General features: G+C 36.8%; 5 protein-coding genes and 1 long non-coding RNA gene across 8 annotated transcripts; 2 read left to right on the top strand and 4 right to left on the bottom strand.

The window, feature by feature from the left end:
- Positions 1-883: 883 nt before the first annotated feature.
- On the bottom strand, positions 884-5,069 carry LOC107776120 (F-box/FBD/LRR-repeat protein At1g13570). Of its 2 annotated transcripts, none has more exons than XM_075240717.1 (4): positions 4,935-5,069; positions 1,778-2,624; positions 1,516-1,680; positions 884-1,414 (listed from the first exon to the last, which is right to left on the bottom strand). In XM_075240717.1, exons 2-4 carry the CDS (start codon positions 2,600-2,602, stop codon positions 1,379-1,381), a joined length of 1,026 nt encoding a protein of 341 aa, XP_075096818.1. In that variant the 5' UTR covers positions 2,603-2,624; positions 4,935-5,069; the 3' UTR covers positions 884-1,378. The 2 variants fall into 2 exon arrangements, with proteins under 2 accessions (XP_075096818.1, XP_016451439.2); XM_016595953.2 differs by having other exon boundaries at positions 4,909-5,060.
- Positions 5,070-7,840: 2,771 nt separating this feature from the next.
- Positions 7,841-9,647, bottom strand: LOC107776123 (F-box/FBD/LRR-repeat protein At1g13570-like). Its single transcript, XM_016595957.1, has 3 exons — positions 9,258-9,647; positions 9,071-9,148; positions 7,841-8,152 (listed from the first exon to the last, which is right to left on the bottom strand). The coding sequence occupies exons 1-3, from the start codon at positions 9,645-9,647 to the stop codon at positions 7,841-7,843; spliced, it is 780 nt and encodes a 259-aa protein (XP_016451443.1).
- A 15,961-nt stretch (positions 9,648-25,608) lies between these two features.
- On the bottom strand, positions 25,609-39,959 carry LOC107776118 (protein SUPPRESSOR OF GENE SILENCING 3-like). Of its 2 annotated transcripts, XM_016595950.2 has the most exons (5): positions 37,601-39,959; positions 37,361-37,507; positions 30,587-30,670; positions 29,467-29,596; positions 25,609-27,779 (listed from the first exon to the last, which is right to left on the bottom strand). In XM_016595950.2, exon 5 carries the CDS (start codon positions 27,746-27,748, stop codon positions 25,853-25,855), a length of 1,896 nt encoding a protein of 631 aa, XP_016451436.2. In that variant the 5' UTR covers positions 27,749-27,779; positions 29,467-29,596; positions 30,587-30,670; positions 37,361-37,507; positions 37,601-39,959; the 3' UTR covers positions 25,609-25,852. The 2 variants fall into 2 exon arrangements, with proteins under 2 accessions (XP_016451436.2, XP_016451438.2); XM_016595952.2 differs by lacking the exon at positions 29,467-29,596.
- Positions 33,218-34,747, top strand: LOC107776122 (uncharacterized). Its single transcript, XM_075240048.1, has 4 exons — positions 33,218-33,546; positions 33,652-34,033; positions 34,161-34,256; positions 34,538-34,747. The coding sequence occupies exons 1-4, from the start codon at positions 33,218-33,220 to the stop codon at positions 34,745-34,747; spliced, it is 1,017 nt and encodes a 338-aa protein (XP_075096149.1).
- LOC142174255 (uncharacterized) lies at positions 34,906-35,220 on the top strand. The gene has a single exon (XM_075240047.1). It carries the CDS (start codon positions 34,906-34,908, stop codon positions 35,218-35,220), a length of 315 nt encoding a protein of 104 aa, XP_075096148.1.
- Positions 39,960-42,323: 2,364 nt separating the features above from the next.
- LOC107832197 (uncharacterized) lies at positions 42,324-43,876 on the bottom strand. Its single transcript, XR_001658518.2, has 2 exons — positions 43,512-43,876; positions 42,324-42,733 (listed from the first exon to the last, which is right to left on the bottom strand). It is a non-coding gene; the product is annotated as an uncharacterized LOC107832197 (long non-coding RNA).
- Between the last annotated feature and the right edge of the window lie 28,213 nt (positions 43,877-72,089).

Below are 72,089 nucleotides of genomic sequence, written 5' to 3'. Positions count from 1 at the left end.
ATTATTATTATTATTATTATTAACTCTCTTAATTATTAACTCTCTTAATTTCCCAAGTAAGAAATCCTTTAAAATTATTATCGTTATTAATCACACCTAGTTCGAATTCTCCTCGATTATTGTCTTCAAAGTATAAAGATGTTCCTAGCAATTAAAAAGAACATATTAATTTTAATTACAATTATGATCAACAATTATGAAATATATATTTAACGAGTGAAAATATCGATCAATATTTTAATTTAGAATTTCATACTTTTACTAATTGTTAAGTGCAATGCCAACATTTCTATGGACTATCCTCAATTTGTAGCCCCCCCCCCCCCACCACCACACACACACACAAAAAAAAAACACCAAAAGTTTAATTATTTAAATTTAAAAGTGCAAAATTAACTATATTTATTGAGTACCAGATATCGAGTCAGCATGTATTTCTATGACTGTTGTACTAGTTCTTTTAGTAAAATACAAATGTTATAGATTTAACTTTACAGCTTACACATTTGTTTATTTCACATTTAATTTAAAAAATGTATTAATTGACTGTTGTACTAGTACTTTTAGTAATATGCAAATGTATTTGACAGTCAAAACATAGAATAACAAGTTAGTACTTGATTAAGAATGAGAAGACCAAGTTTTAGATGCGAAGATCAACATTGCTTTATGAATCTTAAGATATTACTTGATTCACAGTAGAAATCAAATAAAAAAAGGGCAATCTAGTGCATTAAGCTCCCGCTATGCGCGGGGTCGGGGAAGAACCAGACTACGAAGGTCTATTATACGCAATCTTATCCTACAATTCTGCAAGAGGCTTTTTCCATGACTCGAACCCATGACCTCCTGGTCACATGGTAACTAATATTTATAACCCAAGTAAAGTAAAAAGCTAAGAACTGTAATGACAAAGTCAAAAGAAACCATATATCCACAATCATTTACATCCCCAAACTGATGTTCATACTTCTTTCACTCTTATGGCAATTGGCAAAACACAGATTTATACAAGTACATCAACATTCATTTCTATCTGTTCCCTTCAACTCCCAAAACACTTTTGCAAAAGATCATGATCTGATTAAGTGCCGTGGCGATCAAACAGGATGGTCATAATATCGATGCTTATCCAACTTATAGACAACTTCTGCTTCAGGTGATGCCCGCTGAAATTTTGTTAGCTCGGCGAGTATTCTGACATTTGCAGAATCTTCAACTAGACATGGCTCGATTAGCATTCTCTCCAGCCCGGGAGACACGGCCAACAAAAGCTTCATAAGCTGCATCTCAGGGATTGTGCCATTAGTTTGTATTAGCTTAACTTCCCTGAGGTGATTAAATGACACATCTGAGAAACATTCCACATCAAGACATTCTAGAGAGCTGGTATATCATTGTCATCGCGCTCCACCTAAGAAAGATTAACAAAAACTCAACTCCCTAAGCTTATAGATGATTTAAGGAGTACCAAAATTAGAAAGCCACTATACAAAAAGAGAAAGCCAAGAGAACCTTAATTTCCATATATTGTAAAAATGGAAAGCTTCTTATCAGACAAAGAGCGCATGCAACCTCATCCCAGCAACCCAGAAAAATACTAGATATGCGAAGATGTTTGACACAGTTAAGATTAAACAAAAGCCTTGTTGGTATTTCACCTGCTCCTGCAACAAAGGACTTAGAAAAAAAGAGGCAAAAATCAGGATAACTCATAGCCCAAAAGATGTTCAATCATTGAAACTGCAATATAATGAAGCCATGAAGCAACATTTACCATGTCATTTAAGTGGAGGTACTCTATAGCAGAAAAGGACTCAAAAAACTCGGCAATATTACTTTTTCGTGCCGCCACATAATATTCCCTATGCGTAAGTGAAAGTTTTGCCAGAAGAGGGGTACTTTTTAAACAGATAGAACTCATACTGCCTGTGAAGTCAAAAGATCTCAGCATGGGACCGTTAATTCCAATGACTTCGCTTAAAGCACTTGAGATCTGCAGCACCAATTGCTCAAGCAACAAGCAATGAGAGATTAAACTTTCAAGCAACTTGGAAGAAATTGTAACATCACGTAATTCCAGGATAATTAGCCTATCAAATCCTCTGAAGGCTGGTGGAGGAAGTATTAAAAGATTTTGGAGAGTCAAATGCCTCAACTCGAAACATGTGAAAAATGAAGGCGGCAATTCGTACAGGTTACCCCTGATTGGAAGTCTAAGAACAAGATGCCGAATGCCATTTCTACAGAGGAAACGTATCAATTTGTCAATATTAGGAGATCTTTCCAAATAAGGAATGAAGAGGGTGAACTTCGTGATTGGTCCATCATGAAATCTCATAAAGTGGGTGACAATCTTTGTGAATTTATGTGCAAAGTACATTAAATCCTTTTTGGTTATCCAGAGTGTTTGATCAAGAGCCAATTCTGGAAGTCTGCACCAGTTATACCTCCATTTCTTTGATAAGATGCTAGTCCTCACAACATCTCGTAAAGGCAAGCGCAGAAGAATATCATCAATTACATTCTCAGGGAGGCTGCTAAGCATATCGAGAGGTAAAATTTGACAGTGATATTGCTTTTTGCCCTTAGGAGGCATCATATAAATATTTGCCAATAAGAATCTGCACAAAATAAACAAGAGTACAAAGATGAAGAAGATCACTAAACTATTTGGATAGAACTAATGTTCACATTGTAAAATAAACATGCCCACAACTGTAAGAAGAACAGATAGCGTGTTTCGAAAAAGAGGATAGAGCCTTTTTTTTCGAAAACTAACATCGTACGAAGAGAATGAATTAATGATTACAAAAATGAAGAGAAAAAACAATGACAAGAATCAGATATTAAGCTTACCAAGATCTAAGATCGAAGAAGATAGAAATAGCCTTTCTTTTGAGCACTACTTGCACTTTGGGCTCATCACTCTACGTCCCAACTCGAGTTTCCATAATTATAAAAGAACGTTTTAATCCTCCCCACCTCCCCCCACCCCCCCCCCCCCCAAAAAAAAAAAAGGAATGACAGCATTTTACCTTAATAGCTGCGTCATACTATATTGTTAAGTCGAGATGGAAGTAATACCATTTTAGCACTTAAATAAGCTTAGATTCTTGAACATGTACCGGGTTATATTTAAACAATCAAGTCTTATTAGTTAATTACTTAATAAATGTCAATTGGTAATCAACCATCAGATGTAAAAATTAATCGATAATGTAAAATTTTACACTATTAGTATATATTACTTAAATCCTATAATTAATGGTGAAAGAACCTTTAAAATAGCATTTAGCCGATTCTTATTATCATTATTAAATGAAGATGAAAGTGAAAATAAAAAGAGAACTTTGTTGATGGATAAGCACTTCAGCCTTCAATCCTTGGAGTACCGGACATAGGATTTTGTACAAGAGGTATCAAATATTGTCAGAATTTAACTTGTACATGGATTTAGGCCACACAATTTTAAAATGCCTACATCGCATGTATTTTCTAGCTGAGTAAACCAATTGTGTACGCACATTATCTTCAAGAATTTTTTAGAACTTACTGATCTTACTCTTGTCTAACTACAATGCCGTAATGATCTTTCTCCAAAATTGAATGCTTCAGCCTACTCCAAAGCCATTAAATCAAAATGAGATAGTTCCAATTAACTCGCGATTACCTTTTAAGTGACATGATTGCATTAATATTTTTTACACCATCAATGCTAAGAATTTGAACTCATAGTTTTACTACTAAAATCTGAATAGCTAAGTAAGCTTAGTACAGCTTTATTCGCACAATTAGCACAATCCAGAGCTTACTTGGCAAGTATAACCACAAAAGAAAATAAAGATTTCTGTCATATTAAACAATACTAAGCTCATCTCAACAAAATATAGAACCTAGTAGCTGCAGCTAACACTTTGAAATTAGAACGCATTCACATACCCAAGAAAAAAGAGTACTAACAGAAGATAAAAGCATTCTAACAGACTAGAATTCATCTTGACACAAAAGAAATGATTAAAAAGAAAAGCATAGAAGCACTTCAAGCTTAGACCTAAGATTATTAGATTTTCTTCAGCGCCATGCCATGCGCTACTGGGCACTGTTTGTACTTTTGAAGTCTTCAAAAAGTACTTTGGCCTTAACTCTTTGGGTTCACCACTTTTAAATCACGTCTCGATCTTCACACCTATCCTTAATTGAGGTTACACTGCCTCAGAGCAATTTTCCTACTTTCACCTTTCACCCAACACTCATCAATAAATTTCTCATTATTTTGATTTATTATGAAGGTACACATTTTACCTAGAAAATATTTAAAATCTTCATAAACTTGACTTCATTTTGACTTGTAGACTAAGGGCAGCCCGATGCACAAAGCATCTCACGTTCATGCAGGGTCCAAGGAAGTGTTGCACCCCAAGGGGATATGATGTAGGCAGTCTACCCTGATGCAAGCATCAATGGCTGATTCCATAGCTTGAACGACCTATAGTTGACACGAAGACAACTTTACCATTGGCTCCCTCTCATTTCGACTCGTAGACTACGCTGTAATTTAAATATTACAATAGAACTCCAATTTTATCTCAGTAATTATGTTTAAACCTACACATGACCTGTTGGATCTTACCATTAGAGTAAAACCCTAGGGCTCGGCTTGTACAAAAAATTATGCTACTGCCTACGCTTGCCAACTTGACATCAATGACATCGTTAACCCCCATCAAGTTATAAGCAAAACCCAATTGAATTTCAGCTGATTTAATTACACCCAGATAATAAAAATACAATCTTGATTTCAAAATTCTACTGAACCAAAACACATAATAAAAGCACATGAATTGTGTTAACAATGAAGAAAACAGTAAGTGAGAAAATGAAAAAGAGAAATAGAAAGATGAGAACCTGAGGATGAATTGTGAAGTACTCACTCCTATAGTTACTTCTCTGATTGATGGCTAATTCAGTTTTCTCAATGGGAGCTGTTCAGTGTTGAAGAAAATGAAGAGAGAGAAGTGTCCACAAAAGTATTATACACATTTGAAGTTTAAGATGGATAAATTGCAACTGCCTCCTATTTAGTTTGGTAAAACTACAGTTAGGCCCTTATATAGCTGTTATAGATTCTTTTAGAATGCCAATACCAAATGTGCCAAATTCAAGATTTTGACTAAGATGCCAATTTTTACCTTTTTATATATCAACCATTAGACAAGAGGGGTTTGCTCTGATGGTAAGCAACCTCCACTTCCAACCAAGAGGTTGTGAGTTCGAGTCTCCCCAAGAGCAAGGTGGGAAGTTCTTGGAGGGAAGGATGCCGGGGGTCTATTTGGAAACAGCCTCTCTACCTCAGGGTAGAGATAAGGTCTGCGTACACACTATCCTCCCCAGACCCCACTAAGTGGGATTATACTGGGTTGTTGTTGTTGTTGTTGTTGTTGTTGTTGTTATATATCAACCATTAATCAGTAGCTAGAGTTGGGAGATAAAATTAGAAGCAATACAGGGGAACCACAAGTAAAAAAGAGAGACATATAAAGATCAATATTGTCATTTTGATTTAGTTTTAAACTGGTATAATACATAAACATGCCCTCAAACTTGGTCTCAGCTAACAAAGATGCCCTCCGATTTTGGGTGTACACAAGCAGGCACCCCAACTTGTCTCCACTCCAATAATTCTACTCTCATATATGTGTGTATAGACATAGAACTCTAATTTTACCTTACATAATTATGTTCATACCATACCAAGACAGAATACTTGGAGTGTATATTCAGTGGCGAGACTCAGGGAGGGGAAGGAGGTGAGGCTGGACTCGCAGGTCATCCCTAGGAGGGAAGTTTTAAGTACCTTCAGTATATTATTCAGGGGGATGGGGAGATTGATGAAGATGTCACACATTGTATTGGGGCGGGATGGATAAAACGGAGACTTGCTTCCGGTGTTTTGTGCAACAAGAAGGTGCCACTAAAACTTAAGGGTAAGTTCTACAAAGTGGTGGTCAGACCAACGATGTTGTATGGGGCTGATTGTTGGCCAGTCAAGATCGCTCATGTCCAGAAGATGAAGGTAGCAGAGATGAGGATGTTGAGATGGATGTGCTGGCACACCAGGTTAGATAGGATCAGAAATGAGGTTATTCGCGACAAGGTGGGTGTGGTCTCTATTGAGGACAAGATGCGAGAAGCGTGGCTTAGGTGGTTTGGTCATGTGAGGAGGAGGAGCACAGACGCCCCGGTGAAGAGGTGTGAGAGGTTGACATTGGAGGGACTACGAAGAGGTAGAGGTAGGTCAAGAAGGGGTGGAGAAAGGTGATTAGGCAAGACATGACACAACTTCAGTTGACCGAGGACATAACCCTTGATAGGAAGGTATAGAGGTCAGGGATTAGGGTAGTAGAGTAGGTAGTCTAGAGTGTTCACAACAGTAGTATTGACACACAGTCTCGCTTTCTGTTGGTAGTACGTTTTTATGACTAACCATTATTTTCTTTCATTGTTGATCACCTTACTATCTTGTCGTTTTATTCTGCTTTTATATGGCTTTTTGGTATTATCTCCTTAGCTATATTTTCATTTATGTGGTGCTTATATCACAAGGTAGGGGTAAAGTATGCGTACACACTATCCTCCCCAGACCCCACAGTGTGGGATAATACTGGGTATGTTGTGTTGTTGTTGTTGTTGTTGTTGTTGTTGTTGTATAATTATGTTCATACCCAATTGAATGTATTTGTTTAGCTTAGCGTCAAGAACTTGTTACGAAGAAAAAACTCTTTTTTTCCCCAGAAATATCTAAGTTTCTTTTTTCCTTAAATTAACTAAAAACTCTCAAATATTGCCCCAATTGTAATATCATTTGACAAAATGTACCAGACATAACAAGCATTATGATTATAAAGTTCACTAAAATCTTCATGAGATATATTACAGGGAATTAAATAGAGGCTAAAAAATCAAGAGATCAGTTTTCCATTACTTTTCTTCTTTTGCAAAATAGGTTATATTAGTACTTCAGTATCTCTTTCTTTATTTGAAAAATATTCAAATGATTTTCAATGTCTTAACACTATTCACCTAGGTGAAACAAAATTTTGGTGCAATATGAAAAACAGGAAACTCTCCATATGAAGATCAAATAAAATAAGATACTGATATAACACATTGAATAACTAAAAGTGAAGTTGCATAGCAGCTCAGTGCTAGCTAATGTAAAATCAACAATTTGGCACTAGTACTAAATCTCCAAGCTTTAACTCTTTCAATGATATGGAGCTTGAAAAACATGGCTCTACTTTTCTGGCATAAAATACTTATGACAAATATTCATGTCTAGGTGTAACGGGTAAAGTTACTGGCATGTGACCAGGAGGCCACACGTTCGAGCGGTGAAAACATCCTCTAGCAAAAATGCAGGGTAAGACTGCGTGTAATAGACCCTTATGATTTGACCCTTCCTCGAACCCCGTGCATACGAGAGCTTACTGCTGCATCGGGCTGCCCTTTTTTGAGAATCAAATTACACATAACTCTGCTTGCCACAGCAGTTTGATCAAAGTGGAGAATCAAACTAAAACATAACTTTGAAATAAAACAACCCACAGTATAAATTCAGATACCAAAATCTCATTTCGAACATCATTCAAGTTCAGGATGAAATGTAAATAACCTTAGCTTTTTAACAACGTAAACAGCATTCCCAAAACATCAACACGAAGATTGGTGTATGTCCGCAAAACACAGCCATATACTACTGCATACACCATAACTAACATCTGTTCATCTTAACTTACAAAATTTACGCCAATATCATTGTCTGATAAAAGACTAGCGATCAAACAAGATTGTTATCTACGTTATAGTGAACTTCTGCTTTAGGTGATGCTCTTGGAAATTTTGTTATCTCTGCAAGTACCTTTAGTCTCGTTTCGGCAAATACTTTTCCTTTGTTGGGCTGGATTAGCATTTTCACCAGCATAGGAGACTTGGCTAATAGAAGCTGGATAAGCTCAATTTCAGGCTTTGTGCCTGTAATACCTTCAAGCTTAACAACCCTGAGGTGATTCAGTGTCACATCTGAGAAGCTTGCAGGAATATCATTGACAACATCACCGCGCACAGGATCAATCAATGCCGCATAATACACCTAAGAAAGATAAAGAAAATCAATAACTCATAAATTAAATAATAGAAAGAAATACTATGAACAGAAGCAAATCACCACATAAAGAAGAACACATTCAAAACAAAGGACCCAAAAAAAAAAGAGAAGTAAACTTCATTAGCACCTTCATTTGAATATCTTGTAAATACGGGGAGCTTCTTATCAAGCAAAGAGCATACGACAGCTCAGCTAATTCATCCAGACTGTTGAAGTTGTCAAATATCCCACATCGGTGGTTGACACTTTTGTTTGTGATTTTTTCCCTATTAAAGGAGGCCTAATGTATAAGATTTATATATACCTCTCATTTACCTTCTTATCTTCTTAGGACATTTGTATCTTTTCTCTTTAGTATTATTTCACTTGTATTTTTGGAGTGAAATAAAATATTGGTTGTGTCCGAGGAAGTAGGCAAAATTGGCAGAAACCTTGTAAATTTTGGTGTTCCTTTTATTGTTGCTTTATTGTCGTATTTATTATTTAGTAGCTGCCATAATTTTTGGTATAGTAGTTGTGATTCATTTACACTATATACATTTGGCTTCCGCAACACAGACAAATGGTGGTTAAGCATGTTGAAGATGTCAAATTGTCCCACATCGGTTGGGAAGTAGAGTTGGGGGGATTTTCTCCTATAAAAGAAGGCCTAATGTTTAGGATTTAAATACCTCTCATTTGCCTTCTTATCTTCTTAAGGCATTTGTATCTTCTCTCTTTAGTATTATTTCACTTGTATTTTTGGAGTGGAATAAAATATTGGTTGTGTCCGAGGAGTAGGCAATATTAGCCGAACCTCGTAAATTCTGGTGTTCCTTTTATTGTTGTTTTATTGTCTTATTTATTATTTGGTGGTTGTCATAATTTTTGGTATAGTAGTTGTGACTTATTCACACTATATACATTTGGCTTCCGCAACAAAGCAAAGATGTTTAAGACAATGAAGAGGAGAGGAAGGCTTTGCTGGTACGTTGCCTGATGCTGCAGCCAAGAACTAAGAAGAGAACATCGTAAATCAGGAACACTCAAAGCCCAAAAGATGGTACATCTATGAAAATGCATTAGACTGAAGCCACGGTGCAACATTTACCTGGACACTAAGGTAATCTATGTTGAGATGCTCGAGAGCAGGAAAAGACTCAAAATACTTGGCAAGATCAAGTTGTCCAGCCTTCCCAGAAGGTACTGCTGTATTAAAAAGTGAAAGTTTCTCAAGAAGAGGTGCTTTCATCAACGAAATATCATTTATACCGCCACTGAAGTCGAAGGATCTCAACTTGGGAGCATCAATTTGGATGTGGTTTAAAATACTTGAGATTTGCAGCACCAACTTCTCGAGCAACGGGCAACGAGAGATTAAAATATTAAGCAATTCGGATGAAAATGTTATGTCATACAGTTCAAGGCTAACTAACTCATCAAATCCTCTGAAGGCAGATGGAGGCTGAATTGAACAATTTTGGAGTCTCAAATGTCTCATTTGCGAACATGTGAAAAATGAAGAAGGCAATTTGTATGGGTTATCCTTGGGAAATTGGAGAGAAAGATGTTGAATGCTTCTTGAGAGGAAAGATACCAGGTTGTCAATTTTAGGGTAATTTCCCAGATTAGCAATACTGGAGAGGGTAAACTTAGTAATTGGTCCGACATGGAGGGTCAAAAGGTCGTAGATAATGTCTTTAAACCGAATTGCAAGGGGTATTTAGTTATTTGTTGTTTCCCAAAGTGCTTGATCAAGCGTTAACACTGGAAGTCTGCACCAGTTACGCCTCCAATGCTTCGATAAGATGTTTGTCCTCACAGCATCTCGTAAAGGCAAACACGTAAGAATATCATCAATTACATTCTCGGAAAAAAAAGGTTGCTAAGCTGCAACCATAGAGCATACTCAGACAGAACCTTGACTCAGTTACCAAGATAAATCTTTTCTGACGTGGAAGATCAGACTATGTTGCAACCACAGAGCATACTTAGACAGTACCTTGGCTCTGATACCAATTGTTGCGGAAGCTAAATGTATATAGTGTGAATAAGTCACAACTACTATACTAAAAATTATGACAGCCACCAAATAATAAATAAGACAATAAAGCAACAATAAAGGGAACACCAGAATTTACGAGGTTCGGCTAATTTTGCCTACTCCTCAGACACAATCAATATTTTATTTCACTCCAAAAATACAAGTGAAATAATACTAAAGAGAGAAATACAAATGCCTTAAACAGATGAGAAGGCAAATGAGAGGTGTGTTTCAATCCTAAACATTAGGCCTTCTTTTATAGGGGAAAAATCTCCCCCAAACTTAACTCCCAACCAATGTGGGACTTTGGCATTTTGCCAAACTTCAACAAATCTCCACCTTGGCAAAATTCCACATTTTCAATTCTCTCTCAATAACAAATTTTGGTTGTGTCTTCATCTTCAATCTTCAGTGTTCAACAATGTTGATCAAATCCAAACAATGTTGAAACTTGACCGCAGTCACCACCTTTGTCAGCATATCAGCAGGATTCTCTGTAGTATGAATTTTCTTCACCGTGACTCCACCTTCTTCTATGATTTCTCGTACGAAATGATACCGAACATCAATGTGCTTCGTCTTTGCATGATAAACTTGGTTCTTCGCTAATTGAATAGCACTTTGACTATCACAAAAAATTGTGATACCTTTTTGTTCAACACCAAGCTCCTTTAGCAATCCTTGAAGCCAAATTGCCTCTTTCACAGCATCTGTAATAGCCATGTACTCTGCCTCTATTGTAGACAAAGCAACTGTTGACTGCAAAGTAGACTTCCAACTAACTGGTGCCTTTGCAAAAGTAAACACATAACCAGTAGTTGATCTTCGTTTGTCCATATCACCCGCAAAATCTGAGTCACAATATCCAACTACAGACTGATTGTCTTCCTGCTCAAAAACTAACCCGACATCTACAGTATTATGAATATACCGTAGAATCCACTTCACAGCTTGCCAATGCTCCTTCCCTGGATTGTGCATATATCTGCTAATAACTCCAACAACTTGTGAAATGTCAGGTCTTGTGCAAACCATTGCATACATCAAGCTACCAACAACATTTGCGTATGGTACCTTTGACATATACTCTCGTTCAGCTTCATCCATTGGCGACATAGTAGTACTTAGCTTAAAATGGAAAGCAAGTGGAGTACTAACTGGCTTAGTCTTGTCATCTATGCCAAAACGTTGAAGTACTCTCTTCAAATATTCCTTTTGAGATAAACAGAGTTTCTTTGAACGTCTATCTCTAATTATCTCCATGCCAAGAATTTTCTTTGCCTCACCCAAATCCTTCATCTCGAACTCCTTCTTTAGTTGAATCTTCAACTTATCAATTTCTTCCAAATTCTTGGAAGCTATCAACATATCATCAACATATAGGAGAAGATATACAAAGGAACCATCTTTAAGCTTGTGCAAATACACACAATGATCGTATTTGCTTCTCTTGTACCCTTGCCGCAACATAAACTCGTCAAATCGCTTGTACCATTGTCTAGAAGATTGTTTCAATCCGTACAACGATTTTTCAAGTTTGCACACCATATTTTCTTTTCCAGCAACTTTGAATCCTTCTGGCTGAGTCATGTAGATTTCCTCCTCCAAGTTTCCATGTAAAAACGCAGTTTTTACATCCATCTGAACTAGTTCCAAATCCAATTGTGCTACCAAAGCCAACATAATTCTAATGGAGGAATGTTTTACAACCGGAGAAAACACTTCATTGTAATCAATTCCCTCCTTTTGAGCATATCCTTTGGCCACCAATCTTGCTTTGTAGCGAACATCTACTTGGTTAGGAAATCCTTCCTTCTTTGCAAATACCCATTTGCACCCAATTGCTTTCTTTCCCTTCGGGAGATTGGCCAATCTCCATGTATGATTCTGATGAAGGGACTGTATTTCATCATTCATGGCAATCCTCCACTTATCTTCTTCTGAACTTTGGACAACGTCTTTATAAGTAGTAGGAACATCATCAGCTACAATTGAGGTTGCACAAGCAACCGTCTCTATGAGACGAACAGGTTTCGTTATTGTTCTTTTTGGCCTGCTGGTTGCTATTGATTCAAGTTGTTGTTGAGGTTCCTGAGTTGGAATCTCCTCTACTGGCTCTCCTTCCAGAGGGTAATCTTCATTTGTTTCCTCCTCTGCTTCTTGTGTAGGAAAAATAAATTTTCCCTCAAACTCCACCTGCTTAGAAGCACCTTCATTTTGTTTGGTATCTTCTGTTACCTTATTTACCATAGCAGATTCATCAAAGGTAACATCCCTGCTGAATATTACTTTCTTTGTCATAGGACACCATAAGCGATATCCTTTGACTCCAGAAGTAATTCCCATAAAAATAGCCTTCTTTGCCCTTGGATCCAATTTTAACTCCGTCACATGATAATATGCAGTTGAGCCAAACACGTGCAAAAAGTTATAATCTATAGCAGGTTTTCCATACCATTTTTCAAATGGTGTCTTGCCATCAATAGCGGCAGATGGTAGGCGATTAATGAGGTGGCATGCATATGTAACTGCCTCAGCCCAAAATTCTTTGCCCAAGCCAGCATTGGATAACATACACCGTACCTTCTCCAGCAAGGTCCGGTTCATACGTTCTACCACTCCATTCTGTTGTGGTGTATGTCTAACAGTGAAGTGTCGGACGATGCCATCATTTTCACAGACCTTATTGAAATGATCATTTTTGTATTCACCTCCATTGTCTGTGCGAATACACTTGATTCTCCTGCCTGTCTGATTCTCCACCATCGTCTTCCATTTGAGAAAAATTCCCAACACTTCATCTTTGCTCTTCATTGTATACACCCATACTCTTCGGGAAAAAACATCAACAAAGGTTACAAAATAGTGCTTCCCACCCAATGAAGGTGTTTTGGAAGGACCCCAAACATCAGAGTGTACATAATCTAAAATGCCTTTAGTATTATGGATCGCTGTACCAAATTTAACCCTTGTCTGTTTCCCTTTGACACAATGCTCACAAAACTCCAAGTTGCAAGCCTTTACTCCTTTTAACAATCCTTGATCTGATAGAGTTTTCAAGGATTTTCCTCCAGCATGTCCCAAGCGCATGTGCCATAGCTTGGTTGCTTCTGCCTCTTTGTCGTCACTGGATGTCACTGTCGTTGTCCCAATAACTGTACTGCCACGATAGCGATACATATTATTATTCTTCCGATTAGCCTTCATTACCACTAGTGCACCGGAGCATACTCTCATCACTCCATTTTCTGCAATGATTTTGAACCCTTTTGATTCTAGGGCTCCCACAGAGATGAGATTCTTCTTCAAATCCGGTACATATCGAACATCTATCAATGTTCTGATCATTCCATCATGGTTCCTTAATCGTATTGAACCAATGCCATATGAGGTAAGAGGGCTGTTATCCGCTGTGTGGATGACTCCATATTCTCCTTCTTGAAATTCCACGAACCAGTCCCTGTTGGGACACATATGATAGCTACAAGCCGAGTCCATCAACCATATGTCTAATGATGTTGATGACTCTGTTGTAACTAATGAGAAGTCTGAATCATCACAATCAGCTACATTTGAATCCATAATAGCCTTTCCATTGTTATGTTTGGCCTTATTCTTCAACTTCGGACAGTCTTTCTTCCAGTGCCCTTTTTCTCGACAAAAGGCACATTCATCTTTGCTGGGTCTGGATCTTGACTTGGATCTTCCCTTCTTTGTCCTCGTTTGATTTTGAGGACGACCCCTCACAAACAGTGCTTCTCCTTCTCCGCCCTTCTGTTTTTCTCGCTTTCTTTGTTCATAGCTGTACAAAGCTGAACAAACTTCTCTGAGAGAAATTTCGTCATTTCCATGGAGTAGAGTAGTTTCAAGGTGCTCGTACTCATCAGGAAGTGACGTCAACAACATTAAGGCCAAGTCACCATCATCATAAGTTGTATCCATATTTTGCAAATCTGTGACCAACTTATTGAAACTGGTGATATGTTCATTCATCGTGGTACCAGGAACATAGGTGAAGTGAAACAGTCTCTTCTTCATGTACAATTTATTTTGACTGTTTTTCTTCAAAAATTTATCCTCCAGTGCTTTCCATAATTTACTTGCAGAAGTTTCCTTTGTGTATGGATATTTCTGCTCTCTAGCAAGGTAGGATCGAATGGTACCGTAAGCAACACGGTTGAGAATCTTCCAATCTTCTTCTCCAATAACATCTGGTTTCTTTTCTTCAATGGCCAGATCTAGCCCTTGTTGAAAAAGGACATCTAGAACCTCGCCTTGCCACATCCCAAAATGTCCGGACCCGTCAAATATTTCTACCGCAAATTTCGCATTTGACACAATTCTTGTCATAAGCGAAGATGCCAATGATGACGTATTGTTGACACTTGATGTAGATTCTTCTTGTTTATTGTCTCCCATATTTGACACAAATATTATTTAATAGCTGACGACACAAATCAAGATTATTTCCTTTCTGATGTAGAAGATCAGACTAAGCTGCAACTACAGAGCATACTCAGACAGAATCTTGACTCAGTTACCAAGATAAATCTTTTCTGATGTGGAAGATCAGACTATGCTGCAACCACAGAGCATACTTAGACAGTACCTTGGCTCTGATACCAATTGTTGCGGAAGCCAAATGTATATAGTGTGAATAGGTCACAACTACTATACTAAAAATTATGACAGCCACCAAATAATAAATAAGACAATAAAGCAACAATAAAGGGAACACCAGAATTTACGAGGTTCGGCTAATTTTGCCTACTCCTCAGACACAACCAATATTTTATTTCACTCCAAAAATACAAGTGAAATAATACTAAAGAGAGAAATACAAATGCCTTAAACAGATGAGAAGGCAAATGAGAGGTGTGTTTCAATCCTAAACATTAGGCCTTCTTTTATAGGGGAAAAATCCCCCCAAACTTAACTCCCAACCAATGTGGGACTTTGGCATTTTGCCAAACTTCAACAAATCTCCACCTTGGCAAAATTCCACATTTTCAATTCTCTCTCAATAATAATGAGAACTGAAAATTAATGTCATATTTAGCACCATTAAGTGTATTTCAACACAATTACAGAACCTATAGCTGCACCAAACGCCAAGCACAATCATTGAACGCCTGCACATACCCGACAAAACCAACATCTATAAAGAGTACAAAAGAGAAGATAAAGCTTTTGTTTTATAACATGTTCCATCAAAGAAAAAAGATTTCTACAGCATGAACATAGAGGATTATACAGATTTCTTATTCTAAAAAAAAGGGACAGACCCGCGCGCACACAAAATATCCCGCATTCACGCAGGGTCCAGGGAAGGGCCGCACACAGGCTATCCTAATACAAGTATCAGTAACTGATTTCACGGCTCGAACTCGTGACCTATAGGTCACACGGAAACAACTTTCACGGCTCGAACGCGTGACCTATAGGTCACATCGACACAACTTTATTGTTGTTCCAAGGCTCCCCTACAAATTAAATATGAAATAAAAAATAGAAACGAGAAGCCCATCACCTTTTGATTCTATTAAGCTTATAAACCTGACTGTTTCACCGCGCTTAAGCTATATATCTGTATATGACATCAAACTAGTAGTCTAAATAAGCTTAATAGTTTTATTCCCACAATTTACATAACCCTAACCTTCTCTGGCAATTTGTAAATACAAATGAAACTGAAAAATCATGTAAACATATAACAACAACTGTAAAAAAGAGAAGAGGGAGCCTTTATTTCGAAGAGTTAACATCTTGCGGAATAGAAAGAAGACGAGAAACAGATATTAAGCTTACCAAAGGCCAAATATTGAAAAAGATGGAAGTAGAACGTTTTATTGTTTGGTTTAGTATATTAAAAATAACAGAATTGCATATTCTTTCAAAATTATTTATTTACAAAAATACTCTCCACGTTCTTTACAAAAATATCGAAAAGGGGATTTGAAAAAGATTTTGAAAGGCCAATTCTATCTTTATACATGTTAATCCATAAATTAAGAATCGTGGTGTTGCTAATATTCTGATTTCTTATGTATACCAATAGTACTGAATATATATGGTGTATAACTAATATATATATTAATTATACATAAGTTGAAAAATAAAATTTTCCAAATAAGGGATTAATAAGCCAAAGTTACTATAATATATATATATAAAAAAATAAAAAAAAATCCCGAATACATATTTTACAGCATCAGATTAAGAGTCCTAGTTTTACTCCAACTTAATTAGTTACTAGTAGTATTTCCTTTTCAACGCCTCAAATATTGTTAAACTTGGACAAAGCAATTCTTCCTTGCTTTAACCATTCCTGACCTTAGGGAGCTTCAAAATATTTGTGCATAAAAAATTGAACTCCTTTTCCGAAATAACTAAGTTCATGGTAAAAAGTAAAAACATTTCTGCATTTATCAAACTTATGATAACCTAATACGTATCTTTCGCCTATTCTTTTATCACCTAACTATAATTAAGTAAGTGTAATTTCAATTGATTTATTACTTAACAATGATAAATTAGTGTAAACATGGGATACATGGTAATTTTTTACCATGTGGTCTTCTAATAGCATTTAGTCATATATCATTATTGTTATCAAATGAAAATTGAGGTGAATTATTATAGAGAACTTTCAAACACTCCTAAGCATTTAGTTGAAACACATAATTTCAAGTAGGGCTATTCAAAACCGAAGCGTAACTGTTAATTGAATCGTAAAATTGGCTTATTGATATCAGGTTATTGGGGTAATTGTTGGTGAACGAATTGAGATTTTATAATTAACTGTTTAACAGTTTAGAGGTGGATTACTCATTTTTCTTATCGGATAAACCGTTAACTCGTTATTAATTTTTATATTTATATTTTTACCTCTATGTATATAAAATACTATTTGAAATTCTATATCCTTATTCATGGGAATTTATAGGGAGACCAATAAGGGTGAGCACAATAAAAGATTTTTGAGAGAAGAGAACAAAAGAATCTCTATTCTTGAGAGTTATCATCTAAATTGATTTCTGTGTCAGAATGAACTAAAGCTGCTGGATTTTGAAAGTTATTCCTATGAGGAAGTGAGTTTCCACGATCCTTTGTTTGTATAGTAGAATCCAGACTGATATCTTGAAAAAATTATTGTCGGAAATTTTAATATGGCTTCATATATATTCCCTGTTTTTTTTATTGCCTACGCTATTCGGATTATGTTTTGTACAAAATGTTTAATCAGGTATAAGTTTCAAGATAAATGTTCATTATGGTAATTGAATGTGACATATCCTAAGTTTTTCCTTATCAATAATTCTCTAATTCTTTTTTATTGTCTATTTGATTAAGCCTATAAACTGCCCGATAATCGCTAATCTGTTACCAATATGCTCGATGTCTTATTGATTGGCCGGTAGATTATTATATTTATAAACCGATAACCGATAAGCCAGGTTGTTAAGTATAAATATCCGCCTGATCCGCCCGACAAGCACCCCCTAATTCCATGCAATAACGGTACTACTTAGCAAATGACATCGGCACAAGTATTTAATCACATATACTGTTAATGTAAAAAAAAATCACACTGTCAATAATTTTAACCTATGATTAATGATTAATTGGCATGTTACCAATCAAATCTTATCATATAAATTACTTGTAAATATTTTATAGATGACCTGATTATGATAATAAGTTTGATTCGATTTTGCGCATTCATTTGAACTCCCCTAAAGTTCAATCTTGATCAAATTCTGACGTATAAGTTCGTAGTATTCTTTGACAATAAAACAATACTGGACTAAAGAGAATGCAAAGAGCAACAAATGTAAACCAAAAAGTTCACAGCACATAGGAAATTCTATTGCATCTGTGCCGGTGTATTGTCATAATTTGGCTTGTGTATTCATTTTGGGATAGGCGCGATGGAATTAAGACATTACTTTATATCATGATTGATGTTTCCGTCGAATTATTTTTCGAGCAGAGTAAGCCAATTGTATTTACACATATTATTATTATTATTAAGAAAATATTCTCCATTCGTTTTAATTAATGTGAACCTATTTCTCTTTGAGTCATAGCTTGTTTGGCGAATTTTTTTTTTTGGCCAAAAGTATTTTTTTTTCTAAAATTAAGGTATTCGGCCAAGCTTTTGGAAGGAAAAAAATGTTTTTGAGGAGGAAACAGAAGCAGTTTTTGAGAAGCTGAAAAAAGTTACTTCTCTCCAAAAGTATTTTGTTGAAAAACACTTTTGAGAAAAATACACTTAGATGCACTATTTAAAAGCTTGACCAAACATTAATTGCTACTCAAAAGTACTTTTCAAATTAAGTAGCCAAACAGAAACTGTTTCTCACAAAAAGTGAAAAGCACTTTTGAGAAAAATATTTCTCAAAATAAGCTGATTTTAGAACCTGGCCAAACAAACTATCAATCCCAAAAAGAATAATCCATTTCTAATTTGGAAACAATTTAATTCTAATTTTTTATTTCACCCATAATGGGAAGTTTTTATAAAAACACTAATATTATGACATATTCAAAAATATAAGTCTCAAAATTAAAGTTTTCCATTTTTTCTAAACTTTGTAAATTGGCAGGCGTTGATGTGAAAAGTTGGTTTTAATTTGCAGGAGAAACCTTTTCTGGTTGTCCAAATTAATATGACAGAAATAATTATAGCCTTTGTATAGTCGTAATAAATATTAAATACTAATAGCCTTTGAAAAGGTGAATATAAAATTTTAGGGAAAGGCATTAAATGAAAACAAAGATCCATGCAGAGAAGTGTGATTGCTGGATTACTTCCCTCATTTTGGCTCTTCAAAAAACTAAGAAACTTTAACAAAATGTTAGATTCAAATCAGTCACATAACATCTGTGCATTATTTGTCACCAGCCGGAGAAATACCATCTAATATCTCCCTCATAAAAACACTGCTCCCTGTTCTGAGTAAAGGATCATCAAACTGGCTGAGCAAGAACACTTGAAATCATTGATAGTGTTGGAATTACTATGTAAATTAATTTCACCAGTTATTGTATATAACAATTAGTTATTGTATATAACAATTCATCCTTGCACTCCGTGGCCGAGCCACATGCATTCAAGGGGTGTCAACTGACAACCCTTTGTTGGAAAATTATTATTATTTTTTTTCGCAATCCGCTAGGCAAGCGCCTAGGGCTAGATTTTTATTAATAAAAAGAAAAGAAAATACAACAATTAGGAATAGTACAAATAAGGGGGACAATAGCACCGGTATTGTTACCCATATGCCTTGGCTATATAATCACTCATCTGCGCCTCACAAAGCCTATGGCAGCCTCATGTAGAGGATTCATGGTACAGCTGCCTGCAAAGTCTCACGAGGGCATATAATCTCATAGCCGTGCGGATAATTTCCAAAGGCATAAGACCAATGTAACACAAACCGGGCTAGACCTTATCTTACTAATCCTATTGAGGCGTAAAATAGTCTCACCTACTAGCATGCATGTAAAAAATAAGAACTGGAGAGTATCAAATATTCAATGATCATCACAGAGTTTATAACATACTCTGTGATGATATTACAAATGAGTATACTAACATAATAGTAGAATAAAATGAAGAAGGAATTAAATTGTTATCCCTTCTTGCCCAAACTTGTAAATTCTTCAATTTGTAATTCTTTGTCATCACTGTCCCAACTCTTCAAAATGTCTTCAAAAATCATGACTTCTTTTTTGAATGGTTTGACCTCGTTGAGGTGTTGGGGCAGCCTTCTTTTATTTGGCAACTCTCATTGGAGGTCGCCTAGCATTTAAAAAATCACTAACCTTCTCGTCCCAACTATTTTTCCTTGTATGTGCTATCATTATTTTGCTGCTATGCATAGGAGATAAATCACCTTGTTTTGCTGCATGTGCACGACATTCTTTCAAAACATCATCCTCTTCTCCTTCCTCATACATATCTCTATCCACATTCACAGGATGCGGATAGTTGTCGACGAGGTCCTGTGTCATCAAAACATTTCCTTGTTGTGTATTTGCCAAAGTTGTCGTGTTGTGATGTTGCTTTATAACTTGCATTGTATTCCTGTTTTTACTCACATTTCCTGTACTAACAATTTGCATTGAACTTACTGAGTTTCGATGTGTAGAGTCTGCCAATGCATCATGCAGTTTTCTATCTTCCTCAGAAATCATAGGAGTACTGGATTCTTGTTGTTTCTGTCCAGCATTTGAGTTCATTATTGCAGTACTTGGTGTGCTTTCAAGTTGTTGTTGTTGTCCAGTCATATTGCTTACAGTAATGTCCTGTTGTTCTCTTGAATTTGATGAATGGACTGCTGCTCTTGATGTGTTCCCTATTTGCTGCTGCTGTTGGAGTGGAGTATTAGCATTCTGCAGTAGTTGTCCAGATTCAAAGCTAGCCAAATATTCCTGTTGCCTCTGTTGTATTATAGCTGGTTTGGTTGTCACCACATATTGCTGGCCAGATTCAGTAACACCTCCAGCTGCAGTGTTTGCAATGAGTTGCTGCTGCTGCCCAGATTCAGTAACAACTCCAGCTACATTGTTCCGAGCGTTCGCATCATTTTGTTGCATTGCATCCAAAAGCTGTCTCTCCTCTACTGAAAAAGCTGTGGAGGTTGTCACAAGTTGCTGCTGTCCAGTATTTAGTGTTACTGTTGCTCCTCGATCATCAGTAGGAATTGTAGCTGAGGGGTTTGGATTAAGCTGCTTCTGCTCTACATCAAGGATTGGGTTGGTTTCAACTATTTGCTGCTGTCCAATTATCATTGCTTCTGCTGTTCGATCATTAGCAACTGGAACTACCTGCTTTGTTTGTGTTGCTGCAGCTTGCTTTGAGCTTCCAGCTGGAGAATTTCTGGGCAGAAAAACTGGAGCATAAATGTTCAGTTTGCTTTTGGAAGTTGCTGCTCCTTCAGGTTTTGAAAATGGTGTTGAGTCAATCTCTTCACCTGCACTATAATGATCTTCTTCCTTGTCTGCCTCTTCCGATGAGTATCCAATAAAGCCATCTCCCCAATGTTCTTCATCATCATCCTCACGCTGGTCACGCCAAATCTTGTAATTAATAGCCGTTTCCCTCACCTTGGCTTGTATAAGATCATTATTGTTTCCAGTTGCTAGCATTAACTGTCCAGATTCACCCTCAAACTCCGCAAAGGATTCCACTAATTTAGAGGGAACATCAAATACGGAGGTATTCAAGGTGACCAAGGGCTGTTTAACCAAAGTAGACTTCAACAGCATTTCATTCTTTGCATCTTTAATTATTTGTTCTACATTAGGGTTGGAGAAATGTAGAGTAGGTGCATTGGAAATGTGTGCTTGAATACCAATTAGTTCAGCCCCCAACCTGTTCTTTAAATCCTTATGTCGAACACCCAACTTTTTTCCAAAATCAACACTGCCTGGGCCTTCTTGTTCATTGTTGGCTATTGGAACAATTTGTTTGCACGTCCCACTTTCATTTACTCATGTTGCAACAGTTTCTGAATCTCCAGCAGCAACAAGAATTTCGAATGAATTTGAGCTGGAACCATTGCCGAGGTCATTTCGTCGAAAATCTTGGGTCTGATTTTTTGGTGAAACCTCCTTCTTTGAAGGGGATTTTCTACCTGTTACGACCTTCCAAACTCCCTCCTTTTTGTTCATATATCCTCTCTTACTATCCTCAAACACCTTCCTAGTACTATTTTCCATTAACAAACTCTTTTTCCCAGTTTTGTTATTCCCTAAAATCTGGGCAGCTACTGCTCTGTCAGAGATTTGCCATGTATATTTTTTTTGTTGCTCACCTTCAGCATTATTTTGTGAATTAGCCTAACACCATCTTTAACACCTGAAGGCATTGATCCCATATCCATATTACCAGTTCCTGCAACATGCTGATCTCCTGCTGCTCTATCAATTGCATCATTCACATGAGGTGCATTACCTATAGCTCGATCTGCAGCAGCTTTCAATGCACCAGCAGTAGCTAGATACATTCGTGCAAATATTGTAGAGGCAGGGACATCTCTAGAGGGTTTAGGAGGTCCTTTGTCCAACTTCAACACCTCTTCTATAGGATTTTCCTTTGCCTCTTGATCCCTCGGTTGCACAGCTCTCTTTGCATTAAGGTAATCCCTGGCATCACCAGCTAATTTGTCAAGACTGCCCAAGCCTTCCACTACATCTCCTCGAGCAGCAGTTTCCTTACCATCCTCGATCCTCCTACGACATGAGTTTCCATCATGCCCTTGGTGCTTACAACAAGTACAGTATTCTGGTAGATTGTCAAACACTATCTGCTGATAACGTTCCACAATTCTCCCAGAATTCTTGTCAACGATATTTATTCGAACTCTCTTAGGATGTTTGTTTAATAAATTAATCAAGACTTTAACCCTTGTTGTACTTGGTCGTGTTCGATCTTGAGTCGCTTTATCAATTGCAAGAGGTTTCCCTACTGCTGAAGCTATAGACAATAAAGATTTCTTTGCGAAAAAATTTGCAGGCAAATCAGGCAAAGAAATCCATGCCACAGCTCTTGAAGTTTCTTCACGAGGATTGAATCCTAACGTCCATGGAAACGTCCTAAAGAAAAATTCATCTCCCTTCGCCTTAACATACCCAGTAGATCTTGACAAAACCTGAACATAATCTTTAAAGAGATCAAAACGTACCAAGATATGACGAAATTCTAGCTGTCCAACGTTGCAATAACCTTTAACGTCGAATTGTTTCGGAATTAACTGTCGTAACTCTTGAATATCTGGCTTGCCATATGAAAATTTGAGAATTACTGCCTGATACAGTCCTTCTTCGATGGTGAAAGTGTTCACCTCTTCGACTGTGAATTCTACAATTGGTTCTCCATGAACCATATGGACATGAGTTAACTCCAGTTTTGACGAGGTTGCAGCAGATTTCGTTTTTTGAATCAGCGCAGCATATGATTGTTTTGGCATCACGTTTGGATTTGTTTCATTAGTATTTTGATTTGTCTCTCCCACAGCCAAAGGCTGGGGAGAGCTCGCAGCATCCATGGTTGCCTCAATTCTCGTCAAAACATCTGATGAAGAAATGAATTTCTGGAAATTCTCGATGCTACAGTGCACGCGAAAAAAGAAATTAAGATCTAGAACAATTGGCTATGAATTTGACTATGAAACCAATTGGGGATTGTGCGCAAAGAGTAGGAGGTTCTTTTGACACCAATCTTGTAATTTTCCACTGCCGGACGCCGGATTTATGGTCCGGTGAATAGTGTTTGTGTCACTATTCACAGTCTTCCTAGAGAGAAGGTGGACGTGGCTTTTGTAAGAGTTTTCCTTTGTTGGAAAATTACACTGTGTAGCTAGATTTTTTTTTTTTTTTGAAATATGTATGTATACTATGTATTGACACCCCTTGACTTCTTGATTAGTTTATTTCTTTATATCTTAACTCTCAAATTCCTAGCTTCGCCACTGAGTTGCACTAAACATATGTAAGTCGAAGCACCATTGGTTCGAAGTCAGTACACCATTGAATGGTTCAATATTTTGAACTTAAGAAAGCCACTTTGCTCAAAGTTACAATAACTTTGTTGAAATACAAAACGAAAATATGAAACCACAAAGCATTGAAGAAAAGGACTAAGAATTCAAATCATAAATGTCAGCTGTGCAGCAAGTAAAGCATTAGCAAACTTGCTATAAATGTCATGCATCTTGTTAGCTAGAATGACTTAAAGGGGAAATTCTTTTCTTCTGCACATAATTAAGTATTTCGTCTGAATTCTTTATCCTAGCCAACCAAAAGAATTGGAACGTCAACATCCCACAGATCATGCACCAATGCCAGTTCCCTGAAACTCAGATTATGATACTTATGTTTTGCTGTCCCTTGAGAAATCTATAGACACTGCTGATGGTGGCCGCAACTGGAGCAGCTTCCTAGCTATATTCAATGCTTTTTCTGCTTCAAGTTCTGGGTGCTCCAGGATGTTCATTGTCACAAGTGATGGCGAGCTAAAGAGAATAAATCGGATAAACTCAAACTCGGGAATGAAAGCTGAGATATTCGTTAATTTGACCAGATGAAGCTTGCTAAGGGGAAAAGTTGTGCAGTCCAAGCATTTTAGATAATCGGAGACTTGTTCCTGGTTTAGCTCGATTGTAGAAGCCTACACAAAAATAAAGCAGAAACATGATAAGTGCTTATTTGTTTCCAAAACAAATTATCATGAATTAGATGGAGCTTCGCAACTTACCTCTACATAGAGTTCTTGCAAGTTGGGAGCACTTATAAGTAGGCGGACAGCTACAGATACTGGATTTAAGTCCATAAAGTTCACACCTTTTGAGTTCAAGAATCTTTAGAGATTATGATGATGGCGATAACATTGGCAGAACAGGAGTTTCATCTAGGAGCTGAAACATTAATGATGTGTGAAAACACAATTTAATCACATTAAATAAAAAAATTAAGAATTCTTGGAACCCTTATAATGTTAGCTGTGAAGGTAAAATACAAGCTTGGTTAAAGTAATAGGAACAAAAGGCCGTGTAGAAATAATTCAATATATAGCACTAAATACCTGCAGAAACATGCCATTAAGACGAAGTATTTTGACTTTAGGCAGGGTATCCACAAATGTACCCAAATCAGAAACAGGTTTGCCTTCCCTGCCTGTTACAACTCTCTCCAATGAAACAGACACTTCAGACAAGTTAGAAGCATTCTCTAAGGAGATTGATTTGAATTTCTCATCGTCCTTGATAAGGAACCTCTTGAGATTAGAACCAGTGATATTAAAATGGTGAATACCAAAGCAACGGTGCAATGAAAGTGTTTTAAGAACAGGGCAGCTAGAAATAACTCTTTCGAAACAGTTGTCCGTAAACTCAACCCCCTTAAGAAGTAATCGGTACAGATTTAGGAAGCCTTAAAACTCTAGTGGTGCTGAAAGAACAAAATTATGGAGCTTCAAGTATGTCAAATCCAAACAAGAGAAGAAATATGGAGGTAATTTATGACGATAAGTAACATACTTGTGTGTTAAGGTTAATTTCTTGATTTTCCTCCAAGATAAATATAATATCCATTTGTTCATATCAGGAAGCACCAATGAAATGTGATAAGGAATGCGTACTCTAAAACTCTCTATTTCACCAAGATGTAGCAGAAGAGATTTGGTGACAATTTCATCAAATCGATAGAACTTGAGCATATAAAAAAAAGTTCCTTCCTTCACAAAGAAGCCATCAAGTTCTCTGCAGAATTGGATAGAGCATATGTCGATCATAAACAATTTCAGTAGAGTACGTAATAATTAGAAAGGAATTAGAAGACATACTGCAGAATCCTTCAATTACCAAGAAAAGCAACCAGTTAAGTGATCAAACATAAGGCGACAGACAGGTTTCACAACCCAAAAATAAATAATTAAACCCCTGAAAATATGACTTAATAGCAGCTAGAGTGCATCGTTACTTCTAGAACAAATAGTTCAAGCCATATCTTTTAGGATATAATGTAACTACTAGAATCATTTCTTTAGCATCATCAAAACACATGGACAGACCAGGATTATAAAAGTCAGTGAAGGATCCCAAGTTCACAGAAATTTAAAGCTAAAATGGCGCTTGAATAGTATTACTATAGGGTCACACGGCATCACTGCTGTTGACCTGCTCAGATTGCTTTGATGAGTACTTCCCCATCAGCTTAGCCAGTTCGAGATCAAAATACTTCTCAAGTGCAACTACCTCTTCCGAGTATTGCAGCCAGTATTTGCGTCTCATTGCAGCTACCCTATCTTCATGAGCTCTTATCAGACTATCCCTCTCTTCCACAAATTCTTCCATTTCATGGTCCTGAAGTTTGATAAATTTCGCAACTTTCTCTGCCCTGAGTCGATGATCCTCAGCCAAGGAAATAGTTGCATTAGATTGATAGATCATCGCACGCTGTTTCTGCTGTATCTTTTCAAACTTGTCCTCCTCAGCGGTCCTGGCATCGTAAATCATTTTCAACTGATCGCTGAAAAACTGCTCTAGATACTCCATCTCTTCCTTGTTCCGTTCATGGTGCATCTTAGTTCTCAGTCTGACAATCTTGTTCTCTTCAACTGTCTGACGGTGCTTTTCACTCACCAGTCTTAGAGACTCTTCAGTAGCTTTAGCCCGCTTTTGGTGCTTAGTGGCTTGGTTCTTGAACCATATGAGCTGTTGATTATCCTCCGACATCTGCATCGCTGGATTCATAACAGTTTCTCTCAATGACCGAATCTCGAACTTCAGCCTTGATTTCCCATGTGAATGACGGTTAAAGTTGTCCATGTCTCTTTTCTCTGCCATGTAACCATAAAGCTTACGTTTCCCCCCAGGATAAAAGCGATCTGGATTGTGTTCCCATGCATCTCTATCACTTCCTTTTTCAGAAAACTGCTCACTGAGAAGTACAGCCTCCATGTATCCCACGGGAGTGGCCTCAAAAATCAATACACTGATACCGCGATGGCCTTGTGGACCATATGAACTTCGCGCTGTCTTGACAGCAGCATAATAGCTGAAATAATCACGCAACTCCTGATTTCCCATTCCAATCCACTTGTCATTTTCATCTCTCTCAAGCACCGTGTTCATGATAATCACCGTCGGTGGCCACACTATTTCCTTATCTTCATATTCGCCGCCATCCCATCTTCCATACACTTCACCTGGAGGTACAACAGAAGTTCCCCTCTGACGCAGCTCTTCCTCCAAAAGTTGAGCAAGTTGTCTGTGTAATTTCATCCTAAATCCTTTCGTTTTTGCGTGGATCATCACTGACCGTATCCCTGGAAACCACTCAATTGCACCCGGACCACCTTTGCATGCAGGGCAGTGCCACTGTCGTTCCGGATCATTAATCTCAGTGACAGTCAAACTGTCAAGACATTTGAAAAGGTTCTTGAACCAACGACTTTCCTTGCGTGCCTCATGACTCATTTCATTTACATCCGAGTGATCATCAAAGTCGTCATCACTCGGAAGCTCATCATCACTGTCATCATCAGGCAAATCCGATTCATTATCCTCCCCATCATGTTCACAGGAAGCCTTGACATCATCAGCGACAGGGGAATAAGTATCTTGGTCCTCATTGGAACGAGCGACAGATGACCAATCCCAACCATTCTTCAGGGCAGGAGGAACTGCAGCGGGTGTTGGTGTGTAGCATTCTCTGCCAGCAGGTATTCGAGGATGATAATTAGGTGTAGACCAGTTATTCCTAGAACCCTGTCCTAATGATCCAACAATATTGTTACGCATTCCCAGTTTGGCTTTTGGAGTGGGATTCTGAGAAATCCATTGCTTCATTCCAGCACTGCTACTTCCACCCTTGTTCTTGGACTTTCTAGCACACACTACCCATCCATCATTTTGATCAGAGTTCAACCCCATATCTTCTACGCCTACGTTTATATCATCGACCATTGGTGTAGTAGTTGTTTCCCATATAGCTTTCTGCTTTCCTGATGAATTAGAAGACTTCTCAACCCTTTTGCTGGAACTCATATCTGGATGAAACTACACGAACTGGGATTTGCTGTTGAAGGAAGATGTCAACAAAAAAACAGAAACTGATGAAAATAACATGAGAATTTCGACTGAGAAATAATTCCATATGTTTCAATTTTATAAATCAAATCGACGAGACAGAAGCATACAACTTTCAGTAGGAAAGGTGAACGAGATCAAGAAGATAAAGCCTTTTTACATGGACTAAAATTAATAAAAAAGGAAAAGAAATGATTATTAAGAGGAAAAACATGAAAGCACTCACAAGCATACCAAGATTCTTGAATTTGAACGTGCCTTCAACTGCTGGGGCACAATTTCAAGTTAAAGTTTTAAATGTTTGAAGGGAGGCAGAGGTGAGACATGAAAAGGAAGGAGATATGCCAACTAAGGAAAGCGGTTGAAGGATTCTGCATTCAATTGCTTAAGAATAGACTAAGTCAAACTATCCCAAAAATCTCCTCTTCTAGCTAGCTAGCCATTAGTTTTCAATTGCCAAATATTCTCATGATTCTTTCCTAGCCGTTAGTTCTAGTCATTAAAATTACCTTTGGCTCGCCAAATTTATTTTCCAATCTCTTGTGCATATAATGACATCTTGAATGCCAAAGTAGCAGACAAAGGAATGAGATTATAATTCTCTTTAAGATAGTAGAGTAGGCCGGCCTTCATGTGAAAACTTGGTTTTAATTTGCAAGATGTAAAAACTGTTCTAATGGTCCAAAAGAATGAACTTCTCAGTTGTCTGAACTGAATCTTCCATAAAGAAATAATGAGCATGGAGGTCTTCAACATCAAAAAGTTGTCTCTATTCCTATTCTTAATGACTAGAAATTCTTGACACATGCACTATCTCAAATTTATTTTTCTTCCTTTTTTAACTTTCCTGTCTACTTTCACTTTTTATTTACACTTACCTATATTTTTTGCATTGTTACATTACCAAAGATGTACTTTGGGACCCATTCATATTAAAGAAAATCAACATCACTTTAACTCTTAAACTACAACATTCATCAAGATGCTTAGTTGCTCAGATTTGGGAGCAGGTGTCCGATGCGCATGATCTAAACTTTAAGATTCCGGAGTACATATCTAGGTATGGATACACGCGGGGAGACTAAGTGAAAAATAATTCAAAAATGTAAAATAGAGTTATAAAGATATGTCTAAATTATGAGACATTATTTGGAAACCTTACAAGGTATTTCGAGAAATAGAAAATATTACTCCCTCCGTTCCAATTTATGTGAACCTGTTTGACTGGGCACGGAGTTTAAGTAAAAAATGAAGACTTTTGGAATTTGTGGCCCTAAACAAGTTCAAATGGGGCCCACAGTATTTATGTGGTTATAAAAGCTTCTCATTAAGGGTAACGTCGTAACTTTAAGCTAAATTGTTACCAAATTTAGAAAGGGTTCATTCTTTTTGGAACGGACCAAAAAGGAAATAGGTTCACGTAAACTGGAACAGAGGGAGTAATCAAGAGCAGAATCCAAGAAGAAAATAAAAGGAAAAGGACCGATATAGAAATTTTTATATACAAGGTATTGCATTTCTTCAATTTCAGCCTAGCTTTAATTGGTTGACCATGTTCGACACGGATTTCATACCCACACCCATGTCATGTCGACACGAGTGCGGTACTGAAAGTGAAGAGTCCGTCTGGATGCTAATTGCAGTATTAGAACAAAATACTAGTTTAGGAGACTTACGAGTTTCTCCTTAGCGGAAGCGGATCTGCAACAACCACGACTTGTATTACCGGTAGGAAACGGATGAATTTTCTTTGTCCGCAACCTACTAATCCCCAAGATGATGTAGAGAAGCTAACCTTTTTTTTTCCTACACCCATAAAGGTTTAGGAGGAAGATAAGCTAATGGGCTAAAATTAACTCCCTTATGGGCGGATCGGACTCAATATCATTTTCCAACATTATTAAACTCCAATGTTACCTTAATAATTGTGTTCATATATACCAAATTGTGGACTTAAGTTGGAAGAAAAGAGCTACCTTTTTTTTATTTTATGGAAGGAGTACTAGTTTTAACATTGGCATTATTGTTCATTCATTATTAGGATAAGTTTAATAAAAATCACTTTCACTTTTTATTTACACTTATTAATATTTTTTAAATTATTAGATTACCAAAGATGTAATTTGGGACCCACTCATATTTCAAAGAATATTCAAATTCTTCAAAAAGAAGATCAACTTCATTTTGGGACCCATTAATATTCAAATTCTTCAAAAAGAAGATCAACTTCATTTTAACTCTTAGACTACCACATTCATCTAGATGCTTAGTTGCTCAGACTTGGATGCGAGTATCCAGTACAAATGTGGATATATAGGTCGGATACTTCATGATCTAAACTTTAAGATTTGGGAGTACGTATCGAGGTACGGATAGGGGGATTCAGCTAAAAATAATTTAAAAAGGTAAAATAGTGTTATAAAAATATGTCTAAATCATGAGACATTAATTGAAAACCTTACAGGGTATTAAGAGAAGGAGAAATTATTAATCAAGAGCACAATCCGAAAAGGAAATAGAAGGAAAAAGACTGATATAAAAAGTTTTACATACAACGGTATTGCATTTTTTTCTATTTCACCTTAGCTTTTATTTTAATTTCATTAATCGTTGTATCTGTCCCAAATTCTTCAGTCGTTTTAGCACCCAAAATCGGTTGATCATATTCGGTACGAATCTCCTACCCACACCCACGTCATGTCGACACGGATGTGGTACGGAATGTGAAGAGTCCTAGCAACTTAGTCTAGATGCTATTTGTAATATTTGAACAAAATAGTAGTTTAGGAGACTTACGAGTTTCTCCTTAGCGAAAGCAGATCTGCAACAACCACGACTTGTGTGACCGTAGGAAACAGATGAATTTTCTTTGTCCACAACCTGCTAATCCCAAGATGATGTAGAGAAGTTAACCTTTTTTCACCCATAATGGTATATTTATAGGTAATAAATAGGGTTGAGAAGGAGGATAAGCTAATGGGCTAAAATTAATACCATTATGGGCCGACGGACCAGACTCAATATCATTTTCCAACACTTCAACTCCAATGTTACCTTAATAATTGTGTCCATATATACCAAATTGTAGACTTAAGTTGGAAGAGAAGAGCTACCTTTTTTCTTTTATGGAAGGAGTACTAGTTTTAACACTTGCATTATTGTTCATTCATTATTAGGATAAGTTTTATAAAAATCACTACTCCAACTTAATGAAATTTTCAATGGAATTTAGTGGTTTATTTATTTTTCCATGCCAAATTAAGCTCAGTAGCATTTAATTTCCCACAATCTGCAAAAACCCTGAGCATGCTTTCAAAGTATAAACACAATGGAACTATCCATTACCATCAATAAATAAATAAAAACAATGGAACTGAATAATCCACTCATAATACATAACATTACAAAGTTCATCTCAACATAATTACGTAATATATATTTTTTACTTTTTTTTCTTTTTTGATAACGGTGGTGTCTGGGCCAGCTTGTGCGCAAATCAACTAATTCCGCGGGATATCTACTACCTCCCACTAGCATTAGGTGCCAAGTAAGTCTATCTACCGAGGCTTTCACAGATGAGAAGAAATCACCTAGTGTTTTTTGTCTCTGCTCGGATTTGAGCCTAAGATCGCAGGTTCCCAACCCACACCCTTGACCACTAGGTGTCTAGGCCACACCCTTGAGTGCAATTATAGAATCTATATAACTGAAACAAACTCCAATTTAGGGAGTATTAAAAAAAGAAACCATGAAAGAACTCGAAGCGTACCAGAAACCTTCTTCTCCTTTGTTCCTGGATTAAAAGTTTTTCCTCTTTTCCTTGCTTCTCAAAATGAGAATATTCCTTTAAGTGAAAAGTTGGCTTTAATATGTAGGAGAAATAGTGTATATTCTAATGGTCAAAATAGATATACTGGGAGAAATAATAGCCATTACCGGGCTTTTGTCAGTGGAGATTTGATCACATTCTTTTGTAGATTGAGTTTCAAATAGGCAAAGGTGGTCTTAAAAGCGGGTAAGAGTATTTCTTCCTTTTCATATATGGGACAACTCCTTTTAGATTCCTTTCTACTTCTACTTTTCATTCGCACTTTTTTTTTATAACCGTGGTGTTCAGGTCAACTTGCGCGCACCTCGATTAATTCAACGGGATACCTGCCACCGCAGACTAGCCACAGATATCAGGTAACTCTATCCACCAAGGGTTGGACAAATGAGAAGAAATCACCTAGTGTTTTTTGTCGTCGCCGCACTGAATCATAAAATATTCATTATATTTGATTATTTTTAAGGTACATTAGGTTTTATTGAGTATTAGGGAAAAAATCGAAGTTCCAACTGCACACCTTTCCTTTTCGAGGGTCCTATTACCTCATTATACTACTTTAGAGTATAATTAATTGCATCCTAAAGGCTTAGGTAGTAGAGTGTGTATATCACTCTCTTAGAGAGTGAGAAGAAAAAAACGATTTTAAAATATTACTTTCTCAATTTTGTTAAACTTAAAAATATACTTTCTTTTTTCTTTGTCTTTGTCTTTTCCTTCTTCTTCTCTACTTCACTATTCCAGTCAACAATACACAACACTCGCCGGCGACTTTTATGGCCTTCTTCTTTAATTTTTTCGGTTAGTTTTCTTCCTGTCTCTCCCTCTCGAATACACAAATCATACTTTCATTAAAAATTTATACATACGTAAAGCAAAACCATTCAGATTTGGAAATATCCATCACCGGAAAATCTATTTATTTTTTTATTTTTTGCCAGAAAAAATAGAGTTTTTGAAATTTCAAACCGAAAGAAGCCTTTTTCTTACCCAACAGTAGGGGAGGGCATAGTTTGGGCAAACCCATAATCCAAACCGAAATCTGAATTTTATGGAGTTTTGGTTTGGATTCTCGAATTACGGATTGGACGACGGACTTAATTTTTAAAAATTTTGGATTTCGGATTGAATGTTGGATTTGGCACTTCGGATTTTTAAATATCCGAAAAACCAAAATATTTATACTTCATATTTAGTCCATTATTCATATGCCAATGGTAATAAGTCATTACCCAACCCATTTAATACTAGGCATTATCTCATATAATCATATATTCAATATTAGTTACTAAATTACTATGAGAATATTTTCTATTTAGACACACTAGAAATCCAAATTTGGTGGCTCCTGGTTTTTTTGTTTTTGTGTGGTCATACTTTACTTTTTGTCTCTCTCTCTAATGTCTCTATCTATCTAACGTATGTCTGCTCCAACCCCAACCCCACCACCACCGACGGTCGCCGACGTACAACCGACGACCACCGGACCCAGGTAAGTCCCTGTCCTTTCTCTACCGGTTTTTCCGAACTGACCACCGGACCCAGGTAAGTCCCTGTCCTTTCAGGAGTTAGGGGAGAAGCTGTTAGCTATGGGGGCCTAGATGAATATTGGGGACGCGAGTAGTATGTGGACCACGACAGCGAACTGCATTACGGAAGCAGCTAGGGAGGTGTTAGCGGTTTCGAAGGGTTACTCGGGTGGCCACAAGGGGGACTGGTGGTGGAATGAGGAGATCCAAGGTAAAGTGAAAGCTAAGAAAGCGACGTATTTGAAGCTAATGGGGAGCACGGACGAGGAAGAGCGGAGATTGTATAGGGAGTGTTATAAGAAGGCAAGGAGAGAGGCGAAGCTCGTGGTCACGGCGGCTGAGACTGCAGCTTTTGAAAGATTGTATGAGGATCTTGGGGGCAAAAGAGGGGATAGGAAGCTGTAGAAGTTAGTCAAGATTAGGGAGAGGAAGGCTTGGGAACTGGATCGAGTGAGGTGCATCAAAGACGAAGATGGTAAGGTATTGGTGGAAGAGGTGTGTATCAGGCGTAAATGGCAGGAGTACTTCCATAGACTCTTAAACGAGGAAGGGGATAGGAACATCATGCTAGGTGAGTTGGAGAACTCAGAGAGTTGGAGAGATTTTGGATTTTGTAGGCGTATTAAGTGTGAGGAGGTTGTTGTGGCAATACGGAAGATGAGCAGGGGTAACGCGATGGGGCCTGATGAGATCTCGGTAGAATTTTGGAAAGTAGCGGGTAGGGTAGGCTTGGAGTGGCTTACTAGCCTGTTTAACGTCATTTTCAAGACAAAGAAGATGCCCGGCGATTGGAGGTGGAGTTTGATGATTCCGTTGTACAAAAACAAAGGTGATATCCAGAACTGCAACAACTATAGCGATATCAAGCTACTGAGTCACACTATGAAGGTTTGGGAGAGGATGGTGGAGCAGAGAGTGAGGACAGGTGTATATATCTCTAAGAACCAGTTCGGATTTATGCCGGGACGGTCAAACTACAAAAGCCATTTACCTTGTGAGACGATTGGTGGAGCAGTATAGGGAGAGGAAAAAGGACTTGCACATGGTGTTCATTGACCTAGAGAAGGCTTATGACAATGTCCCGAGGGAGGCGTTATGGAGATGTTTGGAGGTCAGCTGAGTCCCGGTGGCGTAAATTAGGGTGATTAAGGACATGTACGAAGGTGCTAAAACTTCGGTGAGGACTGCGGGAGGAGATTCAGAGCATTTCCTTGTGGAGATGGGGTTGCATCAGGGTCAGCCCTTAGCCCATTTTTGTTTGCCCTAGCGTTGGATGGGCTGACACGACACATACAAGGGAGGGTGTCGTGGTGTATGTTATTTGCTGATGACATATTTCTGATTGACGAGACGTGAGATGGTGATAACGCTAGGTTGGAAGTTTGGAGATAGATGCTGGAGTCCAAAGGTTTCAAGTTGAGTAGGTCGAAAACTGAATACTTGGAGTGCAAGTTCAGTGATGAGAGGCATCAAGAAGAAGTGGAAGTGAAGACTGATACTCAAGTCATTCCCACAAGAGATAGTTTCAAGTATCTTGGGTCCATAATCCAAGGCAACGGAAAGATTGACGAGGATGTTACTCACTGCAATGGAGTAGGTTGAATGAGATGGAGGCTAGCTTTGGGGTTTTATGCGATAAGAATGTGCCGCCTAGACTTAAGGGTAAATTCTATAAGGTGGTGGTTAGATCGGCTATGTTGTATAGAGCTGAGTGTCGGCCCGTCAAAAAGTCTCATGTCCAGAAGATGAGCGTGGCTGAAATGAGGATGTTGAGATGGATGTGTGAACATACCAGGAAAGACAAGATAAGAAATGAAGTTATTAGGGATAAGATGGAAGTGGCATCAATGGAAGCCAAGTTGCGGGAATCGAGGTTGCGATGGTTTGGGCATGTGAGAAGGAGAAACATAGATGCCTCGGTTAGGAGCTGTGAGAGGTTGACCATTGCAGGCTTAAGGAAAGGCAGGGGTAGACCAAAGAAGTATTGGGGAGAGGTGATTAGACATGACATGTTAGTGCTTCACCTAACCAAGGACATGACTAGCGATAAGAAGGTGTGGAGGTCGAGGATTTAAGTTGTGGGTTGACAGGTAGTTTTGAGTTTCTCCTAGGTTACCAGTAGTACTAGTAATATTCTTGTTGTTGGTTGAAAGTTACTTCTTTTTAGTTTGTTATTATATCTAGTACTTAGCAACCACATCCAGTGTTTTTGAAAATTGCTACTGGAAATTGTTGTTCCCTGATTATAAATACTTGATGCTACTCTTTCTCCCTTTTACTGGAAATTGTTGCTCTCTGATTGTTACTATCTGATGCTACTTTTTCTCCTCTTTTTCCTTATCGTCTTTTGTCTCCCTCATCTGTCTTTCTCCCCCCTCTTTCTTCTTCTTCTTCCCTTTTCTTCCTTTCCACCTTCTCTTGAGTCGAGGGTCTATCGGAAACAGTCTCTCTACCTCCCCAGGTAGGGGTAAGGCATGCGTACACATTACCCTCCTCACACCCCACTTATGGGATTATACTAGGTATGTTGTTGTATGGGCCTTGTGAACATCTCTGTTGTATTTTCTTGATGATGATTTTGTTACTTGAATACTTTATTGGGATGATTGCAGTGAGAATAAGAAACTTTTTAGATAATTTAACATGCATACTTCATGTAAATGTTCATTTTTTATAAAAAAAAAAAAAAAAAACATCTCAACTTATAGGCTCAAACAAAAATCCAAAATATCTAAACAGATTAATCCGAAACTGAAATTAAAAAATCCGATCCAATCCTAACTTATTTGGATTGGATTAGTATTTTTATTTCTTCAATCCGAAAACCAAAAATCTGAATCGAATTTTTTATATCTAATCCAAACTGCCCGAACGACCACCCCCACCCAACAGACATATATATATATACTCACATCATTCACCATTACTCGCCTCTTAATTATAAGAGCCACCATTTTTATGCCCCCACAATTACCGGTGATAGAAACCATCCAAAACGTCACCACCACAATAGCCACTTAAAGGCCTTAAGCCTCGCTTAGCAGCAAAAAAAAAGGAACAGATCAAGGGCCAAAAATTAGAACATAGCGTGAAACTTTGTTGTCTAGTTTGGTGGGGACAAAAGTAAATGAAAAAAGAGAAAAGAGAGAAAAAAATAAGGGAAAGAACAGAAAATATTTTTTTAATGAAATATACACTTGTCTAGGGCGTGTAGTTCACCTCCCAGCAGAAATCTGGTTGTAGTGTTTCAAGGGTGAATTTTTTCTATTTTAAAATAGTTCGGTGGTAATAGGACCCCCGAAAAGGAAAAATGTGTAGTTGGAACTTCGATCATAGGTTGGGGGATACTTAAGCATTTTCCCTTATAACATATCAAATCAATCCCAAACAAAGGTTTGTTGGTCAATTATAAAGAGTGCAAATCTTCATCGCTTTGTTATGACTGATGAACAAGCTAGAAAGTGACATTACACGTGCAGGAAGGATACAATATCGTGTATGCTATTGAAATTGGATCACATATTCAGGATTGTTTTGAAAAATTTTAACTTCTGAAATAGGACAGCAAGAAAATTTGTAATCATCTCATTCTTATTAGAAGCAGTAAGAAGGTACTGTTATCCAAACTGAAATCCATTATCTATCAAAAGGCAATGCCGAAACACCACCATATACTACACCATCCACACTCATTTCTCTCTATTTGCCTTAATTAACTTCCAAACTATCTAAGACAAAGATCATGGTGGTGTAAAAGACCAGCGAAGATAGACAGGACTCTGATCTGGATAGCACCCTATGAACCTATATAGATAACTTCCGCATTAGGTGATGCCCGCGGAAATTGTATTAGCTCTGTGAGTAACTCAAGTCTTGTTACAGGAGAATCTAACCTGGTCTCAATTACCATTCTTACGAGCATCAGAGACTTGGCTAATAGAAGCTTAATAAGCAACTTTTCACACTTTTTGCCTGTTGTATTTATCACCTTAACCACTCTTAGGTGATTTAATATTGGCACATTTGAAAAACCTTTTACTTCAAGAGAAACACAGCTGGTCTCCTGATCTAACCACCATATATTGGAAAGTTCATAGTCCAACTACAGATTAATAAAAGACCATCAGTCTGAACTAACATTGAGGATTTAAGATTATGAAATAAAAAAGGAATTACATACAGAAAACAGAGGAAAAAAAGTAGTAGTTTTTAAACCTGAACTTCAATTTCTTGTAAATATGGGGAGCTTCTGATCAAGCAAAGAGCACATAAAGTCCAACCTTCATCTACACAAACATCAGATAAGTAAAGACGCGTAAGAGCAGAGGGGAGCTCTTTTGGTACTTCACCTGCAACCAAGGACTAAAAAGACAATGCCATAAATCAGGACCACTCAAAGGCCAAAAGAACAACGGCAAAAGATGCACAATAATGAAATCATGGAGCAACATTTACCTGGACACCACACAATAATCCAAGTGGAGATGCCTTGAGAGCAGGAAAAGACTCAAAAAACTTGGCAAGACCATATTTTCCATGCCCCATAGAAAAATCCGTATTCACAAGTGAAAGTTTCGGAAGAAGAGGAGAATTTATTAGAAAAACAGAACCTTTTGCGAAGTCAAAGGATTTCAAACAGGGAGCAATAATTTGAATATTGCTTAAAAAACTATATGATATCTGCAATACCAAGTACTCCAGTAACGGGCAATCAACAACAACAACAACAACTACCCAGTAAAATCCCACATAGTAGGGTCTGGGGAGGGTAGTGTATACGCAGACCTTACCCCTGGCCTGATAGGACAGAGAGGCTATTTCCGATGGACCCTCGGCTCAGAATGACGGAAATAGAGAAAAACAAGGAAAACAAGAAAAGAAAAAAGAATTCATTGGTAACTCCAGTAAAAATCATTATAGTAACAGAAGCATAAAAATCAAAAGATGAATGACATGCAATAACAGTAGCCAGAGTCTAGGGAATCTAAGATAAACAACAAGAATAGTGTGGGTTCAACATAAACTGCCAACCATCTAAGATCAACCCCAATCCAACCCCGCCTCGCCCCCGGCATGCAGAAAGGCAAGCTCTACTACCCCTATCCTACAACTCTAATGCTAGTCCTGCAGGCCTTCCTATCAAGGGCCACGTCCTCGGAAATCTGCAGACGAACCATGTCCTGCCTGATCACCTCTCCCCAATACTTCTTAGGTCTCCTTCTACCTCTTCTCGTGCCCACCACGGCCAACCGCTCACACCTCCTCACCGGCGCATCGATGCTTCTCCTCTGCACGTGCCCGAACCATCTAAGCCTCACTTCCCGCATCTTGTCATCCACAGGGGCGACGCCCACATTCCTCCGAATATCTTCATTCCTGATCTTGTCTATCCTAGTGTGCCCGCACATCCACCTCAGCATCCGCATCTCTGCTACTTTCAACCTCTGGATATGGGAGTTCTTAACCGGCCAACACTCTGCCCCATACAACATTGCCGGTCTAACCACAGCTCTATAAAACTTACCTTTGAGTATCGGTGGCACTTTCTTGTCACACAAGACTCCAGATGCAAGCCTCCATTTCATCCAGCCCGCCCCTATGCGGTGAGTGACATCCTCGTCGATCTCTTCGTCCCCCTGAATCACCGACCCAAGGTACTTGAAGCTATCTCTCTTGGGATGACCTGTGACCCAAGCCTCGCGTCCCCACCTACATCCCTCGACTCAGTGTTAAACTTGCACTCCAGGTACTCTGTCTTAGACCTACTCAATTTGAAACCATTAGACTCGAGAGTTTGTCTCCAAACCTCCAATCTCTCGTTAACACCTGCCCTCGTCTCGTCAATTAGAACAATGTCATCAGCAAATAGCATACACCATGGCACCTCCCCTTGAATATGATGTGTCAAAGCATCCATCACCAAGGCAAATAAGAATGGGCTAAGCGCAGAGCCTTGGTGTAATCCCATAACAACCGGGAAATGCTCCGAGTCGCCTCCCACAGTCCTAACCTTAGTCTTAGCTCCATCATACATATCCTTGATCGCTCTTATATAGGCTACCGGCACGCCCTTCGCCTCAAGACATCTCCAGAGCACCTCCCTAGGAACCTTGTCATACGCTTTCTCCAAGTCAATAAACACCATATGCAGATCCTTCTTCTTATCCCTGTACTGTTCCACCAACCTCCTAATAAGGTGGATAGCTTCCGTAGTAGAGCGGCCCGGCATGAATCCAAACTGATTGTCGGATATAGACGTCGTCTTCCTCACCCTCACCTCCACCACCCTCTCCCAGACTTTCATGGTATGGCTAAGTAACTTGATACCCCTATAATTGTTACAACACTGGATATCACCTTTGTTCTTGTACAACGGTACCACTGTACTTGACCTCCATTCCTCCGGCATCCTTTTCGTCCTAAACATTACATTGAACAACCCAGTCAGCCATTCCAATCCTGCTCTACCCACATACTTCCAAAACTCAACCGGAATTTCATCTGGCCCGGTCGCTCTACCCCTACTCATCTTACGCAAAGCCCCCACGACGTCGTCAATCCTGATGCGCCTGCAATACCTAAAATCTCGGAGATTCTCCGAATGCCCCAAGTCCCCTAGCGCTATATCCCGGTCCCCCTCCTCATTTAGAAGACCATAGAAGTACGTCTTCCATCTCCGCTTAATCTAGGGATCTCCCATCAATACTCTACCATCCTCTTCTTTGATGCACCTCACTTGATCCAGGTCCCGGGCCTTCCTCTCCCTCGCTTTAGCCAGCCGAAACAACTTCATGTACCCTCCTTTCTCCCCTAATTCCTCGTATATAAGGCTAAACGCTGCATTCTTAGCCTCCGTGACCGCCAGTTTCGCCTCCTTCTTAGCCACTCTATACCTCTCTCTATTTGCTCTCTTCTCCTCTCCTCCTCGCTTGAGCTCCCTGCCAACTTCGCGTACGCCACCTTCTTCGCCTCTACTTTACCTTGGACTATGTCATCCCACCACCAGTCTCCTTGGTGTCTGCCAGAAAAACCCTTCGATACACCTAGCACCTCTCTCGCCACCTTCCTCACATAGTTCGCCGTAGTTGACCACATAGTGCTCGCGTCTCTACTACTCCTCCAAGCTCCCATAGCAGATAACCGCCCCTCCAATTCCTGGGCTTTATCCTTGGTTAAAGCTCCCCATCTAATCCTTGGTCGGCCACGAGCATACCTCTTCTTCCTCTTCATCATAATGCCGATGTCCTATCACTAAGAGCCTATGCTGAGTCGCGAGGGTCTCTCCCGGGATAACCTTGCAATCCTTGCACAACCCTCTATCACACCTTCTGAGGAGAAGGTAATCGATCTGAGTCTTCGCCGCCGAACTTCGGAAAGTAACCAGATGCTCCTCCCTCTTCGGAAAAGTTGAGTTCGCAATCACCAGCTCGAAAGCCTTAGCGAAGTCTAACAGCGAAGTACCTCCTCCGTTCCTATCCCCAAGGCCAAAGCCACCATGCACCTCACCATAACTGCCAGCAGCTGCCCCGATATGGCCATTAAAATCCCCTCCAATAAATAACCTTTCAGTAGGAGGAATACTACGCACAATCTCATCCAGACCCTCCCAAAGCGCCTCTTAACCTCCTCATCCAAGCCCGATTGCGGCGCGTAAGCGCTAACTACATTGAGGGTGCACTCACCAATGACCAACTTAATACACATTAGCCTATCATTCACTCGCCTAACCTCAACCACAGACTCTCTAAGATCCCTATCCACCAAAATACCCACTCCATTCTTACCCCTCATGACTCCAGAGTACCACAACTTATACTCGTCCGCATTCCTCGCCTTCGACCCTGCCCACCTAGTCTCCTGGACACAAGCTATATTAACCTTTCTCTTCTGGAGAATCTTTGCCAACTCAATAGACTTACCCGTCAGCGTGCCTATGTTCCACGACCCGATCCTCAATCTACAGCCTCCTTCTTTCTCCTTACCCTCCTTTCCTCTCGACCCAACCCCTAACCCCCTCCCCACCCCCCTTCTCACCCCCGACACCCCTCGAGGACATGACCTTACTCTACCATCCCACACCGCGTCCACTATACCTACGACAGACTTCGGGAGGCACTAACCCGGGCCCAAACCAGAAAATAACCGGTTGCAACTACAAGTATACTAAAATACTAAAAAGACGCTTAAAATGGTGCTAACTAGATAACCACAAATTATCTAACACAGAGAAAGAGGCAAGAAAACGGGAGGTACCAACTCCCGATCGAAAGAACCTGGGAATATGACTTGATGCGCCCGGAGATGCTCCGCTCTACTCGCCCGTATGCCTCGCGCTTGCCTAGGCAGCTGCAGCAATTCCCGCAAATATAACCTGGGTGCTTTGGAACCCGACGTCCAGCCCTTTGTGACTGTCAAATGGCCTGCTCCGCTATGCTTGTCCGTGCACCTCCCACCCGTCACCAAACAGCCGCCAACAGTGCTACCTGCAACACACACAGCAAACCCCGAGGCCAAGAAAAACAGGGAGGACTGTCACCGGAACGGTCGCCGAAAAACAGTGCCTGCCCGAGAACTAGAGGAACGCCGAGGCAAGGTTTGAAGAAAGGGGAAACACATGGGAGGGTGGTATGGCTGGGCCGGAAAAGCTGAAGATAGCTTGCGCCGGTGGGTCGCCGGCCTAGCTGCTGCTAGGGTTAAAAGAAAGGGAAAGGAAGAGAGAGACCCGGGAGAGAGAAAGGATAAAGAAAGGAGAGAGAAAGGTGAGGAGAGGAGAGGGAAAGAGAGGGTCGAACTTACCTGGTTCACCTGGATGAATCGCCGGCGCTGAGATTTGCCGGTGGAAATGGCAGTGTTACCGTTAGAGAGACAGGAGTGCGTTAAAGAGAACGAGGCGTGCATTCCCAAGATTTTCCTACACCATCTCCAAGAAAGTCTAAAGCTTTCCAAAAAACAATTTTTTTGCCCCAAAACCAAAGTACTCGAGTAACGGGCAATGAGATATAAAATTCTCAAGAAATCTATAACAAATTTTTACTTCACGTAGTTCCAGGCTAATTAACCTATAAAATCCTTTGAAAGCCAATGGAGGACGTATTAAACAATTATGGAGAGCGAAATGCATCATCTGCAAACAAGTAAAAAATGAAGAAGGCAATTTGTACTCATAATCCTTGGGTAGTTGAAGAACAAGATGCTGAATTCCATTCCTAGAGAGATAACATATCAAGTTGTCGATCATAGGACAATGTCCAAGATGATAGTGAATGGAGAGCGAAAACCTAGTTATTGGTCTGTCATGAAGTGTCAAAAGATGGCATATGATTTTTGTAAATACAAGTGCAGGGGGTATTAAGGCAATTTCTGTTTCCAAAAGTGTCTAATCAAACGTCAATTCTGGAAGTCTGCACCAATTATACCTCCATCCCTTTGATAAGATGCTTGTCCTAACAACATCCCGTAAAGTCAAACACATTAGAATGGTATCGATAACATTCTCAGGAAGGTTGCCAAGTATATTTGGAGGTACACTTTGACAATCATGCATTTTGCCTTAAGAGGCATCATATAATAATAATTGCCAGTAAGAATCTGCAGAATCAAGAAAACAAAGGTAAGGAATCCTCAAACTGTCCGGACAGAGTACACAGACATCAAACTTCTATGAACACTGTTAAATCAACATGCCAAAAATGTAAGAAGAAAAGAAGGGTGTATTCTAAATGAATCACTAATCCATCTCCTCTTAATATTCATAAATTGCACTCTTTAAATCTCTGCGGCAAGAAACACGTCCTTCAATCTTATAGTCAATAATCATCAGTCTTGACTAATTCCTTCTAAGGTTTCGGTAATGACTTCAGAACGTTTCAGTTCTCTAAAAATGAACGAGCATTATTAAGATTTCAAATTCAAAATATAAGTAAACAAAATGTACTAATTAATTGTCTTCACACTTATCTCTAATTGAAAAAAGCCTCCATTTTTAAATAGGTAGAAGTAAATAAGACAAGAACTCTTGACACATGCGCTGACATATAAATTAATTGTCCTGCTTTTTTATTTTGGGCTTTTTATTCACACTTATTCATGTTTTTTCCTGATTATTAGAAGTACTTTGGGGTCCATTCTTATCTCAAGAATATTCAAATTCCTCGAAGAATCAACTCCTAGATTACCACTTCAATTTTGAATATTACTCTATTGAACTCCAGTTTTCCCATAATAAATGTGTTCACACCAAATTGTGCATTTAAGTTGGGATGGAAGGAGCACCAATTTTACTTAAAATTACATCTAAGTTAAACCCTCAATCATTCAATGTATACCAAGAAATTTAAGAAGCAAATTGGTTATGAATTGAGTTTACCTCAAGTACTCGACACTTGATCCACAACAGAAAGATTTGAACTTTTGTCAAACCAAATTTACAAATTGGACCTACTATGTATGAAATCCCCATCGCTCTACCTTATTGCCAAGAAAATAATACTTCGATTTAATCATACGGAATTGATCGATCAAGAAGAGAGATAACAAGGTTTAAAATCTTTAGCTACAGTTGCATAATTTTTCCGGGAGTTATTCCATTTATCAAAATAAAACTGAACAAGGTATCAGTTTCCACAACCTTTGCCCAAGTGTGATTGGCGAAGTTAAACAGGAAAGGTTATTAACCTTTTGTTTAATTGTCTTGACTGCTTCACTATGACTATCAGTCTAAACTTTGGGGTTCTTTTTTAATCTTTCATAAAGAAGAATAGTATCTTTAGCAAGGTCCTTTATAAAAGGAGAAATATAATTTAAGCTTCCTAGAAATTTCTGAAGCTGGGTTTTATTAGTAATTATATCAGGGAACTTAGAAGCAAATTTAATACTTCTACTTATAGGAATAATCCTACCCTTCTCAATGTTATGACTCAGAAATCTAACAGAAGTTTGGAAAATCATCATTTTTGGTTTTGATATAACCAATCCATTCTGGATGATAATCTTTTTAAATAAATCTAAATGTTTGAAATGAGATTATATATTTTTTGAAAATACTATAATATCATCGATATAAACAATTATAAAGTCTGTATAAGGAAGGAAAATATCATTCATAATTTTTTGAAATTCAGATGGAGCATTTTTTCAAACCAAAGGGCATAACACTTCATTCATATTGACTCATTGGCACATTGAAAACAGTTTTATATCTATCTAATTCAGATATCTGAATCTGCCAATAACCTGATTTTAAATCAAATTTTGAAAATATAATAGCATCATGAAGTCTATCTAATAAATCCTTTTTATTAGGAATAAGATATCTAATCCATTTTAATACCTTATTAAGGGGTTTATAATTAATAACCAATCTAGGAACTCCCCGTTCCTGTTCAACATGCTTATTAACATAAAAGGCAGTACAAGACCATTTGGACCTAGAAGGTCTAATTAGACCCTTTTGTTGCAAGGAATCAATTTCCTTCTTGCATAACTCCAAATAATCGGAGTTCATTTGACAAGGTCGAACCTTGGTAGAAATATTATCCTCAGAGAAGTCTTCTTCATATGGAAGACTTATAATATGCTTCTTTCTACTCCAAAACTGATTCGGATGGTCACTGCAAATAGAAGTAGAAAATTAGTTTTTGAGAAAATTAATTTTTTCTACTAACTTGGGATTTTTTAAACTCTATTCAATCGTAATGGAACAAATTTCATTATTCAAAAATTCAATTTGATTGACTTTTGAAGAAATATTATTAGAAATAATCTCATTCAGAAATATTTGAACTGGCATAGTTATAAACTCAAAAGTGATACTTTTACTATTGTAAGTACCAGTAAAACTCTTTGTATCCCAATATAAGAAAGGCATTAATTTAATAAAAAATGGGACACCAAGTATTACCTCTCTATCAATATCTTTTACTAAAACAAAGCTTTCAGGGATACAGGTGTCTTGTTGGCAAATATAAGCCCTAGGTAATTTGTATGAAATACTCATTGCACCATCACTAGAATTTTTTAAACGGTGAGTTATTTTATGGAAATATCTGGAGGGTATAACTCCTTCTTTTACACAGTTTAAATCTGCTCCACTATCAAATAAAACAACAAACTCTTTTTTGAAATTGCCGTCAATTAAAAGAGTTATTTTTATTAAAAACTTTTATATGATAAAATATTGTAAATTTTCTAGAAATTCATCTTCAGGAAAATCCATTACTCCCGGTAAAATATTAGCAATTTTTTCTTCTGAAGAGCTAGCAATATTATCTATCTCAGTAATCTTAATACTGGGATCTGTATTAATCACCCCAGAATTTTCTAATTTGAAAATTCTTTCATCTAAAGCTACATTTGAAGCTTTTAATTCCGAGATTTCTTTCTTGAGATAACTTATCTCAGTACTTAAATCTTGGACAGTAGCAAGCCTTTCAGGCTGAGACTTATTTTTCACCATTTTTCTGATTTCAGACATGGTATAAGGTCCTTTTTGAGATGAAATTTCTTCCACCTCTGTTCCTACTTATGGACTCGTATCTATTAGTTGGGACCTTAATTCAGGGTCTTTAATAACCCTTAGTAGATCAATCAAATTGTCATTAGACAAGACATTGATCTTTAAGTCCCTCAATTGGGAGTAAATATTAAAAAGTTCATCGTTGGTATTACAACAATGATTTGAGCATTGACCCTTATTACAGGACTTTTGCTCTTCATCAGAAGATGAAGTATAACTTTCTCCATGAAGGAACCTTAGGTCTTCACTTGTTGATGAAGATCCTTAATCAGTGTCAGATATTTCTGGAGAAGAATTCAAAAGAATCTTACATAAAGAATCTTTGATATGATCATCTAAATCAAGTTATTTGATTTTATCTTTGATCTTGCAATCTTTTGTATAATGGTCTACTCTTTCACATTTATAACAGGCCTGAGGGTTTTTAGATTTAATAAAACCCTTTCTGGCTTTATGAAAAGCTTTCCTTCTTTGGGTCTTTTCGTGCCGTTTTTCCGGCGAACCCTTATTCTTCTTGAAATCCTTTTTATGGGATTTCTTTCTTTTGGATGGTATATCAATGGTGAATTGTTCACAGAATTCACCTAATTGTTGTCTCTCAGTGAGGCAATGTTTCTTAATTTGTTAGTTTAGCTTGATCTCATTACACAGAGTTAAACCTTCCTGAGTGCATACACTAAATAGTTTACCATATGAGTAATTATTATAATCAATACTCATCCCTGTGCCTCTAAGGACTTTTCTAATCCTTTCAGAAAATAAGGGAGGGAGTCCATCTATGAATTGGACTTCCAATGAGTGTTATTACTCTCTGGTAGTTCCATCACTCTGGACAAAAAAACATCTTTATACCTTCTAAAAGATGTGAGAGTTTTACACCTCAAATTCTGGAGCATTGTTCTAATGGTCTCACTATTATCAGATCATCTTCCAGAAAAATGTTCGATAATATTCACGACTAAAGAATAGACTGAGTTTTGAACAGTCTTTTCATCTTCAGTCTTGGTTGCATTCATTATTTGAAAGCGTTGCTCATTAGTGAGATAATTATCCCACCAGCCTTTCAGCTGATCAGTAAATCCAGCAATAATCATTTCTGCTATTGCTCTATTTGTATTTTTATTAACTTTACATATAGTACTGTACATAAGCATTCTATGTACTATTGTATATATTTGTCTTTCGGCAAGATCGTCTAAATTTAGAGGACTAGCTCTAAATTCACCTAACTTTTTAACAAGAAGTTCTTCAATATTTTCTAGACTTACGACATCTAGACTTTTCAATTTAAAATCTTTTACCTCAGGAAGTGGTTGGATACTTGTAGTAGCGATTTTCTCTTTACCTTTAGTATCCTTCTGTTGGATTTTTTGGACCTCAGCTATAAGCTTGTCCAATTTCTCATGAATCTTAATTACCTGTTCACCCAGAATACTCACATATATATTAGTATAATTATTCTGAGTAAGCATGATATTCAAATTCTTAGCAGTTATAGTAGCAACAACATTTTCAAATATTTTTGAAAAAGAAGTGCAGTAAATAATTTTATTTTTTTCCCCTATATGAAAAAATTGTTGGGGTGGAGAAATAGAATTAACAATACTTTTATTTGTGAGTGTATAATCTCCCTTTAACACAGAAATATAGTTATAAACATGCTTAGACATAAATCATGGAACAAAAGCAATAATTTTATTTTTCTTGCTAATGTTTGCATAAAAGTCATGTCTAAAAAATTGTACCAATTCAGGAGTCATGTTTTTATGAAACCAATGTCCTAGTATTTTGTAGCCGATGGACCCTTTGTTGTAATTTTTGGCAGTGTAATCGGCTAATGGATCTTTAAATGAAGGGAGAATGACAAAAATATGACACTTTTGTGTCATTGTTGATTTCTTGACCCCATTAACAGATGTTTGGGAAAATAGTCCTGTGCCAGATTTAATGTATGCTCGTCAGAATTTTAGCAAGTTATGGTTATTGTCAGGATTTGTGTCACAATTTTCTACTGATCGTCAAGATTTTGTCAAAAATTCTGACGGATCACCACAATATTTCAACATTGTGGCTGAATTCTAAGTACTTTAAAATTCTGGCGATTGTTAGGATTGCTTCCAAAATACTGACGAGCGACTTCAAAAATTTGGCAGCAGAGCTGTTTTACTAAAATAGAATTTAATGGGGTCAAAATATAATCGGCGATCCTAAAAAGGTCCATCCACCATAATTTTAGTTAAATGAATCAAACGAAAACTCCTTGCTCTTTTCTTTTTCTGTTCCAAGTTTACTAAATATACATACAAAAAATGGCCTTGTATATAAAGTATAATTTTCCGACTAAGGGAATGAATCTGCCCTGCTCTTAGACTTCTCAAATCTCAAGCTTCAAGTTTTAAATTATTAGGCTATCCGCCAGTGAATTGGATTTTAAAGTTTTAAATGCATTTTAGTTTTTGGTAATATGAACAAATATTATAGTTTATCTTCAAAATAGAGCGTTATTCCACATTCAGATATTCAATTCCTACTTTGTTTATATATTTCTCTTCGGAAGTTTACTTGTATGCGTTTAGTATCCCTGAACAATATCATTTCAAATTACTATGATAAATACTTATATGCATCGGGCGTTTACACCAAATCAATAAGTACATATATGATATGGGTTTGTAAATAGACTTATTTTTGCTTAATCGTGGTTAATTAATACTTCCTTTCACCTAATAAAGTCACTTAATCATAATAAGTTGGTAGAATTTGGGGTAAACACCGGTGCAGATATGATTTTACCTTCAAACTATTTTTTAAGTTGTAATTAAGAGCACGTTTGGACATAATTTTTTTTTCCAAAAATATTGCACTTTTTTTCAAAATTAGCGTTTGTTCATAAAATTTTCAACTTTAACTTGAAGATGCATTTTGCAAATTTTCGAAAATTTAAAAACTCCAGAAAACTGTTTTTCAAAATTTTCACTCAAATCATTTACAAAACTTCAAATGCAACCCAAACTGAAATTTATGTCAAAAAACAACTCTAAATTTCAAATACCATTTTCACTTAAAAGACTTTTTCACCATATTTTAGAATTTTACAATTCTTATGTCCAAACGCCTACTAAGAATGGCTTTATTCCATGTTCACACTCTCCAAAAGCACATAAAGTTTTAAACACTCCTTGAGGAGTTGTTTTATCACTAAAACTACCATAAATTACAATATGCCAAAAATTACTTACTGGGTCACTTTATGAGTTATCGAAGGGACTAAAGAAGAACCTTTAAGGGATATTCCATTAGTAGTAAGTTTTATGGAATTTTTTTTCTAATACTCAATGAAACCTAGTGTTAAGTGTGGCGGGGACAAAAATTAGTACTATAGTTGATTTCTCCCTAATTATCCAATTTGGTGCATAGAATTAACTAGTATCTATTTCTCCTACAAATTAAAGCCAACTTTTCTCTCAAAGGAACATTCTCATTTTGAGAAGCAAAGAAAAAACTTTTAATCCAGGAACAAAGGAGAAGAAGAGGGTTTCTGGTACGCTTCGAGTTCTTCCATGGTTTCTTTTTTTAATACTCCCTACATTGGTGTTTGTTTTAGTTATATAGATTCTATAATTGCACTCAAGTGTGTGGGCTAGACGTTTAGTGGTCAATGAAGTGAGTTGGGAATAGGGCCGGAGCCACCTTTTGTTTACTGTGGTCAATTGACCACCGTTCATCAAAATATTATAAAAAATTATGTTGTGTATATAAGTAATAAAGTATTAGATTTTAGATGTATATAACATATATTGAACATCCTGTGTTAAGAATTTTTTTTACTTCTTTCAAATTTGAACACCCTTGGAAATTTTTTTGGCTTCGGCGCTGGTTGAGAACCTGAGGTCTTAGGTTCAAATCCCAACAAAGACAAAAAACACTAGGTGATTGTTGATTGTTTCTCTACAAGCCTTGGTAGATAGAGTTACTTGGCACTGTTGCTGGTAAGAGATGGCAAATATCTCGTAGAATTAGTCGAGGTGTGCACAAGTTGGCCCAGACACTACAATTATGTTGAGATGAACTTTGTAATGTTAAGTATTATGACTGGATTATTTAGTTCCATTGTGATTATTTATTTATTTATTTATTTATTTGTGATAATGGATACAATCAAACCTCTCTATAACAACCTCGTTTGTTCCGAATATTTTTGGATGTTATAACGAAGTGCCGTTATAAAGAACGTATATTACAACATAACAAAAATATTGGTTCCGGAAAAGCTTGGATTTTATAGTGAGGTGTTGTTATATAGGGATATTGTTATAGAGAAGTGTGAGTGTAGTTCTGTGTTTATACTTTGAAAGCATGCTTAGGGTTTTTGCAGATTGTGGGAATTTAAAAGCTACTGAGCTTAATTTGGCATGAAAAATTAAATAAACAACTAAATGCCATTGAAAATTTCATCAAGTTGGAGTAGTAGTTTTTATAGAACTTATCCTAATAATGAATGAACAATAATGCAAGTGTTAAAACTAGTACTCCTTCCATCAAAACAAAAAAAGGTAGCTCTTCTCTTCCAACTTAAGTCCACAATTTGGTATATGTGAACACAATTATTAAGGTAATATTGGAGTTTAATAATGTTCGAAAACTATTACGAAGAGATCATCCATAACATTTGACTCTTCATGCAGGACCAATTACGAAGTTTACCCTCTGCATTCCTTTTTTTTTCAAGGTGTCCTAAGATTGACGAGAGCTTGTTCTATTTCATCTCTAGCAATGGTATTCAACATCTAGTTCTTAAACTTCCGTTTAAGGGTAAACCATATAAATTGCCATGTTCATTTTTCCCATGTTTCCAGTCGAGGCATCTAACTCTCGAATGTTGTTCAATACTTCATCAATACATGGTTAGCATTAAATTAATAACCATGTAATTTAATGTTAAGTATTAAAGCATTTAAAGAATTCTCATCATTAAGAGAAATTTGCAAAATGGAATAAGCATTAAAATAAACAGGGTCATAGGCCAAACTGGTTTGCACAGTCTCTATAAGAGACTTTTTCCAGTTCTGGTTTCTGCCACCTCTGAGAGCTGCTATGAAACTTTCAGGTAAGTCTCTTAACGTAAGTGGCTTAAAGACGACTTGTATTAAGCCTATATATATAAATCTATGTGAATCCCTATAAGGGGCTAAATCACTTTCAGATAATAATTTGAATGTAGCATGATCACTATCTACGATGATAGTCTCTTCAGTAGTTTTAACTATTTGTTTTAAACCTATTCTTTCGAAGGTACCTAACTGGTATATTACCTTAGGCTTGACTAATGGTATAGTCCACTTATTAAGCAGATCTAATTGTTGAGGCAACTCATATTCTTCTTTTCTACTGTTTTTAACAGTAGTCTCACTACAAGAAAATCGCGTATTATATGGAGATTTTTCTGGGGATTACACAGAAAAATTCGTAGGAAACTTAGTTTCCTGCGGATTTTCCTTCCAAAAAACATTCGATGAAAAAACCTTTGTGTGTAATTATTACCTGCGGAATTTATAAATAATGTATTTGGGGATTTTTTAAATTCGTATGTAAATTACTTGAGATTTTAAATCTGCATGTAAATTACTTGCAGATTTTTTCGTAAAAATTTCTAAAAATTCACATGAAACTTTTGGTAAATTTTTTATGAAAGTTATGAGTTTTCACGAATTTACATAGGGAAATATCTACAAGAACCCCACGAAAATTCCAAATAAATTTTTAGAACCTTTTAGACAATAAATTAAATTGTTGTCGTAGTATTTTATTATTCAAATTAATTTTTATTTAACGCAACTCCTCACATATTATATGTTTTGTATACGAACCCCACCCACAATGTTATTTTATTTTTAGTAATTACTAACAACTATAATTTATTATTAACTAGTATTAATTATTCTTCTAATCTAAATGTATATGCAAACACTCCTCCTTTATCAATATGCCAGAGGCTTCTAGTAGCGAAGCTCGTGGCAGTGCACGAATGTGTTGAGCTTATAAAGTGGAGAATCTCACCTCTCTTGGCCGATGTGGGACTAGAATGTCTAAGTCTCTCTCAACTTGCTACAATTTTAATGTTTCCTTCTTATATTTTTTTGTTGTTTTGAAAAAAGATGCATTAATTATATTACTTTTAATCTAAAAATATTCTTAGTTACTATTTATATTCCTGGAATACCACATTAATTTCCCTTTTATATAAAAAATATATTAATTACTGAGAATTATTACACATGAAAATTAGAAAGAACTGTTTCGTTAATCCTATATATGCAAGATTAATTTATTTTAATAATATACGAAGTTAATCAAATGTAGAAAGTAGAATTATACAATCACATGATATTAAGTTTCAATACTAACAGGTGACATCTACCACTAATTTCATTTTATACATATTATAATTAATTTTTATCTTTTTAAAAAGTAGAATTATATAATCACTTGATATTAAGTTTCACTACTGACAAGTGACGCCTACAACTAATATTATTTTATACATATTATAATTAAATTTTATCATTTAAAAAATAGAATTATATTATCACTTGATATTAAGTTTCAATACTGACATCTACAACTAATATCATTTTATACTACAATTAAATTTTATCATTTTAAATACATGTTAGAAATTGGCATACATAATATAAAAAGTTAATTATATTTTTTATAAATGTAACATAAATTTTTTATACTTAGAAATTAAACTTAAATTGTGCACTTATGCACAATTTAGTATATTTTCTGATAATATTAGACGAAGATGCTAGATATAGTCTTATCTTAGTTTTGTTATATCCTTTTATATCAACCATATTAAAATTTAATTCTTAAAATAACTAAATTTATGAAAATTATTTGTTATTGAATTTGTTCAAAAAAGGTAATGATTGACTGTATTATGCTATATGACTTGTAATGTTCAATCCGAACATATATACAACATTAGTTTCATCATTCTAACTATACATCGGAAAAAATAAGATATGTAAGATAGAAAGTTAATAAAATTAGTTTTATATATATATTAATTTTTTCTGCTTAGAAACTAAACTTAAATTGCTCATATATAGAACTAAACTTAAATTGCTCATTCATACGCAATTTAGTATATTTTTTTTAATGATATTAGCTTTATTACATCCTTTATATCAATCATATCATCGTAATTCTTAAAATAACTAGAGTTATGATAATTATTTTTTATGAGTTTGTTCAAAACTTAATAACTAATTATATTATGCTCAATAACTTGTAATATTCAATCCAACATATATGATATAATTAGTTAGAAAGTTAATAAAAATTAGTTATATATTATAAATGTAAATTAATATTTCTCTATTTCGGAATGAACTTAAATTATTCACTTATTCATAATTTAGTATATTTTCTAAAGATATTTGATTTATTAAATCACTTTATATCAACCATATCAAATTTTTAATTCTTAAAATAAGTAGAGTTATGATAATTATTTTGATATTAAATTAGTTCAAACAAAATGATAACCGGCTATATTATGCTCAATGACGTGTAATATTCAATCCAGTATATCTCCCACAATTAAGTTTTATATAGGATTAATATTTAACTATTTACCTATAAATAAATTGATAAAATATAAAATGGATATAATCAATACTGAAGGATGAATTTTATATATCATGTTTTTGCAACATTTAAAAAAATATAACTTTTAAATTAAAAATATTTTTTCTTGTATTACTATTTTTAAAGTGTATTGAAAGAATTTCAAAGTTAAATATGTGGCTATAAAATTTTCAGATAAATTTTCAAGTTAATAGATTTTCTAGGTAAATTCCAAGAAAATATTTCTAGCTAAACTTGCAATAATAGAATTCTCAAGTAAATTTTTAAGAAATAATTCAAGCTAATATTGCAACAACAAAGTTTCTAGGTAATTTTCTAACTAATAAAACATTCATGTAAATCCTCAAGAATAATTCCCGGCTAAAATTGCAGCAATAAAATCTCCAAGTTAATCCCTAGGTAATAACTTCTTTAGGTAAATCTCCTAGAAATAATCCCCAACTAATATATCACAACAAAATTCCCAGGTAATTACTGTCACACCTCTTTTTTCCGCCCCCGCGAGGGTGCGTAGGGAGTTTTCTCCAATTAAAGGACAGTCGAAACGGGATTTGTTTGTTTGTTTCAGAGTCGCCACCTGGGAATTTTAAGGCGTCCCAAGTCACCAATTTTAATCCCTGAATCGAGGAGAATATGACTCTGTTTATTATTCTGTGAACCAGAAATCCGGATAAGGAGTTCTGTTAACCCGGGAGAAGGTGTTAGGCATTCCCGAGTTCCGTGGTTCTAGCACGGTCGCTCAACTGTTATATTTGGCTTGATTATTTTGATTTGTTAAATACATTTTTATTGCATGATTTTATTATTACCGCTTCTATTTAGATTGTTTATAATTAAAGACCCTTCTTCGAATCGAATCACGCGTACGTGTATTCGTTTTATATATTAATATTTTTTAACGTGAAAATCGTATCACGCGTACGTATACACAATGATAATATAATTATTATTATTCTTTTTCGAAATTTTTTATTATATATAAAAAAAGAAGACTTAAGTTCGAAATTGTGCTAAAAATAAAATTAAGAACGTTCGTCGCTCTTGTATAATTAAATATTGAACCGCACATCTCGAGTTATATGAAATTAATATTAATGATCTCCGAAGAACCCCTTTTTATTAAAAATTTGCTCGAAGTTGCGCGAACGCATAATCCGAATCGCCTTTAGAAGTATAATCAAGTCACGCGAACGCATCCTTAATTATGCAAATATTCTTGACAGTAATATAAATTCTCTACAAATGTTTATTGCATCCATCTATTTTAAATGTAAGAGTCATGAGAAATCACTATTTGAGATGCCTCTAAATTCTTTGAAAAGAATTCACAATTCATTAAGTTTTGACCGCAAATTATATTTTTTACGTGTGAATTATATTCCTCAAAAACCATGAGTTTAAAGAGTAAAATAAAAATAAAATAAAAATAAACAACGTGTGATTAATACTACCATTTTTATGGTAAATACAATATTTATCTACCCAAAAAGCGAATTGCGTATAAAACTTAGGAAAACAATTGATTTAATAAATGAAGTAATATTTTTTGAAGAATTTTCATTGTTATATTTGGAGCAAACGCTATTTACACATTTTTTGACTTAAAAAGTTACAATCTATAAATCTCATCCTTCTTTTACACCACTTGTTTTTAGTCCGGGGTTATAATTGTTTGGTTAATTTTGCTTACGAAGATTGGGTTTGAGATAAATAAACCAATTCTTATATTCTGCCTATGCGAATATTTGCAAACACTAACTCTATATTTTGTAAAAAATCATTGACATTATTTCATATATTAAAAGAAATGAGTTGATCGCGTTCCTAAAATAACTAAGCCATTTATTATTAAGAAAGAGAACTAATCTACCAATTGATTTAATACTATATTAACCAACTAAAACAAAACTGAAACTTAAACTAATAAAATTTAAATAAGTAGAAAACATCCTTATAATCAAACTTCATTTACTTGCCATGTTGAAGCTTTTCATGACATGAATTTTCAGATATGTACCGGATCGAAACGAAATATGTACGGACTATTTCGACGAGCCTCGACCTATGTAGGGACTGTTTTGACGACCCCAACCAAAACTCGACGTACCGGGCCTCGACTCAACCAAAGACCCTTGAACTTTGACGAAGAAGATGAACCAGTAGAAGCAGCACGTGAAGCAGAAGCAACTGGGTTTCTTTGCTGCTGCTGTTCAACGCGAAGACGCAGCAACTAGGCTCGAACTGGACGATGAAGCCGCAGCTTGGAGGAAGGAGGAGAAGCAGCAACGGCTGGCAGCATCGGCGGCGATAGGCGGCAGCAGTAGCGGCTTGTTTGGACGACGCAGCAGTAGGGGAAGCCATGGACGACGCAACATCAAGGTGACGATGAAGCTCGCCCATGGCTGGACGTAACAGAAGGAGCAAAAGCTAGCTGAAACGCAGCGGGGAAACAGCCATAGTCGAGCAAGCTTTGAGCTTGACGAGCTTCAATGGCGGATAGGGCTGGGGTCATTTAGTTGAGCCGGGGTCGTGAAGGTGACGTACGTGTGTGTGTGTGTAGCCATGGCTTCTTGAGGTTGAAGGCAAAAAGGAAGCCATGGGAGGTGGAGAAGCTTGAGGAAGAAGAAGAAGATAGGAGGGGTGGGGGCGGATTGGTTTAGTGTTTTTTTTAGGGTTTTCTTCCTTTAATTTTTGCTTTGTTTTTTTGTAAAATGTAAGACAAAAGGGGTTTGGGTCTTTTGAGTTATGGACTGGGTCGACCCAGTTCGAAATGGACTGGGTCGTAGGGAAGATTGGGCTATTTTTTGGGCCTGTGGCTTAAAATTGAAGAAGAGGCCTAATTCCGACTTTCTTTATATTTTCGCTCTCTTTTCTTCTTTTATTTTTCTAAAACTAAATTATAAAAATACTTAAACTATTATTAAGAACTAAATTAAGTTATAAAGGCGCAAATTAACTCCCAATAACAATTAACGCACAATTAAGTATTAATTAAGCATAAAATTGTATATTTGGACATTAAATGCTAAAAATGCAAACGATGCCTATTTTTGTAATTTTTAATTTTTGTAAAACAATTTTAATTACTAACAATTGTAGAATTAAATGCTATATGCAAAATGCGACATATTTTTGTATTTTTTATTAATTTAGCAAATAAACATGCACAGATAAATACAAATAATTATTCAAAATATCACAAAATATCACAAAATTGCACACCAAGAAAAATTACTTTATTTTTTGAATTTTTTGGGAGTAATTCTCATATAGGAAAAAAATCACGTGCTTACAGCTGCCCCTCTTTGCCCGGAGACATGAAGGGTTTTCGTGCAAAGATAAAGCGAGCGATTTTTGCCCATCCGAGTACTCCGTTAAAGCATTTTTTGAAAAAGATTTGACCGAACCTTTGCTTCAAAGGTTTCCTACATATCCTGGGCTAAACAGGAATCAGGTCAATGTAGTTCGGGAAGTTTTGGTAGCTGGGACTACCGGGGAACTGCATTGTTACTGTTGTTGCATGTTATTACCACTGCTTACCGATCTCCTTGTTACACCATGCTTAAAAGAAAACAAGAATCTAGGCTAGAGTACAATTTGTTTTTGTTTCCTTGCTTTCTTGTCTGCTTGCATTTCTTCCGGTGCTGTTCTTCTTTTGACACATGTACTTGAGTTTGTACTGTGACCTCTTGTTGCAACCTTCTGCTTCCCGGTGCCAGGGAATTTTATTGTTTCCTGCTGGGGATTCCTATTGTAACCCTCTGTTTTATTGTTCTCTGACTTGATCTTGAAATGTATGCCTCTGTTATCTGGGCGGGCTCCCAACTTCAATACTTGAAAATTAAAGACTTGAAATGTATGCCTCTGTTATCTGGGCGGGCTCCCAAGTTCAATGCTTGAAAATTAAAGACTGAAATGTATGCCTCTGTTCTATGGGCGGGCTCCCAACTTCAACAACAAAAATGAATGCCATTCCTCTCTTCAGGCGGGCTCCTGACTTCAACAGCAACTTTGAAAATAATTCACCATTCCTCTCTTCAGGCGGGCTCCTGACTTCAACAAATACATCGCCATTCCTTTCTTTAGGTTGGCGAGATTTCAACAACTTTTAAAAATGCCTTTCCTCTCTTCAGGCGGGCTCCTGACTTAAACAACTTTTAAAATAAAATCCTATTCGAGGGCGGATGAACCCAAAATATCCTATTCGTGGGCGGATGAACCCAAATATCCTATTCGAGGGCGGATGAACCCAAAAGATCCTATTCGAGGGCGGATGAACCCAAAAGATCCTATTCGAGGGCGGATGAACCCAAAATATCCTATTCGAGGGCGGATGAACCCATAATATCCTATTCGAGGGCGGATGAACCCAAAAGATCCTATTCGAGGGCGGATGAACCCAAAATATCCTATTCGAGGGCGGATGAACCCATAATATCCTATTCGAGGGCGGATGAACCCAAAATATCCTATTCGAGGGCGGATGAACCCAAAAGATCCTATTCGAGGGCGGATGAACCCAAAAGATCCTATTCGAGGGCGGATGAACCCAAAATATCCTATTCGAGGGCGGATGAACCCATAATATCCTATTCGAGGGCGGATGAACCCAAAAGATCCTATTCGAGGGCGGATGAACCCAAAATATCCTATTCGAGGGCGGATGAACCCATAATATCCTGTTCGAGGGCGGATGATCCCATTTTCAAAATCTTGGAATTGTCTTACCTCCGACTGTTTTTCTTCGAATCGTGTCATCTTGCTATCTCTTAAAACTTGAATTGATTTCCTCGTTCTTCCGAGAAAATTTTCGACCATGGCAGAAAATCTTCTTCCCCAGTTTTGGTGCTTTTCCTTGTTCTCCAGGTGGACGCCTGACTTCTGATATTTCAACTCTTCTTCCTTGTTCTCCAGGTGGATTCCTGATTGCTATTTCAACTGTCCTTCCTTGTTCTTCAGGTGGACGCCTGATTTCTGATAATTCAACTGTTTACCCTTGTTCTCCAGGTGGGCGCCTGATTTCTTCTTCGATTTTTCATCCTCATTCTCCAGGTGGACGCCTGACTTCTTTTTCAATTTTTTCATTTTTTTTAATTATTATCCTAGGAGAAAATTCATCAGACTAGGATTTGATATCTTATCTTAGGAGAAAGATTCATCTGACTAAGATTTTATCTTGGGAGAAAAATTTCATCAGACCAAGATTTTGACTCTAGGAGATAAATCGTCAGACTAGGTCCATTTGTTGTGATCTTAGGAGAAAGATTCATCCGACTAAGATTTTATCTTGGGAGAACAATTTCATCAGACCAAGATTTTGACTCTAGGAGATAAATCGTCAGACTAGGTCCATTTTGTTGTGATCTTAGGAGAAAGATTCATCCGACTAAGATTTTATCTTGGGAGAACAATTTCATCAGACCAAGATTTTGACTCTAGGAGATAAATCGTCAGACTAGGTCCATTTGTTGTGATCTTAGGAGAAAGATTCATCCGACTAAGATTTTATCTTGGGAGAACAATTTCATCAGACCAAGATTTTGACTCAAGGAGATAAATCGTCAGACTAGGTCCATTTGTTGTGATCTTAGGAGAAAGATTCATCCGACTAAGATTTTATCTTGGGAGAAAAATTTCATCAGACCAAGATTTAGACTCTAGGAGATAAATCGTCAGACTAGGTCCATTTTTTGTGATCTTAGGAGAAAGATTCATCCGACTAAGATTTTATCTTGGGAGAAAAATTTCATCAGACCAAGATTTTGACTCTAGGAGATAAATCATCAGACTAGGTCCATTTGTTGTGATCTTAGGAGAAAGATTCATCCGACTAAGATTTGATATCTTATCTTGGGAGAAAAATTTCATCGGACCAAGATTGTATCGGGAGGTAAATTCATCAGACTAGGACTTTTTATCCTAGGAGAAAAATGTAGTAAAGATCAATGATTTGAGAAACTTACCTTCGTAATTTCTTCTTTTCTTTTCTCCTTCCTTTGCGCTGCTTTGTTCTTGCTTGCTGGGGATAATACCACTGTGGGAGTCTCCTTTCTTCCCCTCCTTCAAATTTGTTTTTGGTTTTTTTTTTCTTCAACACTGCTGGGGATAAAAGTGTTATCTTCTTGGGATAACGTTGTTGAGGATAACGCTGCTGGGGAATTTTATCCCTTCAAATCGATGCTTCATTCTTTTGGAAGCTGCTGGGGATGATAATGGCTCTTTGCTTTTCTGAGCACAAGTGTCATCCCTTTATTCTGTCTGCTGGGGATAACTTCCTCCATTGGAAACTTATTATGTTGGGGGCAACCCTGGTTCAAAGACCACTTCCTTGGTGCTATTTTTATTCTTCCCCAAATGGGTACCTGATTTTCCAGAAAATTTTCTAACTGAAAAGAAAATTTTCTGCCCCAGTTTGACAATCTTTCTTGTGGCATGCATTTCCGACATCAATGCCATTTCCTTTACCTGTTTTAAACAAAATTTGTTAGTTTAAAACGCGGTGGTTGGTTGTGATACTCCTACTTGGGATGGCTTTCCCCTTTCTCCTTCCTTGCTCTGCATTCCACAAGGGACGATATTATTTGCTGAGGATAATCCTTTTCTGCTAGGGATATCCCTCTTCTTTCGTGGCATGGCTCGGAGACTTGCATTTTTCCGACCTTTTAGTCTCGCATGAATTTTCCAAGTCATGCTTATTGCTCTCCTTGTTTGTCCACGGGCCTTGGCCTTGAGGTTTTAATAACCTCTGATTTTGGCAAGGATATCCCTCTTGACACTCGTCAATCCTTTTGTCAATTCCCTTTTGCTGGGGATATCTTTCTTGACACTGGCCTTGTGCTTGTTCCTCGCTGACTATACCATTTGTATGTACTAGTCAGATCTTATCTTGGAAAGCTGATGGCCTATTTTGAAGTCATTTCCCACTGGTTCTGACCAAACAGACTCTACTGGGGAAATTTCTATAAAAGGAAAAGATAAAAGGAAACAGAATAAAAGACAACGGAAAAAGATGACTCTTTAATAAAAGAAACTATAAATAAAAACCTATCAAACGCAAATACCGACTCTAATGGTTATGACATGCACATGTGGCCTATCCTCTGCCATCAATCATTTTTCGAGACCTTCAATTGGCAATTCCCCATCTGATTCTCAATCTTATTCGACTTGTAGTGCCCAAAAGGTTTTCACTATCAAGTCTCTCTCATTTTGGTTTTTCTCTCAGCTTTCATCGCCTTATGGTGCCTGTGAAGGTTTTCACCGATAAGACTCTCTCATTTATATCACTTTCCAGCTGGGGATTTGGAATGTTGCCGGTATGACTCTCTCTGCTGGAGATTAGAGTCCTTTCTGCTGTGGAACAGAATGTTATGTTCGCCGGTAAGACTCTCATTTGTCTGACTTGGCATCTTTTGCAGAATGGTCAGAAGGTCTTTCTTTGGACCGTAATGTGGGTTTTTTGGATAGGTTTAGAAAGAAAGGGTATTAAAGGCTCAAAAAACAAATAAATTTGGGGTTTTAAAATTACAACCTTCGGAACCAATTTTGCTTACCACGAGCGCAACCCTTGCCCCAGTTTCTTGCTTGGGGATTATTTATTTATAATTTTTTTTACTTTTTAACACCATGCACACCATGCACACTATGCATACTATGCACCCTATGACCGAGCCGTGAAGCGCCTACGTATCCTCTTTGAGGAATCAGGTCAAACGTAGTTCCCAATTCCTCTATTTTCTTCTGACTTTCTTTTGTTTTTTTTTGTTATCATTTTTCTTTTCTTTTCCTTATTTTTCGTTCTAGGCTCGTATTTCCTAGTCGTTGCTATTGATTCCGAACGAGGGGTATGAAAGAAAATAAAATAAGGCTCAAAAGGGGTAACGAAGGATAAAGTGTTTAGATAGCAGAACAAAATACCTTCGTCATTCCAGTCTTCAAAATATGCCAAATGCAAACAACACAATTGATCATAGATTTATAGTCTCTCCTGATGGTGCTGGATTTGACAATTATGTTAAACACTTGCTTTTTCATTTGTCATTTCTAAAGCACTGCTGGGCGACACTCTCACTCTCATGCACGACCCTCATGCCAATTTGGCGAATCTTACATCTAACGGTTTTCTTTATGTTTTACTTGCCCCAGTTCCACATGACTCGGGCTTCAAATAATCTCAAACCGTTCTTATTTCCTTTAAATGCTTTGATCACCTTCCCAGGGTTTTATGATTAACTTTATAGACTAGGCCCAAACTGTGTGCGCAGGTCATGTCACTAGAATCGACGCTTGAATAAAAATGATAAAAGGACTAATCAAAAGAAAACTGGAAATAATAAAAGACCGGCTTTTGTATTAGACTACTGGCGAAATGGTTTGAATAATAAAACAAACAAAAGAAGCAGAATAAAATCCTAACACAACCTTGACAAAACTTAAACAAACTGATATGACAAAATGGAAAGATAAGAAGGTTTGACACTAGACAATATTCGGATTACAACCCTAAGAATCATCCGGACAACAGAAATGACAACAAAATAAGCCACCACAAGCTTCTCTCTTGCTAAACAAGGAACGGAGCGTCCTCCCATTTTATCAAAGTTGGCATCTTTAGCCACTGAGCTTTGCAGTATTGTCCAGACCATTTCCAACTTCGATATCATTATCATCAGTTAGTGGCTTTCCGGGATGACTCTAAAATCCCATGTTACCAGGCATCCTCCCCATAAAGTGTGCATCATGATATGCAGGTAAAGGATTCTGCGCGATATTCTGGGTGTCATTACCTTGGATCACAATCAGATTTTCCTGGATCATCCTTTCTATTTCTTTTTTCAAATCCCGACAACTTTCAACATTGTGCCCCTGGGCATCGGAATGGTATTCACACCTTTTAGAAGGGTCAAAGCTTCTTGCACGTGTGTCCAGATGATTTGGAGGAATCATGTCGTGATGCTTTAACCTCTCAAATAAGCTTTCATAGGACTCTCCTATTGGTGTAAAATTATCTTTCAACCTTCGTTCCCCTTTATACTTCTGGCTTGGATGTGGGTTATAGGGCACCTGAAAGTTATGTGGAGGCTTCTGGAGATTTTGTGACGCTCGTGCTCGCCTTCTGGGGCGTTTTGGTGGTTGGGCAACATACTGAGGTGGAACAATAGAGTGGTGTGGGTTCTGAGGGGGATAATATTGCTCAGGGGATTCATAGATAACTTTAGGAGGTTGCTCATACCTTCGAGATGTTCTCCTAGGACCTCTTCTTGATTCTGATGTCATCATGATTTCTTCAATCTTCTCATTTGTGTCGCAAAAATTATCAGACTCAACCCGGACAGCGTGAGTTGCAGCTTTAAAAATTGCTTGACTCATAATTTTTCCTGTCTTAAGACCATTCTCTATTATTTCTCCCATTTTGATTGCTTCCGAGAAGGATTTGCCAACTGCGGACATCATGTTCTGAAAGTAATCTGGCTCTTGCGCTTGAAGGAAGACAGTTATTAGCTCGTGGTCATCCATGGGTGGCTTAACTCGAGCTGCTTGCTCTCTCCATTTAATGGCATATTCCCTGAAACTTTCACTTGGTTTCTTTTTCAGGTTTGAAAGGGAAATGCGGTCTGGGGCAATGTCGATGTTGTATTGGAACTGTTTGACAAATGCTTGTGCCATGTCGTCCCAGACATACCAGCGAGACGTGTCTTGATCCATAAACCATTCGGAAGCTACTTCCGTAAGGCTTTCCACAAAATAAGCCATCAACAATTCTTCATTTCTTCCCGCACCTCTCATTTGATTGCAATACCTTTTCAGGTGGGCAATGGGATCTCCATGTCCATCGTACTTTTCAAATTTTGGAGTTTTGAAACCAGGCGGCAAGTGGACATCGGGGAACATACATAGATCTTTGAAGGCAACACTCTTTTGGCCAGACAACCCTTGACTGTTTTTCAACCATTGTTCTAAGTTTTTCACCCTTTGGGTCATTTCTTCTTGTACCATCTTTCGGGCAGGCTCTTCAATCTTTGAAGGAATATCTAACGAGTACGGGTGGTACTTAGGAAAGTGGTACTGCTCTTGTTGTGTCGCAAATTGTGACTCATGACGAGGCTGTCCTTGCCCACTGGCCCATGCTTGACACACTCCGGTCATTTGCTGTTTTAGTATTCTATTTTTTTTCCCGGCACAGTAGACTCTTGTTGAAGCCTCTGAACAAACCGACCAACTCAACTTTCTTCACAATTCAAAACAAAACATGTTAGAATGGACTCAGTCGGTTCTTATTACTAGCAACATCTTTTTACCTTTTTTTTTTCATTTTCTTTTTCATTTTTTGTTGTGGTCGAATCTTATGGAGATTGCCTACGTATCATGACCCCGCATGAACCAGACCTTGCATAGTTCGGACCAATAAAAGATAAGCAATACTAATCTTCTTTTTTTTTTTCAATTTTCATATTAAAATAAACTGAAAAATCAAACAACCCACATATTCTAATTAAAGATTTGTAACCTTAAAACAAAAAGGCCAACTTCCTTTCCCCGTTTGATAAATGCAACCAAACGGCTATTTTTGCCAATGTGGCCTCTTCCAAATCTTGCATGAATTTTGAGGCCGGGAGGATTATTTTGACACTTTACGAACTTTTCCATTCTTTTATGAAAATAACCTTGCGACAATTGAAAGATACTCTGAGGCTATTTCGGCAAGAACGGTTTAAGACGCGGCCGAAGCTGGCTCGACTTATTTTGACCAAAAATCTAAACGGTATTCACCTGACCGTTGACTCTTTGTGTTTTTTTTTCAAATTACAATAAAAACCAGGGGTTGCAACACGGCCCTTCAGCGCCTCGGGGACGAAGATTTTTAAGGCTGTGTGGGTCAACTGGACCAAATCTTAAAAAACGACCCAAAGGTGGCTGTTTATGCAAAGTCAGCCTTCCGGCGTCCCTTTAAGGAACATTCGGCTATGTCTTGACAAAACAGCGTCACCCGACTTCTTTATGTCAAAATTAAAATTTGACATAATATATTTTTTTGGCTGTTATTTTTTAGCAAAAGGGGAAGTTGGACACCGCCCGACTTATTTATGACAAAATTAAAATTTTGACACGTTTTTTATTTATTTATTGGTTTTTGGCTATTTTAGCAATAAAGGGGGGTTGGACCCGATGAGGGTTGCCTACGTATCTCACATCCGGTGAGAATCAAACCCGCGTAGTTCGGGCAATCAAGAATAAGTAGATGAACTAACTTCATTTTTTTTTTAAATTTTCGAAAGAACTACTTTAAAAGAAGAAATGAAGTATTTTTTTTTTGATTGATTTTCTTTTTTTTTAAAAGAAAGACTTCTAAGATATATTTTTTGAATTTTCGTTTTTTTTTATTCTAAAGAAAAGAAGAAAATATTTTTCGGAATTTTACCTTTAATAAAAGAAATGCTTCTCAAAATGTTTTTTGAATTTTGAATTTTCTTTTCAATTTTGAAAGAAGAATCAAAATATTTTCGAATTTGTTTTTATTATTTTTTTTAAAAAAAAAACAATTAGAAAGACTTTCTAAAGAAGTCCATAATGGAAAATATTTTTGGATTTTTTTTTGTTTTGAAAATTGGGGTCTAAAAACTTTTCTAGACTTTTTGGCAAGACAAATATTTTTGCAACAAATAAAGACATATATAGAAATTAAAAAAACTTTTTGGATTTATATATATATACATATATATTTGTGAAAAATAAAGAAAGACTCTTTTATTATTTTTTATTTTTGTATTTTCATAAACAAATAAAAAAAACATTTTTTTTAAAAAAATAAGACTCTTTTCATGGCAAAACAAACTATTTTCTTTTCTATTTTTTTATTGAAAAACAAAACAGAACAATGATGATTTTTTCTATTTTTCCTTTTAATAAAACAAACTAAACATTTTTTCATTTTCTTAAAATTTCGGCAGAGTTTTGACAGTATTCGGGCATTTGGTTTTATTCAAAAATAAGCAATCAATTTCCTAACCGATATTTTTTTTTTCAATTTCAAAATATTATTCCTGATATTCATAAGACAGTCAACACACAAGTCTGAATCAAATAAATGAGCAAGTAGTAGCAAGTAAGATGCATCAGGATGGTCATTTCCATTTTCGGTACACCTGTCCTGGACAGACTCAACCCCTGTGTTGAGCCTCCAAAGTCAAATGCACGTGATGCAAACAAACGTTCCTACTAGGGATCCGGCATGAAGCTGAGTTATTCTAAGTGAAAAAACCTGAGGTATATTGTTCTAGCCCTGGCTCACCCAAGTGGACAGCTTGAGCCGAAATGGGGGCAACGTACCGGGAGCACGAAAGTCTGCCCGGCCTAGTTACTTGTCCCAACTTCGTCTTATTTGGTATGACTTTAACAGAAAGGTGGGCCACGCGCACGTGTGCACCATAAATTTAGAAGACTCAGAAAGAAGGGGGTTTCGTAGTAGTTGTATATATTCATAATTCAAATAATATTAAAGCGGTAAAAGTGTCATTTAGCACATTGGGCATATATCATGTAAAAAAAAAATCAAATAATAAATAAAACCAACTATAACAATTATTTTAAGCTCGAATTCTTGAACCCTGAACCAGTGGTTCTGGGTCAATTTGTCCCCAGCAGAGTCGCCAGAGCTGTCACACCTCCTTTTTCCGCCCCCGCGAGGGTGCGTAGGGAGTTTTCTCCAATTAAAGGACAGTCGAAACGGGATTTGTTTGTTTGTTTCAGAGTCGCCACCTGGGAATTTTAAGGCGTCCCAAGTCACCAATTTTAATCCCTGAATCGAGGAGAATATGACTCTGTTTATTATTCTGTGAACCAGAAATCCGGATAAGGAATTCTGTTAACCCGGGAGAAGGTGTTAGGCATTCCCGAGTTCCGTGGTTCTAGCACGGTCGCTCAACTGTTATATTTGGCTTGATTATTTTGATTTGTTAAATACATTTTTATTGCATGATTTTATTATTACCGCTTCTATTTAGATTGTTTATAATTAAAGACCCTTCTTCGAATCGAATCACGCGTACGTGTATTCGTTTTATATATTAATATTTTTTAACGTGAAAATCGTGTCACGCGTACGTATACACAATGATAATATAATAATTATTATTCTTTTTCGAAATTTTTTATTATATAAAAAAAGAAGACTTAAGTTCGAAATTGTGCTAAAAATAAAATTAAGAACGTTCGTCGCTCTTGTATAATTAAATATTGAACCGCACATCTCGAGTTATATGAAATTAATATCGATGATCTCCGAAGAACCCCTTTTTATTAAAAATTTGCTCGAAGTTGCGCGAACGCATAATCCGAATCGCCTTTAGAAGTATAATCAAGTCACGCGAACGCATCCTTAATTATGCAAATATTCTTGACAGTAATATAAATTCTCTACAAATGTTTATTGCATCCATCTATTTTAAATGTAAGAGTCATGAGAAATCACTATTTGAGATGCCTCTAAATTCCTTGAAAAGAATTCACAATTCATTAAGTGTTGACCGCAAATTATATTTTTTACGTGTGAATTATATTCCTCAAAAACCATGAGTTTAAAGAGTAAAATAAAAATAAAATAAAAATAAACAACGTGTGATTAATACTACCATTTTTATGGTAAATACAATATTTATCTACCCAAAAAGCGAATTGCGTATAAAACTTAGGAAAACAATTGATTTAATAAATGAAGTAATATTTTTTGAAGAATTTTCATTGTTATATTTGAAGCAAACGCTATTTACACATTTTTTGACTTAAAAAGTTACAATCTATAAATCTCATCCTTCTTTTACACCACTTGTTTTTAGTCCGGGGTTATAATTGTTTGGTTAATTTTGCTTACGAAGATTGGGTTTGAGATAAATAAACCAATTCTTATATTCTGCCTATGCGAATATTTGCAAACACTAACTCTATATTTTGTAAAAAATCATTGACATTATTTCATATATTAAAAGAAATGAGTTGATCGCGTTCCTAAAATAACTAAGCCATTTATTATTAAGAAAGAGAACTAATCTACCAATTGATTTAATACTATATTAACCAACTAAAACAAAACTGAAACTTAAACTAATAAAATTTAAATAAGTAGAAAACATCCTTATAATCAAACTTCATTTACTTGCCATGTTGAAGCTTTTCATGACATGAATTTTCAGATATGTACCGGATCGAAACGAAATATGTACGGACTATTTCGACGAGCCTCGACCTATGTAGGGACTGTTTTGACGACCCCAACCAAAACTCGACGTACCGGGCCTCGACTCAACCAAAGACCCTTGAACTTTGACGAAGAAGATGAACCAGTAGAAGCAGCACGTGAAGCAGAAGCAGCTGGGTTTCTTTGCTGCTGCTGTTCAACGCGAAGACGCAGCAACTAGGCTCGAACTGGACGATGAAGCCGCAGCTTGGAGGAAGGAGGAGAAGCAGCAACGGCTGGCAGCATCGGCGGCGATAGGCGGCAGCAGTAGCGGCTTGTTTGGACGACGCAGCAGTAGGGGAAGCCATGGACGACGAACATCAAGGTGACGATGAAGCTCGCCCATGGCTGGACGTAACAGAAGGAGCAAAAGCTAGCTGAAACGCAGCGGGGAAACAGCCATAGTCGAGCAAGCTTTGAGCTTGACGAGCTTCAATGGCGGATAGGGCTGGGGTCATTTAGTTGAGCCGGGGTCGTGAAGGTGACGTACGTGTGTGTGTGTGTAGCCATGGCTTCTTGAGGTTGAAGGCAAAAAGGAAGCCATGGGAGGTGGAGAAGCTTGAGGAAGAAGAAGAAGATAGGAGGGGTGGGGGCGGATTGGTTTAGTGTTTTTTTTAGGGTTTTCTTCCTTTAATTTTTGCTTTGTTTTTTTGTAAAATGTAAGACAAAAGGGGTTTGGGTCTTTTGGGTTATGGACTGGGTCGACCCAGTTCGAAATGAACTGGGTCGTAGGGAAGATTGGGCTATTTTTTGGGCCTGTGGCTTGAAATTGAAGAAGAGGCCTAATTCCGACTTTCTTTATATTTTCGCTCTCTTTTCTTCTTTTATTTTTCTAAAACTAAATTATAAAAATACTTAAACTATTATTAAGAACTAAATTAAGTTATAAAGGCGCAAATTAACTCCCAATAACAATTAACGCACAATTAAGTATTAATTAAGCATAAAATTGTATATTTGGACATTAAATGCTAAAAATGCAAACGATGCCTATTTTTGTAATTTTTAATTTTTGTAAAACAATTTTAATTACTAACAATTGTAGAATTAAATGCTATATGCAAAATGCGACATATTTTTGTATTTTTTATTAATTTAGCAAATAAACATGCACAGATAAATACAAATAATTATTCAAAATATCACAAAATATCACAAAATTGCACACCAAGAAAACTTACTTTATTTTTTGAATTTTTTGGGAGTAATTCTCATATAGGGAAAAAATTACGTGCTTACAATTACCTAGGTAATAACATCCCAAGGTAAATCCACAAGAAATAATCCCCAGCTAAAATCGCAATAACAAATCCCCATGTATTTTCCTAAGTAATATAATTCCCATGTAAATCCCCAAGAAATAATATCTAACAAAATCCGCAAGTAACATTACCTGGGGAACTTCCTACGAAATTTCAAAGGAAATAATTTTTTACATTTTTCATTATTTACCTGCGAAATTACCCACGAAGATGATACTTGGGGATTATTTTCCAAAATCTCCAGGTAATATTTTGGCGCCAAATTTATTTGCGAATTTACCTGGGAAAATCAAATTGGCAGGTAAATATTCTAGAAACTAGGAATCACTAGATTTTCGCATGAAAATTTGCAGGAATTATCTGCGGAAAAAATTCCTAGGTAAAATTCCCATGTAATTTAAGGTTTTCTTATAGTGTCTTCTTCCTAATGATATTCATTAAAAAAATAGTGTTAAACTTAGCTTCTAAAGTTTTTTACTAACATGGCTCTGATACCAAGGGGATACAGGATCGCTTCCGAATAGGGTTCAAGAATGAATTACAAGAACACTAGTCCTGGCCAGCTACTAACCTCTACAGTAAACCTTAAACCACGAGGCTCCTCAACCCTTCAACGACCATCTGCCTAAACGGGTTTACGAGCCCCTCCGATTAGGTTCGCCTAACCAAGGTCTACTGTCGAGATTGGTAACTGCCTAGAATATATAGTTCTTAACCCAAAACCCCATCGGGTTGATACAGTAAACTCCTAACTACCAAGCATGCATAGTAAATAACCTTTGAGAACCAAGTTTAACACTTACCTGTTTAGCCTATCATTTAGGCTAACAGTACCGCAAGAATAGAAAAGAAAAGGAGAAGAACAGTACCAGACCAGAGACTCTTAGTTGTGGCCAAGCGACCTTTTTGACTTTATTTCAAAATGGAAAATATTACAGAAGGGGTTCTTTATAAGTGGAGTGAGAGACTAGAGAGAAGGCAGAGCTTATACTCTGGCTATCGTCTGCCTCTAAAGAATGGAAAATGATCCTTATATAATGGACCAGTCTACAAACAAACAAAACTAAAAAGTAGAACTGGCCAACAAAATAATTACAGGTGTGGCCGACAAGATAAAAAGATAAAGTTCTATAATTACAAATGGACAAATTGCTTTATAAAAACAGATTCTCTTCAATAATGGAGGGACTCTTTACTTTATTAAAGTTGTCTTTATTACCCCAATAATTTACTTGATGGGGCCTTCAATAATTAAGACTTTACTTTTTCCTTTGTCGTTTTTCTCCGAAGATTCTTCGGCATTTTCCTTTAGCTTTGTAAGGAAATTTTCAATTTCTTCAATATTGATTTCTGTGTCCGAGGGGCTCTAAGCTTCACCTGCTACACATATTTCGTCATTTGAAGTGCTTCCAATGGAGGCCATAGATATATCATCTCTAATTGTTGTTTCAAAATTTCTTGCTAGATTCTTTTTTATTTCTTCAAAATACGAAGCAAGGATCTCTTTCTTTGATATAGCCCATTTCTTCATTTGGAGCTTCTTTGTGATTATTTCAAAATGACTTATTTTTCCTCTGCAACTTGTGTTTTGTCTAATTTGACATAGGCCTCTATTTTAGCATGTATTTGTTGGATTAACTCTTCACCATATAACTTCCCTTGCTGATTGGACTGGATTAATTTTGTCCAAAACTTGTGATAAAAGATTCTATTTAAACAGGGAATTCCTTCACTGGTATAACCAACTTGTACATCCAATTTCATTATCCACGGGATAGAAAATTCTATGAAAAAGTACATGGGTAGCAATGCCCTCATAAAAGATATTATCTTTTTGTAATGAAATAATTTTGGGAGATATATCTACCCATTGAGAATATAAGCTTTTAAATAGGCTTGGAAATATTTCTAATGATGGACCGTATAACTTCCACCATTTGAAGAACCAATTTGGGATTTGCTGTCCAAACATATTAGGACAGAGTTTAATAAACCAAGAATATTTCCTATTAGGATTTTCATAAAGGAAAGTTTTATTAAAACTCTCTACATAGTCCCAATAATTAAATTTGACCGAAATTATTTGGTCAGGATGTGTATATTCACGATCCTTGAGGGTACTGATACCCTATTCATCAGAAGGTATAACCTTTTTAAGAATGATTTTTGAAAAACTATAAGTTTTTCTGGTATTAGCATGATAAAAGTGCTGAATTTCAGCGGATCCTGTTGTTGAGAGTATAATCTCATAGTGCCTCCTGTATTTATAAGCAGGAGTAGCGTATGACGCGGTATCAAAATACCTGGCCAATATTTGCCAATGGTTATCCTTCTATTTAAGGTCGGATTGTTCCAAAAGAATTATTAACTCTTGTGTTTCTTTTTGAGTATAAAACTCAAAATTTTCATTTCTGATATAACTGAGGAATAGGTTGGTACATTAGATGATGTACCTTCATCTTTCTTGGATTGTATAAAATCCATGAATTCCTTGTATAACGGATGTTCGGTATTACCTTGTGTCAGATTAGCGGCTATTAGCCTTTGATTTCCAATTTGGGCGAGAGTATTACTCTCTCTATTATTAGTAGATGCCCTTCCTTTTCCTCGTTGCCGAGGATTTTTGTATTCAGGCCTCATAATCTGTAGAGACAAATAGAGAGCTAATGAAATTGAATTCCCTAAAGAATGGGTCATAGAGGAAGCTGTTGCACCTCGAAACACTGGTAATACTGAGGTTACAGAAATAGAACAAACCTCATATGACACTGTTAAAATCAGGTTCAATGAACCCGTACAAACTGATAATATCAGTTTATCATCTAGGTTGACTAGATCAAATTCTTCATACATTTCTCCAATTGATTACGTGGTAGATTTTCCATCTAGAGCATCCACGTCTCAAATTAGAGAAAGCAATAGAATAAATGATATTAGCATTAGCAGTGATAATATCGTCAAGATTAATACAGATCTTGAACCAACTGCATCCGAAATGGATTTTTCAAATGGGTTTAAAAATGATTGAAAACCAAATGGATTTTAGTCTGGGTTCACCGACAAGAAAAATAATTTTAGAAGAATTTCTAAAACTCGTAAATCTTGATCGCTTTGTTATGACCGATGAACTTGCTCTATGCACTGTCAGCCAACTAATGGTAGCCAAAATACCAGCAACATAACTTTGAAATGCAAGCCCTTGTCGTCTGGCCGTTCCCTGAACCTCACGCATAGTGGAAGCTTAGTGCACAGAGCTATCCAGTTTTATGACTTTGAAAT

This window comes from Nicotiana tabacum, chromosome 20 (assembly GCF_000715075.1).
Source record: "Nicotiana tabacum cultivar K326 chromosome 20, ASM71507v2, whole genome shotgun sequence".
Taxonomy (NCBI): domain Eukaryota; kingdom Viridiplantae; phylum Streptophyta; class Magnoliopsida; order Solanales; family Solanaceae; genus Nicotiana; species Nicotiana tabacum.
Note: the sequence above shows the minus strand (reverse complement) of the source record. Positions and strands in the feature narration are given on the sequence as shown.

Excerpts from the sequence above, each read along its gene's own strand:
- LOC107776120 (XM_075240717.1), bottom strand. The coding sequence starts at position 2,602 with ATGATGCCTCCTAAGGGCAAAAAGCAATATCACTGTCAAATTTTACCT. Across the intron at positions 1,681-1,777 it reads ACCTCCACTTAAATGACATG|TCCTTTGTTGCAGGAGCAGG; the intron begins GTAAATGTTGCT and ends TTTTTTTCTAAG. Across the intron at positions 1,415-1,515 it reads TACAATATATGGAAATTAAG|GTGGAGCGCGATGACAATGA; the intron begins GTTCTCTTGGCT and ends AATCTTTCTTAG.
- LOC107776123 (XM_016595957.1), bottom strand. The coding sequence starts at position 9,647 with ATGAGACATTTGAGACTCCAAAATTGTTCAATTCAGCCTCCATCTGCC. Across the intron at positions 9,149-9,257 it reads TAGATTACCTTAGTGTCCAG|CATCAGGCAACGTACCAGCA; the intron begins GTAAATGTTGCA and ends TCTTGGCTGCAG. Across the intron at positions 8,153-9,070 it reads CTTTGTTGCGGAAGCCAAAT|GTGTATTATGCGGCATTGAT; the intron begins GTATATAGTGTG and ends TATCTTTCTTAG.
- LOC107776118 (XM_016595950.2), bottom strand. The coding sequence starts at position 27,748 with ATGAGTTCCAGCAAAAGGGTTGAGAAGTCTTCTAATTCATCAGGAAAG.
- LOC107776122 (XM_075240048.1), top strand. The coding sequence starts at position 33,218 with ATGAATATTGGGGACGCGAGTAGTATGTGGACCACGACAGCGAACTGC. Across the intron at positions 33,547-33,651 it reads AAAAGAGGGGATAGGAAGCT|GCGTAAATGGCAGGAGTACT; the intron begins GTAGAAGTTAGT and ends GGTGTGTATCAG. Across the intron at positions 34,257-34,537 it reads CGTTATGGAGATGTTTGGAG|ATGCTGGAGTCCAAAGGTTT; the intron begins GTCAGCTGAGTC and ends GTTTGGAGATAG.
- LOC142174255 (XM_075240047.1), top strand. The coding sequence starts at position 34,906 with ATGAGGATGTTGAGATGGATGTGTGAACATACCAGGAAAGACAAGATA.